The sequence below is a fragment of the Grammomys surdaster genome, unplaced genomic scaffold (genome assembly GCF_004785775.1).
Source record: "Grammomys surdaster isolate TR1022 unplaced genomic scaffold, NIH_TR_1.0 320, whole genome shotgun sequence".
NCBI classification, from domain to species: domain Eukaryota; kingdom Metazoa; phylum Chordata; class Mammalia; order Rodentia; family Muridae; genus Grammomys; species Grammomys surdaster.
In genome coordinates, this window is record NW_021604739.1 from 751885 (window position 1) to 823367 (window position 71483).

The window sequence follows — 71483 nt, forward strand, 5'->3', positions numbered from 1 at the left end:
ATTCAGTAGAAACACTACTGTGCCCACTGACAGTTTCAAAAGTTCTCCACCTTCAGTGTTGGCTGAGAATCATGGATGTGCCCACTTTGATATTTTAATTCATTTGGTAGAAATACCAATGATAAAATAGAAATTGTGTTATCATTGAATCCAAAGGTTATTATTTCTTCTCAGATGCTCTGATAAAGCTTTTGTCATTGGCTTCTTCTAGTCTGTCCTTTTGCTCTGGGCTGCCTTTATTTTATAATATTGGAAATTCATCCAAATGAGTTCCATCTACAAGTATTATTTTCATTCACTTCTCTCTGCCAACAATACCCTCTGCCTCAGAGAGGACTCTTATTTATCCTTCAAATTCATCTTTTAAAATTCCATCTAGTAGAATCCTTTCTCTAACCTCACTAAAAGATAGAAATAGTCACCTGGATAGCCTTTATTATGGTCAGGAAACAATCTTATTTTTATCTCTCCAAGAATATTGTTGATTTCTACATCTGTTTTCAATACCAGGTTATAAGCTTATGCAAGGAATAGTCTAGTAATATCTTTGATGTATGATTAGCAGAATGCTTTAAGAAATGTGGCATCTAGAAAATTCAGATGACATTTCTCTTCTCTGTGTTCATTTCTTATGAACAGACCACATCATACATGAGGGTCATAAAAGCAAGAATGTTAGTTAAACAGAGTCTCCTTCCTGACATATTCAGGATAATCTGTCATGGAGCTGATTGTTCCATCACTTGAAGTTGGAGAGATGTCTCAAGAATTTAGAGCTTGACATCTTTAGCATCTGTCTGTGATGTGTTTCCGTATCTGTATTCTTATCAGGTTTTTGCATATTCTTAGTAACTCATTCCTACAATTGTGAACACACACAAACACACACATATTCTGGGGAGGGTTAGAAGGGGTGGTCTTATTGGAAAAGGTGTGACACTGGAGGTATATTTTGAAGAGTCAAAATTTCTCAGCATGTAAGCTGCTTCCAGATACTGTTACTACATTATGTGCTGGCTACCTTCTGCTATGTTTCCTGTTATGATGGTCATGGACTAACACTCTAAAGTTTTAAGTAAGGTCACAATAAACTCTTTATTTTACAGGTTACCTTGGCTAAGGTGTCTCTTCACAGAAATATCAAAATAACTATGGCAATGCCTGTTAAATATTTTCTATAAAGCAAATGCAAAGGGAAATTAAGAATAGCTACAATTGGGACTAGGGATTTGGCTCAGTTGATAGAAGGCTTGCTTAACATGGGTGAGGCACTGGATCTGATCTGGGTACTCCATAATACTAGTTCTGTCTAAAATCTCAACACTTGATGAGTAAGAGCTGAAGTATTAAAGTATTAGAAGTTCACGGTCACCACAGGTTACATAGTAAATTAGAATACAGCTCAATGGGAGAAAGGCTAATTAAATGTCTCAGTTTGTAAACTGTCTGTCACATAAGCATGAACACATGATTTTGTATCTAAAGAACTCATTAAAAAATGTGAAGAATGACAATTTTTGCTTGTGCAGATACCCACACACACACACACACACACACACATGCCTGTAATAAACGTATAGGCATACATATAACAAAATATAAAACCTCTCTGGAACTAACACATTTTACTATAAAAAGCTTAATTTGGTTGATTACACCTCCTGTAATGAGGTGTAATATGATCCTGACCTGACCTATTCACCAAGAGGCCTCGAATTTATCTGGGTGAAAGAGACTAGTCATTTTTTGAGGCTAAAACCCAGACAAGATCATGGCCAATCAAAAGCAAAAGGTCTTAGTCCATCAAGGGTCTTATAAGGATGCATGCTTTTTGTGAAATTTGTTCTATTAGGTAATATCTTTTTTAAATGCACAAAGAATTGAGCTTCAGGCATGGATGAAGACACTCTGTTCTGAAGGTTTGTCCTGATGACTGTAGTGGCTTGTGTTCTTATGGTAATTACATTACATAAAAGACCCAATTGCAGTGTCCCTCATATAGAATTAATGGAAGCCTGTCCCAGTTGGTTTTTGACTGGTCAATAAAGTTACCAGTCAAATGACTAGTGGTTGGGCAAGGAGAAAGAGGCAGGGCATTTAGGATTCCCAGGAAAAGACTGAGAAAAGAGGAATGGCAGAAGATGGCCTTGTTTGGAATCAATTCAAGTAGATGCCCTTTGCTCTCTGAAGGATCAGTGCCCCAGTGTATTGGAATGTGAGGGTGGGGAGGTGGGAGTGAATGGGTAGGTAGGGGAACAAACTCATAGAAGCAGGGGCATGGGGAATGGGATAGGGTGTTTCCATGGAGGAACATGGGAAATGGGATAACATTTGAAATATAATTAAAGAAAATAACCAATAAAAAAGAAATGTAGAAGGGAATCTAATAGGAAAGGATGTTAATTCAAGTTATTTAATGAGAAAGATATTAATCTCTATAGAAGTGAGAATTAACATATACATAGATGAATAAATAAATTGAGGCTTTTAATATTAAATTGTAGGTCAAGAGAAGGAGATAGGGAGAATAACTTTACCTCAGACTGTGGGAAAAATTTAGACCGCAGCATTGCTGGTCCCAGTGGGTTTCCACTCTGGCGCAGTCCCACATAAAGGAGAAACCTCTATGGTTCCAGCGGCTCGAGGCTTTGGCGACTACAGGCCCCAATGACACAAGGAAGTCCTTGGTTCCAAAAGGGTTTATTGTCATGACGGATGGTAGATGGATCTGGTTGTACCCCTGTAAAATTCAGGCCAGTCCTGAGTTAAATAGGGAGGGAGAAAGGAGGAAGATTTTGGGAGGATCTGGGGAGGATCTGGGGAGGCATGTTTAATTTGCTCCACCCTCTGGCCTTCATTAGTATGTAAATCCTTCAGGCCTGAGGCCTCTAGTCGCACCCTGTACCTGTGCACTTTGTGAGTGACCGTAATGGCCTACATGACTGAACAATGTAATTCTATGGAGACTAGACTGCTTTTCAGGACCCTGGGTTCTGGGGGTGTGCCGAACTCCTACCGGTTCTCATATAGAGTCTTGGGATTCTAGGCACACGGCCAGCTATGGGCCAGAACACCCTTATGCAGTCCTACATCTCCTCCCCTTTACTTTTTTAAAAAAGGGGGGTCACTGAGTCAACTGAGGTGAAAATTCTTAGATGAGGAAGCTAAAAGAAATCACTATGTAGGCCGGAGGGGTTAGCACAATTAAGTCACAAGATAAGGGGAGTTGAAGGGGGGATTGGGAAGGCAAGGGATCATTGAATCAATTGAATACATGTAGTACAGTTTGAGGGTAGTAATATCTGACTAATCTAGATAGACATTACGTTTTCCTCATTAACATGTAACTTTAGCTATTTGACTTTGGCAGAAGAGTTCATTTGTAGCTGGAAGGTCTTAATCTGCCTGTAGGACTCAGGATCTTGGCATGCGCCTGTGGGTCTCAGTGTGTCTCTGGAGTCTCAGCATGTGTCTCTGGAATCTGCAGTCAGGTGGTGTGGCTGCAAGAAGACAGCATGGCATCCTAGGCAGGTTCCAGGAGGTAGTGTTGTCTCTGTTGGACTTGTGGGAGCACCTGTAGAATAATCACAACAGGGAAGCAGCACCCCAGCAGGGAGATGTCTGTAAAGGGTGTGTAGTAACCATTAGGCTACTTGGGAGCAAGCACATCATGGTGTGCTGTTGAGATCCTAGAAAGGCAAAGGTGTTTGAGGAAATTTTAGTCCTGGAACACACCTTTGAGTCTGTTTTAGATGGCTGAGGAAGAAAAACATCATATTAATTATGTAGGCAGCAACAATTTGTCTGTAAAAGGAAACTAGTTGTTAATTAAGAGTTGAGAAATGGTGATCAGCATGTTGATTTAACCTGTGGAAGAAGATTTAGATGACATTTGAACCTTGAAGAAGTCTTAAGAATTGAAAAAATGTTGGACATATATCACAAGTTAGAGAGAAAAGGAGACATTTAAACTAAAAGCAAAAATTTTGGGTTGTAAAGCATGAACACTGTTGTTTTAGGTGTTCCTGTTAGGGAAGAGACATTAATGGCGGGAAAGCACGAACATTGTTGTGGGTATTCCTGTTGGGGGGAAAAGGTTAATGGCTGGTTTAGAAGCAGTGGCGAGAGGCCTGCTCTGCGATGTGGTGGCTGGGCTACCATGTGGTGGCTGGGTGCTCTAGCAGAGAGCCCAGTGTATTCCCCATTTGTTTTTCTTAGGAATCCTAAATGTAGAGAAGGAAAGGGCAAACCTTGAAGAAAAGCTCAAATCAAGAAACATAGGTGTTTGATAGGAGAGTCAGAAGGAGTAAAAGACTGTGTAAAACTGCGGAATGGTGGGAAGACATGTGGAAGCTGGCTTGTAGCTAGCAGCTCCTGGGAGAAGCTTGCAGGAGGGGAGCAGTTTCTCATGGCTCACCCTGGAGTTTTTCGTTGCAAGAAAGAAACTGTGAGGTATACAGGGGCGAAGAGAGCAGACAGAGTCTCAGATCCTCTGCTATTAGGCAATCCAGCCGGGTTATAGCTGGCCACGAATTACCTAGGAGGTAAAGAGGGGAAGGAGACAAGCAGGGAGCCGGCCCTGTTGCTTCAGGCAAGCTGGCTGGGCTGTAACCAGCCGGCCACAAATGGCGGAGGATTGGGGGAATAGAGTTTAGAGCCAATTGTTCCTGAGATGCTAGCAGGCAGAGCTCCAAAGGCTGACCCCTGGGGGAGGGACAGAGCATGGAGTCACTGCCATCTTGTTGAGTTGGAGAACACATGGGGAGAAAGAGAAAGAAAGTTATGATAGCAGGCAGTGCATGAAAGACTGAAGTAGGCATTCCTGAGAGCTCAAAACAAAAGGGGAATCTCTCACCCCAGGGAAAGAGTCTTAGAATGAGAGTCATGGCAGGTGCTGTGGCCTGAAAGACAGCTGTTCGCAGTGAAGGAGCCCTGTCTGTGGAGCTGGGAGATGGGCAGAGTGGAGGCTAGGGAGACATCACCATCTTGCCCTTGGACTGCAGAACACTTTGAGGAGAGGGAGAGAGAGATAGACCTAGTCTTTTGAGACAGGCAGGAGCTAGTGGTAGCTAAGCGTAAGAGAGAAAACATTGGCCTGAAACAGATGGAGAGAGAAAGAGAGAGGAGGAAAAGAGAGAGACCCACCTAGTCTTGTGAACTAGGCTGGGTTACTCACGGTTCCATGGAGAGATTCTTGGTGGGCACCAACAGGGGGTACTCTTGGAGCTGGCTTTGCCCGAATCCTCTACCACCTGTAGGGAACAATGTAGGCCCATGCATGGGCACTCGCAGGCATGAGTCTCTGTTGCATTGTGGGTACATGTGTCTGTCATGATGTGGTAGCTGGGATTGTAGCTCAGCATGGTAGGAGCACACGGGATCTTGGCTGAGTTTATTCCCTGCAACACTGGGCAAGTGTGGTGGGACCCCGCACGGCATGGGGAATTTTCAGTCTGGTCCCACTGGGGTGCAGAGCTCTTGGATTGGGGATCTCTGGGCCAGAAGTTGGCCAGAGACCAACTGGTCTCAAGCCCTTGTGCTCTCAGACCGCTGAGAGGCTGCCAAAGGACCAAGATGGGGACATGTGGGTGCAAGACCGGACAACCCACAGCCAAGAGAAATGGGGGGGGGAGAAAGAGACCCTAGCAGCACCCGTGGGAGAGACTGTACTTGCTTAGCAGACTTGGTGACCTGGCTAGCTTGCTTGAAGATGTGGGTCCTCGTGTCTGGAATGCAGAGGTTCTCCAGGTGAGAGATTAAGCAGCTGCAGCTTCAGTCAGCATGGAAGAAGTATTGAATCTTCGCTGAGTCAATTCTTCACAGCACCAGACAAGCACGGCGAGAAGCTTGGCTGCATTCTGTAGCAGACTGGGGTGGCCTGGTTCTTGAAGTCCAAGGGTGTCTGTGCTCCACATGGGTACCAAATGTGGGAAAAAATTAGACCGCAGCATTGCTGGTGGAGTCATGGTGGGTTTCCACGCTGATGTGGATCCACATACAGGAGAAACCTCTATGGTTCCAGCAGCTGTAGGCTTTGTCGATGGCAGGCCCCAATGACATGAGGAAGCTGTTACATGGAACATAGCATTTGGTAGATGGGTAATTTTGTAATAGTAATCCTACCAATCCAAAAACTTGATAGAACTTTTTATGTTCTGATGTAATCATCAATATATTTTTTTAATGTCTTAAAGTTGTTTAAATTTTCAAAAATACACATCATTTACTCTGTGTAGTGTTATCACCAGATACTTAATAAAGACAAAAAGTTCTATCTTTGTAGTATTTTCAGAAGAAGTATCAAAAATATATTTGTCTTCCGATGCAAAGAGTTCTGAAAGGATTTAGAAGGACATTTCTTGAATCAAACCAGACTTTGAAATAGTATAAAAAATGTTGGAATCCTATGTAAGCCCTATCCTCTTCCATCATTTTAATGCTTTAATATCTGTGCATATCACTTTTTCATAAGTAATATGTTTAAATAAAGGAAATCTTATCAGATATCTCATTTTGACTTCTATAGATCAGTCTATTTGGACTTATTTGATTTCTATAGATCAGTTTATTCTTGGCTACTTTAATTGGAAAAATAGCTATGGAGTTGCGGAGATGGTTCATTGAGTAAATGCCTCTGACATCCAGTCTGAAAAGCTGTTGTTGAACTGTGGAACTCATGGAGTGGAAGGAGATAACTGACTTCAGAAAGCTGTCCCTTAACTTCAATCTCCAAGCAGTGACAAGAGAGCCCACTTATGCACATAGAATAAAAATTTCACATATATTCACAATTTAAAAGGAAAGAAAGAGATTTAATATAACAGAACAAACCAACAAAAACTTTTGAAAACCAATGGAAATAATTTTGTTAAGTTCATGAGGCTCTTTAAACTGAGAGCCACAGGGTTCAGTCACATAAATCACCTCAGTTGACAAGATGTCATCTTTGACTATTATTTGAACAATGAATCCACTACCCATAAAGTAAACAGATATCCATAATTTTTTTGGTATTTGGTAAGGGCTACCTTCAGAGACATTATCAGTTGGTACCACCAAGTGCAATGAATTTTCTTGATCTCTGATCAACTCATTTTACAAAATCACTATTTCAAGAATGCAGTGGTGTATTTTTATTAATTACACAGCATGTTCATTGACTGCTGAACCATTTTCAAGTGTTTGAATTAGGACTTAACTGTTCTTAGTTCTATGATGAATTGATAGGGACATATTAGTAAGGCAAGGGTACGTAAAAAATTTTAAGAGAGCAGACCAGACACCCAAAGAGGTATTTTGATGCCAAATGCCTGTAGAGGCAGGACAAACTCAGTGAAAGAACTATGGAGATATAGAATTACATGAGTTAATGGTTTGATTGAAAATTTCCCTGTTAGGCACAAATGCTTGACTATTCATTCTCCATTTGGTTTAACTCTTTCAGAAAGAAAAGGAGGTGCAACTTTGTTGAAGGAGTATGACGTCCATTGAAAGCTTTTAAGTTTCAAAAGACAGAGTCATTCCCAGTGTCCTCTCTATCTCCTTCTTCAAGATCCAAATGTGATTTCTCACCTTTTCTTGTCTCCATGAGTTTTTTCTCTACCATAAACATTAACCTCTGAAAGTGTAAGTCCAATTAAATGTTTTCTTTTGGATGTGTTCTTGGTTACAGTGTTTTGACACAATTTTTAAAAAGTAACTAAGAAGAAAATTACTACCAGGGAGCAGGCTCTTCCTGTGAAAGGCTTGCTATATGAAAAAGACTTTGGAACTTTGGAGTAGAAGAGAGATTGAATGCTATAACCAGGATTTAATGGACCATCCTACTAGCAGCTAGGAAGACATGGCAGAGAGCCATGGGGTGTTTGGAGGCCCAGACACAATATTTCCTTAATCATTGTGAAACTTAAACCTCTGAAATCATAATCCCAATTAAATAATTCTTTTATAAATTGCCTTAAACATTGTGTTTAGTCACGGCAATAGAAATGTAACTAATACACATGGGTTGGAGGATGCTCAACAATGCAAACTTTGTATACTTCCATGGATGCAAAGTGTTTCTGCACAGGAATGGAAGTAAATATTTATGGCTGTGAAAATACAGTCATAAATGTTCAACTTAGACATAATTATTGCTTTTTGTTTTATGTTGCTATTTTATACTGAACATAGGATCATTCCTTAAAACAAAATTATTTGTTGTTTCTTTCCTTCCTTTTTCCCTCCACCCCTTTCTAATTTTCTTTGTTCCTGTCACCCTCCCTTATTTCCTTTTTTCTCTTTCTTATTCATCTTCTTCCCTCTCTACAATCTGCTTTTCATTATTTCATTTCTTCTCCATTTTTTTACCATATATATATATATATATATATATATATATATATATATATGATGTATATTTTGCCTGTGTGTCTGAAATACATGTTAGTGTCTTTATATGTGAATGTATATGTGAGTAGTATATATATTGCATATATGCTTGCAAGGTCCTATACATATAACTGTCCTTCAATTTTTTTCATACTTATTGCTGGATATTTAGAATAAGTTGACAATGAGATACAGGGATCTGCCTATAAATACTTGACCAGTCCTGTGGCATTACAGGTACCCAAGACTCCCTGTGTATTTTACAGAGGTTATAGAGATCCAGCCTAATGTCTTCTGCTTACACATCTGAGAAATATTTATAACTATGCTTCAATCTCTTTACACATTCTTATCAAGAATGGGTTTTCTAGATAAATAAGTGCATTCTCACTTAATTTCATAAGGACCTACAACAGTAGCAATAGTTTATGAAAATACAATAAATACCATACCCAGTGGAGTTCAAGTATAAACAAATACTTGACAACAGTAATGTATCCCACTGAGCACTCTGGGCCACCTCCAGCTTCCCTGATCCACCTACTATCCATGTGGACCTCTATTGTCCTTCTGCCTCACTGTCAGCCTTCATCAACTTTGATGATTCAGAAGCATACAGATTAGATTCCTTTCCTGCACCAATAACCCTTCACAGCTGAGCCTTCTAGAGTAACCCAGATGCCCTGAGCAGCCTGCTATCCAAGTTAAACTTGCTCCCACTACCTCTAGCGTACCTTCATCAGACCTAGTGATCTAGAGCCATGGAGCACAGGATATACATCAGGAGATTGGGCCTCCTCCCATTTTCTGTTACAACGGGAACATTCAGGGACTAAGGATGTCCAGATGGCTAAAAATCTTCAAAAGAACATGCTAACCAAAAAATCAGGGAAATATGATAGCTTCAGGGCACAGCTACCCCCACTATAGCAAGCCATGGATATCCTAACACAACCAAGATACAAGGAAATAACATTAAATACAAACTTATAAAGATGATAGAGGCATTTGTAGAGGAAATGAATAAATCCCTTAAAGATATACAATAAAATAAATTAAATAGATGAAGGAAATAAATAAAGCTGTACAAGACCTGAAAGTGGAAATAGAACTAATAAAGAAAACACAAACTGAGGAAATCCTGGAGATGAAAAATTTAGGGAAGAGAACAGGAACAACAGATGCAAGCATCATCAGAAGAATACAAGATCTGCAAGAGGTAAGATATAGATATTTAATCTCAGACATTGAATTTACAGTAGAAGTAATTGATACATTAATGAAAGAAATGTTAAATCTAAAAATTTCCTGACACAAGACATCCATGAAATCTAGGGTACCATGAAAAGACTTAACCTAAGCATAATTGGAATAGAAAACAGGTAAGAGTTCCAGCTTCAAGGTCCAGAAAATATTTTCAACAAAAACATAGAAAAAAATTTCCCAACCTAAAGAAAGTGATGTCTATAAACACACAAGAAGGGTATACAGAACTAATTAGACTGAAACAGAAAGAGATTTCACCTATCATACAATAATCGAAACACAGAATCTAAAGAATAATGAAATAATATTACAAGGAGCAGGGAGGAAAGTCCAAGTAATATGCAAAGGCACACCTACCAGAATTATACTCAAATTCTACACAGAAACTTTAAGAGATAGATGGGCCTGGGCATATACCAAGCAATCTCTAAAATACCACAGATGCCAACCTAGACTTTTACAACCAGAAAAAAATCTTAATCTCCATAGATGGGGGAAATAAGATATTTCAAGGCGAATTCAAAGTTAAACAATATCTATTTACATATCCTGCCATACAGAAAATATTAGGAGGAAAACTCCAACCCAGAGAAGATAAATACATCCTAGAAATACAGACAGAAAAAACCACAGGAAACAAGAGAAACACACACACAAACACACAAAAACATCACCAATATAAAAATAGCAGGAAGTCGCAATCACTTGTCATTAATATTTCTGAATATCAAAGGACTGAATTTTCCAATAAATAGACACATGCTAACAGCATGGATGTCAAAACAAGATACATAATTTGCTGCATATAAGAAACACATCTCAGCCATGAAGATAACCTTTATCTCAGCATAAAGGACTGAAAAAAATTTTCCAAGCAAACAAACCCAAACCCAAGAAGTAAGCTGGTGTAGCCATTAAAATATCTAATAACACATATTTTCAACCAAAATTAGTCAAAGTGACAAAGAAGGGCACTACATACTCATGAGAGTAAGAATCAATCAAGATAATATCTCAATTATGAACATCTTTGCCCCAAATACAAGGGAACCCATGCTTGTAAAAGAAACACTGCTAAAGACTAAATTTCACATTGAACCCCACACATTAATAGTGGGAAACTTTAACACCCTACACTCTTCGGTTGGCAGGCCATCCAGACAAAAACTTAACAGAGAAATAATGAAATTAACAGATATCAAAATTCAAATGGACCTAGCACATCTACAGAATATTTCAACAAAACACAAAAGAAATATACTTTCTTCTCTAGAACTCCAGAATTTTTCTCAAAAATTGACCATATACTCTGTAACAAACAAAGCCTCAACAAATACAAGAAAATTGAAATAATGCCTTGTATCTTATCAGACTACCATGGACTAAGACTGGAATTCAAGAGCTAATACCAATGCTCTTCAAATTATTCCACAAATTAAAACAGAAGGAATACTGCCAAAATCAGCCTACAAAACCACAGCCCTTGTGATAATTAAACCACACAAAAAACTCAACAAAGAAAGAGAATTTCAAGTCAACTTCTCTTATGAACATTGGTTCAAAAATATTCAATAAATTACTTGCAAACCAAATCCAGGAACATATCAAAAACATCATCCACCATGCTCAAGTAGGCTTCAGCCCAGGGATGAAGTAATGGTTCAATATACAAAAACCCATCAGTGTAATATACCATCTGAATCAAACACCACTTTATGTTAAAAGTCTTAGAAATATCAGTAACACACAGCATATACTTAAACAAAATTAAAGCAATATACAGCAAGCCATTATCCAACATCAAATTAAATAAAGAGAATTTTAAAGCAATTCAATTAAAATTAGGGAAAAGACAAGAATCTAATATTTAAAGATCTAGGAGAATAATAAGAATCACAATTTGCAGATAATATGATACCATATAATAGCAACCCTGAAATTCTACCAAAGAACTCCTACATATGATAACCACATTGTGCAATGTGACTGGATAAAAAAATTAACTAAAAAAATCACTAGCCCTCCTTTATTCAATTGAGAATTGGACCAAGAATGAAATTAGGGAAACAACATCCTTTATAATAGCCACATATAATATATACCTTGATGTAACTTTAAACAAGCAACAAAAAGACCTGTATGCCAAGAAATTCAAGGTACTGAAGAAAGTAACTGAGGAAGATATCAGAAGATAGAAAGATCCTCCATAATCATGGATCTGTAGGAATAACATAAATGACCATCTTTTCATAAGAAATGTACAGATTCCATGCAATTTCCATCAACATTTAAAGACAATTCTGTTCTGACTTGGAAAGAGCAATTTTCAACTTCTTATAGAAAAACAGAAAATTGAGGAGGCTACAATTATCCTGAATACTAAAGGCATTTATTGAAGTATCACAATCCCTGAACTCAACCTTTACTACAGAGAAATAGAAAGAAATACTGAATGGTATTTGTAAGAAAAAGACAGGTTGATCAATGCAATCAAATGCAAGATTCTGAAAGAAAACCTGACACATGTATGAATACTTGCTTTTTGATAAAGAAAGCAAAACTACCCACACAAAAAAAGTGTCTTCAACAAATGGTGCTGGTCAAACTGGATGTCTACATGTGGAAGAATGAATATAGATCCATATTTATGACTCTGCACAAAGGTCGAGTTCAAGTGGATTAAGGAACTCAACATAAAACCAGATATACTAAATTTCATAGAAGAGAAACTGAGAAATACCCTTCAATGCATTGGTACATGAGACAATGAACAGAACACCAGTGGCTCATGCTCTAAGATCAACAATATTTAAATGGTATCTCATGAAACTGAAAAGCTTCTGTAAGACAAATGGCACTGCCAATAGGACAAAATAGCAGTCTACAGATTGGGAAAGAATCTTCATCAACTCTATATTTGACATAGGGCTAATATCCAGAATTCATAAAGAACTCAAGATGGTAGATACCAACAACCCAAACAATGCAATATAAAAATAGAGTATTGGACTAAACAGAGAAATCTCAATAGAGGAATTTCAGATGGCTGTGGAACACTTAAAGAAATGCTCAAAATCCTTAGTCATCAGGGAAATGCAATTCAAAACATCTCTGATATTACATCTTAAAAACCTTCAAAATGGCTAAGATCAAAAACTGAAGTTAAAGCACATACTGGCAAGGATGTGTAGGAAAGGGAATATTACTGCCTTATTTGTGGGGTTGCAAATTTATACGATTACTTTAAATATCAATTTGGCGTTTTCTCAGAAAAATTGGAATAGTTTTACCTCAAGACCCATGTATACTTATACCTCTCCTGGACATGTACCCAAAAGATGGCCCCTAGACCATAAAGACAGTTGCTAATGCTGTTCATAGCAACTCTGTTAGTAATAGCCAGAGCCTGGAAACAATCTAGATGTCCCCAAACTTATGAATGGAGAAAGAAAATGGCATATTACTTATCTATTAAAAACAAAGACATCCTCAATTTTGTGGGGAAATGAATAGCACTAGAAAATATTCTGAGTGAGGTAACCCAGAGCCAATGGACATGTGTAATGTATACTCACTTATAAAAGGGTATTAGACATAATATACAGGTTACCCACCTACACTTCACAGACCCAAAGAAGCTAAACAAGAGGGAAGGCCCAAGTGAGAATTCTTGAATATCACTTATAAGGGGGAATAAATTTGTTCTAGGAGACAGATGGAGTTAGGGAACTGAGAGCGAGATGGTATGGGGATGAGAATGGGGGAATTTCAAGATCAGGTGTGGTTAGATGATGCATGTAATTTTAAAAATACACTGCTCTTTTGCCAAGGGACATGCTCTTGGCTTAGCTCTGACATCATGCTCCCTTCAGCCTATTCTACCTCATTCACAGGAGCAAGGCCTGTGCTCTGACCTCTCTGGGTTTAGCTCCACACTACCAAAAACGTACCCAGATGTGTTCTTTTTCCTCCTGTCCAACTTACTCCACTGGATGGAAAACACTACACAGTTATATTATTTTAAAACTAGTCAGATAATACCAGGGCTGGTTGAAGAATCTCCTGCCATAAACTTATCAGCTTCTGGCAACCCCCACAGCCCCTACCCATGGTGGAGGCTGGAAGCTCTAAGTGCTCTAAGATGTTACATTTCTCATGTGTCTTACTCATTCCAATGCCTGGTCCTAAGAAACTTCCTCTCTCCCTGTATCACTTCTATTCCTCCTGGGACCCAGAAGTTTCACCTTTCCCTTCATCCAGAAATTGACTTCTAATATCTTAATTGACACAAGAAAGAACCAATTAGAAAACCAGATTTTAGTATCAGCTTCTCCCCCTACAGATAGATAGAGGGGAGATGGCAAGATAGTCATGAGAATAAATGGAAATCTTCAATCTGAAAGGAAGGAGGATCAGGGTTCCTTGACAATATGCCAGAAACTTATGGTTAGGGGTAGGCCTCCAAAATCAATGGGAGTGTCCTTGGTTGTGACTCATAGCTTTGCGAATATGGAACCTGAAGAGGCCATCTCATATAGCCAGCTAGGAACCCTAATAAAGTGATAGGGACACTTTTGACACACCCATAAAACTTTTGACCCTAAATTTAACCTACCTACACAAAAAGGCAAGAATGGGTGATAGATCAGAGACTGAGTGAATGGCCAAGAAATAGCTGGCCCAAATAGAGACCCATCCCATGGGCAAGCACAAATTCCTGACACTATAGATGATACTTTGTTATGTTTGCAGGGAGAAACCTATCATGGATGTACTCTTAGATGCTCTACTCTACTACTGACTCAGACAGATGCAGACATCCATAGCTAAGCATTTGATAGAGCTTGGTGACTCTTATGGACGAGTTAAAAGGAGGATTGAGAATTCTGAAGGGTATAGGAACTCCACAGGAAGACAAACATGGTCAACTAACTTGTACCCTTGGGAAGTCTCAGATACTGAGTTTACCAACTGTTGTTGGTAAGCAAAAGAGCATACATAGTCAGGCCCTAGATACTCGTGCACATATAAAGAAGATATGTAGCTCAGTCTGCATACAGATCTTGAAAAACTAGAACAGAGGCTATTCCTAAATCTATTGCTGATCTGTGCTATCTGTTTCCATAACTCAGCTCTCTTTTTTGTTCTCAGTAGGAGATGAAGCACCTAGCCCTAGCCCCACAGAGACTTTATGTTCCAGGGTGAGGTGATACACAGGTAGAGGGCTTCTCTCTTTCAGAGAAGAACTGGAGTGGGTAGGGGTTAGCAACTCGGGAAATTGGGTAGGAGTAGGGCAGTCATCATGATTTAAAATGAATAAAAAACAAAGAGAATAGTAACGCATTTTGAGTGTGATGCCACATGCCTGTCATCCAAGAAATCAATATGCACACTCTGGAGGATTACATGTTTGAAACCAACTGAGTTGTATAGCAAGTTCTAGACCACAAACAGGAATATAGCAAGAAAATTCACTCCCCAAGCACAATAAATAAATCTTTAAAAAAAAGTCACAATTAGTCAAAGTAGCTGTCAGTAGAATACTAAGTTATAAACGGGAAATTGAAGATTATACAATGAAACAACATTGACAATATTAATCAGAAAACTTTAATCAGTATAGTAATGAAACTTCTTATACTATCTCTGGAAAAATGGACAACTTTTAATATTAGAGAACATGTACATTACTAAACAATAATTTTCTTTTCACAAATAATAATTAAGACTCTATCAAGACAATTAAAAATAATTGAAGACTCCAAATATTCATCTAACAAAGTGTAATAGATTAAAGTCATGGTCATTTAGATTTTTTTCTACAGTAAATTAAAATCATAGGTATTTGCAGTGCATTCTTTAAAGAACATATCAGGACTTGAGAACAAAATCAACCTTCATTTATGGTCCCATCTCTTGATGTAACTTTCAGGACAATAGGTTTTTCTGGAGTAAGAAGCACTCTCTTACTTAATTTCAAGGAAATCTGAAATAGTTGAATAAACACTTTGGTAGTTATATGAATTATCAAATTTCACAGGTTGTTAGAAACAATATATTTCGAACAATAATGGCTTCTTCCTATGATGTTGCCTGACTGTGAACCTATTATTCAGTTAAGTGGGAGGAGGAATACAAAATCAAGGCTTCCAGAGGTACAAAGTATATTCCAAACCATCGTGAACCACACAGTCTGCTTCCTGTTTTTTAAAAAAACTCTTTGTAAGTGATTAAATGTCACTTTTGACACTGAACATCTTGAATTGCTTATACAAAATATGAAAATATGCTTCAGTCTATTATTATCTTAATGTATATATCGAGCACCTATTCTGTAATAGGCCTAGGCCAAAATTGTAGTAGTGTATCTTCTTATTTGATCTAATTTTTAAAAGAAAAGAAGAAATGTGAACTCAGTAAAGTACATCTGAGGACACATATGTACATTTTTTAAAATGTGATCTGCAGTTAATTTTCATTTAGTAAACGTGGAAAAAAATCCATGAATAGGATTTGTACATGTAGGCACTGTTGTCATACTCTGACTTCCAAACTGTATATTGACTTTCCATTCTGATATAAGTGGGTTCATAATACATGGTGGACCTTTGGAACTATTAAGTTATTAGTCCCCTGTATGTATTTTGAAATTGTAAGATGATGCTAAAAAATTTGCAGTCATGTTGATCAATTTTAAAATGATATTCTCATTGGTTTGTGGGAGAGAGGGTCCTACAACAGAGTAATATTCCTATATAATCAGAAAAAATAAACAAAAAGCTTATCTTATAGTTTGAGTAAGGGCATCATGTAGGTAGCTAGAATTTGTCAGAGATATACGAATGCCCTAGACTTGTCTGTTCTCTAAATAATACAACCCATCTGTGTTCATGTACAGAACAATAAGATAGCTTTCCTAAAGTCTTCAAAGGGAAAACAAATACACTATAATCTTTTTCTATAATGAATAACATCTGACTTTTAAGTCATATTTAGTACAATAATCATGAAATTAACTTGCTGGGCATTTCTTCATTTAAGCTAAAGGCAGTATATTCTTAAGTTCTTCTGAAGAGATATTTCCAGCACATTTCTATGACAACTTGCTTTAAAAATATACACAGAATGTGGTTGAAGATTTGTAAGTCCAGAAGGTTGACTTCAAGGAGATAGTGTGTACTTTCACACATTGTTAACATGAAATACACTTTAAAAATCTGTTCCATGATTGTAGGAGACATAGGGGCCAAGGACATCAGAAGAACATGGCCCATAGAACAAAGCAGATCTCATAGGACTCACAGAGATGGAAGCAGGAATCTTTCATGTCGGGCACTGCCCACACGCTCGTCACGGGCGGGAGCACAGCAAGAGCGGGTGGGGACGTCCCAGGACAGCGGGGGGTGGTGGCAGTCTCGCGCGGCGTGCTGTTCAGTCACGCTGGACAGAGCTGACCACAGAGAGAAAGGCTTCTCATCCCCCTGTCCTGTGAGCTGGTGCACAGCAGCGAGGGACACAAGTCACAAGCCGATGCAGGCAGCCGCGCAGCAAGCTAGAGTCCCTCCTCTCCCCGTGCAGACAGGGGTGAACTAGAGTCTTGGCTTACACGAATCCGGGATTCACAAGACATGTGGAGATTTAAGATGTGTTGATTTATTAACAGACGGTGGGTTTGGGTGGTGTGGTGCTTTCCCGAAACATGTTGGAAAGAGTTTTGTTTATATATTGGAAACAGGGGAGAAGGGCGGGGCCAGGGAAATCTTGAGGTAGATACTTGTTAGTCTCATGACATAGCAAGGGCTTTATGCTAGGTCTCTGAGGTTTGGGGGCGTGGCCGAACACCCAGGATTTTACAGTCCCACATCCCACCCTTTATTCTTTTATAAAAAAGGGGGGGCATCTCTGAAGGCGGAGTCATGTGACAAGTGACTCCCATGTGAGTCTGTGTGTGGGAGGGATTGAGGAAGCTGAAGCTGAGAGAGTTAGAAGGCTTGGGAAGGTACGAAGTGCCTACCGTATCAGAGGCTAGTCTCAGAGACTAGGATATGGGGCTTCTAGGGCCTTACTACCAGGCTTTCTGGCCTCCAAAGCTCACTGTCCCACAATTCTCTCTCTTAGGAGAGGTGTCACCTGTGATGAAATTTTTGGATGAGGAAGTCAAAAGAAAACACCACACAGGTCAGGGGTGTAGCATAACCAAACCAAGGGTAATGGGAATTGAGGGTTGGGGTAGGGAAAGCAAGGAGTCATTGAATCAATTAAATACATATTGTACAATTTGAGAGTAATGACATCTGATTAATCTAAATAGACATTATGATTTCTTCACTAACACGTCACTTCAGCTATGTGACTTTGGCAAGAGTTCATCTGCAGCTTTAGCGAGTATCTCTGCGTCTCCAGTCCGACGAGATGACTGGAAGAAGGCAGCTTGTCAATTCCAGGAGATGGCGCTGTCTTGGCATCAGCTCGTCTCTGGTGTCTGTGGTCTGACGAGATGTAGGCAGCTTGTCTCTGTTGGATCTGTGGATATAATCACAGGGAAGCAGCATCTCTGGCAGGGAGATGTCTGAAAGGTGAGCATTGAATCACTCTTGGAAAGCCAAAGGTATTTGAGGAAATTGGATGGCTGAAGGAGAAAACATTGTGTTAATAATATCTGGGGTAGACATCCACAGTTTGTCTGTGAAGGAAAATTAGTTGTTAATTAAAAGCTGAAAGATGGTTGTCAGCATGTTGATTTAACCTGTGGAAGTAAATTTAGATGACTTTTAAATCTTGAAGAAAAAAATTTTTTAAAGAGTTGAAGAAAGTGTTAGACATATACCACGAGTATTAGAAAGAAAAGGAAATATTAAAACAAAAGGTGAAAATTTTTTGGTTGAAAAGCACAAACGTTACTATAGGTATTCCTGTTTGGGAGAAAATTATTAATGAAGGGTTTAAAATCAGTGGGGGAGGGGGCCTGTTAGAAGCCAGGGCATTCCTCCCTTTGTTTTTCTTAGAGAAAAGAAAGGCTAACTTTGAAGAAAAGTTCAAAGCTCAAAGCGAGAAACACAGACGTTTGATAACAGAGTCAGAAGGAGTAAAAGGCTGTGTCAGACTGAGCCATGGCAGCAGTTCTCAGTCAGAGGAGGAGGGGAAAACAGGCAGTGGCAGTTTTTCTAGGCTCAGCCTGCAGTTTTTAGTTGTGAGAAAGAAATTGTAAGGTAAACAGAAGGGGGCAGATTGAGTCTCAGACCCTCTGCTATCAGGCAAGCCAGCTGGGCTATAGCGGGCCACAAATGACCTAGAAGGTGAAGTGGGGAAGGGGACAAGCAGGGAGCCAGCCCTGTTGTTACAGGCGAGTCAGCTTTGCTGTAAACAGCCAGCTGCAAATGGCGGAGGATTGGGGCATGTTTATAGTAGGCTAGCAGGCAGAGTTTAAAAAGCTAACACCTGAGGGAGGGGCAAACCTCTTGGTAGGCAGAACACAGGAGATTTTTCGGGGGGAGGGGTAAAGAATGGCGATTAAGGAGTCTCCGCCATTTTGTGGGGAACACATGGAGAGAGAAACTTAGTTTTTTGTATTAGGCGGAAGTTAGATTGTAGTTAACAATTAGAGAAAAATGAGAAGAAGAGAGAGTGGGGGTGGAGGTGGATGGACAGAGATGTAACTCACAGTTTTCGTAGGCACCAGCAGGGAGAGCTTCTGAGCTGGCTTTGTGTACATCGTCCACCACTAAGCAGGAGGAGAAGGTATCTCGTGTGTCTTGGGAGTACACAGGCGTGGAGTTGTCCACGTCTCTTGTCTGGAGCAGATGTCTCAGGGGGAGAGATCATCGTAGAAGTGGGCGCAGAAAGCTTGGTGTTGGGGCAGGAATGAACTAGTCAGATCTCAGCGGGTGTTTGCATAAGGACTCCCGTATCTCTGCTCTGGGCTCTAAACACCACAGGGGAAGAGTGCAGCAGGGCAGAGATTGTGGAGATGCATGTCTGTGTGTCTGAACATGCCAGCACGTCGATTCGGCTTCGATTTCCAGGGTCTGTGGACGCGCAGTAAAATAGAAGAGAGAGTGTATGCAGAGTGTGCGCTAGGAAAACAGGAGTAAAGTCGTTGTCCCATTGGAAGTGACTCTTTTATTCTTGGAGTTCGCTCCATGTTGGTCGCCAGATGTCAGGCACCGCCCGCACGCTTGTCATGGGTGGGAGCACAGCAAGAGCAGGTGGGGACGTCCCGGGAAAGCGGCGGGCGGTGGCAGTCTCGGGGCATGCTGTTCAGTCGCGGGGGACAGAGCTGACCGCAGAGAGAAAGTCTCATCCCCCTGTCTCGCGAGCTGGTGTGCAGCAGCAGGGGATGCAAGACACCACCTGGCGAGGCTAGCTAGAGTCCCTCCCCCACCCCACATGGACAGGGGCATGCAGGAGTCTTGGCTTACACGAATCCGGAATTCACGAGACATGTGAAGATTTAAGATGCGTTGATTTATTAACAGATGGCGGGTTTGGGTGGTGTGGTGCTTTCCCGAAACATGTCGGAAAGGGTTTTGTCTATATATTGGAAGCAGGGGAGAAGGGCGGGGCCAGGGAAATCATGAGGCAGAGACTTGTTAGTCTTGTGACCTAGCAAGGGCTTTATGCTAGGTCTCTGAGGTTTGGGGGGCATGGCTGAACACCCAGAATTTTACAGTCCCACACATTCAGCCTGCAGGAGTCTTTGCTAGGCCCTCTACATACATGCCATGCTTGCTTAGAATGTATAGTCTATTGCATCTTGTTATGCTGTATTTTGTTGCTATCACTGGGAGATCTGCTCTACCACGAAGAAAAATGGAGCAGCAGTGGTTCTGGTAGAAAGGGGAAGTAGAACAGTGGACTGAGAGAAGAGGAGTGAGGGAAATCTATGGTTGAGATGTATTTTATGAAAGAACAAAAAAATCAGTCCCATATATGCTGTACATAAGAATGAAAATGTTCTAGCAAAGTGAATTACATTGTGAAATACGTAAATACTTGAAACAATTATTATATATCACCATATAATGGATATTTTAATTAAGTCTACATAATCTTACCACTTACACTTAGTCACAGAGTAATTGCTCCAAAGATGAAGGGCCCTAGAGCTCACACATGACTTTGCATAGATCTTTGACAGAGAAAATTTTAATTAAAGATAAATCAGCATATTTGATATATATTTAACATATATAACGTATTTAGCACACATATGTACATAGATAGATAGATAGATAGATAGATGATAGATAGATAGATAGATAGATAGATAGATAGATAGATATAGATAGAATATATATCCCCAAGTTCATGAGAATGTCTCTGAATGAAAAACAAAACTGTCAAAAAAAGAATACATTCTGCCTTACCTCTGTTTCCTCACAAGGCTGCAGAGATAAGTTCTGCAAAGATTTTGACAACAGCAAGCTTCATGTTAATAAGAGTAAACCTCATGCCAATGCAATTTCTAGGACAATTTCCTAAAGGCATGTATACATAAGGATTGATTCTATCCGTATTCTCCTTGCTGAACCTGGTTTCACAATGGAGGAAGAACACAAATAATAAAACAAGAAGCACACACAGTAACATATTTGCAGGTTTCACTTATAGCCCTTGGACAGCAATTCAGTTTATTCACTATTCTAATCATCCTCTCTATACTGGAGTTAATTTATTATGAGATTTGTAAGTTAAAGGTTCTTTGTACAACTTTAAAGTAAGGACACTCCCGATATTAAGATGATGTGTGATGGATTCTAATTGAAATACAATGTGGCCTTAAATATTTAAAGTCTTTAAAATATTAAAGAGCTCTAGGTTCCCTTTGTCTAAACATTTCATATAAATGTAAAGGAGGAAGGAAATTTCCTGAAATCAGAGTTGGAGGTTCACTCACTGGGGACAAAGGAGAAGATGTGTGTTATGAATGAATTGTTTCTAATACATCCTCTCATCTTCTCACTCTCCTTTCTTCTCTTTCTATCATTGTTTTATTCTACCCATCCTAATCTGTTTCTAGTCTGGCAGGGTGAAATTTGGTGGGGTTGGGTAGAAACATATTCTTGGAGATAGGTGGAAGGTGGTATAGGATGGTGAGCAGTCGGAGGACAGACCAGGAAGGGGATGAAGATGGGACTGTAAAAAAGTATTGAAGAATAAAAAAGAAAGAGAAAACTAAAGCCATTTTAAAAATTTAATTTCTCATGTGATTACATAAATAAACATGATCATTCTGAAAACATTCTAGAAGCCTAATAACCATCTGTTCTATGAGAGTTTTTAAACATCAGGAAAGATTGTAAAGTAATTCCTTAATGATATTTTACACAATAGCATTGTTATCAGATAAAAGTTGTGTTGAATTGCACGTGCAAGTTGAATTGGATGAATCTCATTAGGGAAGATTACACACAAACATAAGAGACACTATAATTCTTCTGTAGACTTTTCATATTATATGTTGGATTATAACATTAATGATTTTTAACTTTTGCATTCCTCACTCTTTGTACTAGTAGTCACTGATGTTCACTGAGCACATAATATTTGGTTCAAAGCACATCAATGTGTACAATAAATGACATCTGTTTGAAGTCTCTAGGATACAGGAGGGAGAACTTGTGGATATATAGAAGCAACATAGAAGTCATCTACAGAGGAAACAGGAATCAGTCAACTCTATTTTACTGCCTTAGCCAAAGACATGACTAAGAATACAAGGTCTTAGGCATCAAAAACTCTAAGAAAAAAGACAGTACAGTATATGTCTGAATTATTTCCCTCCTGATTCAACTAATTCTATATTTAAAAAAAATCTTTTCCATGTAAATAGCATTATATAGACTGAGCAGTTTACTTACATAAATATATATGTATAACCATACACCGACATACATGCAAGAACAATTTATGCAAAAAGAGGCCTTGAACTTGAAAAATTGTGGGTAGAAATATACAGGAACTATCGGATAGAGTAAGGGTAAAAACAAATGTGATACCTAAAATAAAATCTCATAAATTAAAAAAAATTAAGCAAAACTACTATCTATATTTTTATTAGTAGGAAAACAATATTGAATTATCAATTATTTCTATGTTGTATATAATTCCTAAATACTGCTCATTACTTTCCTTTCACAGATGATCCTGATCCATATTCAAGAATGGTGAGAATGGCTCAGAAGTTGAGAGCTCTGACTAGCTTCCCAGAAGTCCCAAGTTTAATTCTCAGGAACTACATGATGGCTCATAATCATGGCAACTTCTTATGACATTCAAGCAGAATAATACGCACATACTAAATAAAGTGGTTTTTTAAAGCATGAACAAATAAACTTTCTAGGGAATAGATTACTTGGCTTTGGAGGAATCATCCACTGAATGAGTGTGAAGGAACTGTCCTCATGAAGTAGATAGAGACAACACTAAGAGGAAGTGTATTCACAGTCATCCTCAGCAAGGCTGCTTGATCTACCAAATGTTTGACTTTCTGCAACTTCTAAATTCACAAATGTATAATTCAATGGAGTCCTATATTTGAGAAATAATTTCTGTATTTAGGCATGAGTCTAGAGAGTTTTCTAGCATTAAGAACAACTTAGAAGAAACAAAAACATAATGAATTAAAAAAAACATTACTTTCCTAATCATTGTAATTGTGCTTGTTCTCTCTTGTGTATTAGTAGATATACTAATACACATACCTGCACATATCACATTAGCATGTTTCAAAAATTAGTGATGATAAATTATAGAAAGGAACCAGAATTTATAAAAACTGGAGAAACTTGGTGTTTTTTCTAATTTTTAAATATCTACCCATACTTAGAAACATGTACAATGATATCACTGTATTAAAGAATTTTGTATTAATGTTTAAAGACTCTAAAAAAACACAATTTAGATATGTCATTTTTTTGTTCAGCTAAAATCCTTGTAGCTTTTTAAAAATAATAATTACCTCTTTGTAGTAAGAACATTCTAAATTCAAACACACAATTAAGATAATATAAATGTGTATCTGTGTGATTACTGTAAGAGACATCTTAATGTGCTTAGAGAATCATAATTCTGAGTACATTCACATTTATAGAGTCCTCATACCTTTCAGGATTGAATTTCTCAGGTTCTATCCAGTATTCTGGATCTCAGTATAGGACAAAGAGAGGTACAGCTATGAATGTATTTTGGGGCATGAACACACCACTTATTGTAGCATCACTCTTACTGATTCTGGAAATTCTAGCATTAACTGGTTATTATCTCAGAGTTTCATTGATTACCATGTCCAGATATTCTATGTCTACCAAGTTATTATACATGGCAGGTGCCTGGGAAGAGAAAAACAGATTTGTGATCATTTAAGATCTGAAATTAACTGTTATGTCAATGTATAGAGCATGCTTAAGTTGATAGAAATTCCACATTCAACTCAGATCAATAAGTGAATGTACCACTGATATATGCACAAGTATTTTGACCAGCTAAAGGGCCATTTAAATGCATGGTGAAGTGAATATGGGGGATATTCAGATAACCTTCTGCTTAGGATACAAATGATCAGTTTCTCTATACTGCTCTTCTTTTCAGTAATAGTGGGTGTCATATTATGTCAGTGTTGCTCAACATAAATCAGCTTACCAAGATCATCATAACTTTTTATATATAAACCATAAATGCAAAACAAGGAAATATAATGCAGAAATTCTCTTGAAAACTTCTTCATCAAGCCTTCTAATGAGAATTCCGAGTGTGTAAATCCTACTATTAAGTTTAATATTACTATAGTTATGAAGACTGGTGTCATTTTAAACAGAAATAACATTTGATCTTATAGTTAAATAAATTCAGTAGGATAATTTTGTTTTGAAACTCATCATGATAAAATAAGGTAAAAGTAGTCAATAATTGAGCATAAAATTTCTGTTCTATTCAAAGGTGGTTTCAGCTCCATGCATAGTTGCTGAAACAATCTTCCTCTTCTTGCTTCATATAGTATTCTAATAAATCTTTAACTTTTAACATATCACAGCCTAGAGTTAGCTGACAAAAATGTCTCAACTGAGAGATTAAGGATTATTAGATTAAGTAGGTTTGTGGATACGTCTGGGAGGATGGTTTTCTTGATTGTCTTGACTGATTTGACTGGGTTTTGACAACCGCAGGTAACATTATTTTATGAGCAGATTATATTGGAGAATATGAAAACAGCTATATAATGGTATTTCAGTGAGTGGACCAGAGCACAATCACCATCCTCATTGGTCATTGCTGCGCTTATTTGGCTGTGAGTGAGTTTTTTGGTCAGAAGAAATGCTATGTGGAGTGGCAAGCACCCCTGTCTAAAAGTTTTTGCCTTTAGTTTCTGCTTTTCCTTTCCTCAATAATAGATTGTCCTAAAAAAAAATAACCTAAAGGATTGTTTTCCTCTATACACTTGGTTTTGATCATGGTATTTGCCACAAGACAGAATGAAACAAGAACAGAAAGTGAGTATGTGACCTGATGATGCTTTGTGTGCTTCTCACTGACAAATAGACAGTCACAGAATTCAGATATCTCACACTACATTAGAGTCAGTTTTGTGTAAAGATGTAAAGACCGCTTATATGATACGTTGTTATTATTCCATTGGACAGTGGATCTACCAAAATGTAGAGATAAAAAGTTTATGTTGGAAGCAGTCATAATCTTCATGTCCTTATCTATTTATGTTATTTGAGAGAGGAGTTATGAGGAGACTAGCTGCCCAGCTTAGATAAGAAAAAGGACCATGGCTGGCTTTTGCATTGTACTATTGTATCCTATTTTGTCACATTTGTTTGTTATCTATTAGAGACTCGCTCTTTCCTGAAGACAGGGAGGGGTGCATATCTTAGGGAGAGGAAAGTGTGAGGAGCTGTGAGGAGTGGATGCAGGAGAAACTGTGTTCATAATGTATTAAATGAGAGAATAATCTATTTTTAATCTAAAAAAAGGATATGTGGTAGATTATTGTACATCTTCAGATATTTACTGATCCTTGATCACTGAGCTATTGCTTCACTTCCTTTCCCTCAGTAGCATCTTCTGTGGTGACTTATTTGTTTTTGAAAAACACAATAAAAATGATTTTAAAAGAAATGGTTCCATTGTCAATATCCATTCCAAAACATTCTCAGTAGTAATGCAGCTATCAGGTCACTAAGAGTCTAGAGGAATGCCTCAGTGATGAAGAGTGCTGTTTTCCTATCAGATCACCATGGCCTAAGGCTGGTCTTCAAAAATGACAGAGACAATGGAAAGCCCACATTCACATGGAAACTGAACAGCACCCTACTCCTTGATAATCTGGTAAGGGAAGAAATAAAGAAAGAAATTAAAAACTTTTTAGAATTTAATGAAAATGATGACACATTATACCAAAATTTATGGGATACAATGAAAGCAGTACTAAGAGGAAAATTCATAGCTCTAAGTGCCTACAAAAAGAAACTGGAGGGAGCATACACTAGCAGCTTAACGATGCACCTGAAAGACCTAGAACAAAAAGAAGCTAATACACCCAAGAGGAGTAGACGGCAGGAAACTCAGGGCTGAAATCAACCAAATGGAAACAAAAAGAACTATCCAAAGAATCAATAAAACTAGGAGCTGGTTCTTTGAGAAAATCAACAAGATAGATAAACCCTTAGCTAGACTAATCAGAGGGCAGAGAGACAGTATCCAAATTGATAAAATCAGAAATGAAAAGGGTGACATAACAACAGAAACCGAGGAAATTAAAAAAATCATCAGATCCTACTACAAAAGCCTATACTCAACAAAATTGGAAAATTTGGATGAAATGGACAATTTTCTAGACAAATACCAGCTACCAATGTTAAATCAGGACCAGATAAACCATCTAAACAGTCCCCAAACCGCAAAAGAAATAGAAGCAGTCATTAACAGTCTCCCTACAAAGAAAAGTCCGGGACCAGACGATTTAGTGCAGAATTCTATCAAACCTTCAAGGAAGACCTAATTCCAATTCTCTTCAAACTATTCCACAAAATAGAAACAGAAGGAACACTACCCAATTCATCCTATGAAGCCAAAATTACGCTCATATCTAAACCACACAAAGACCCAATAAAGAAAGAGAACTTCAGATCAATCTCCCTTATGAACATTGATGCAAAATTACTCAATAAAATTCTAGCTAACTGAATCCAAGAACACATCAAAACAATTATCCATCATGATCAAGTAAGCTTTATCCTGGGAATGCAGGGTTGTTTCAATATACGGAAATCCATCAATGTAATCCACTATATAAACAAACTCAAAGAAAAAAACCACATGATCATCTCACTAGATGCTGAGAAAGCCTTTGACAAAATTCAACATCCCTTCATGATAAAAGTCTTGGAAAGATCAGGAATTCAAGGTCCATACCTAAACATAGTAAAAGCAATATACAGCAAACCAGTAGCCAGCATCAAACTAAATGGAGAGAAACTTGAAGCAATCCCACTAAAATCAGGGACTAGGCAAGGCTGCCCACTCTCCCCCTACTTATTTAATATAGTATTGGAAGTCCTAGCCAGAGCAATTAGGCAACACAAGGAGGTCAAAGGGATACAAATTGGAATGGAAGAAGTCAAAATCTCACTATTTGCAGATGATATGATAGTATACTTAAGTGACCCCAAATCTTCCACCAGAGAACTTCTAAACCTGATAAACAACTTCAGCAAAGTGGCTGGATATAAAATTAACTCAAGCAAATTAGTAGCCTTCCTCTACTCAAAAGATAAACTGGCTGAGAAAGAAATTATGGTAATGACACCATTCACAATAGACACAGACAATATAGAATAGCTGGGTGTGAACCTAACCAAGCAAGTAAAAGACCTCTATGACAAGAACTTCATGCCCCTGAAGAAAGGAATCGAAGCAGATCTCAGAAGATGGAAAGATCTCCCATGCTCATGGATTGGAAGGATTAATATAGTAAAATGGCTATTTTGCCAACAGCCATCTACATATTTAATGCAATACCTATCAAAATTCCCACTCAATTCTTCACAGAGATAGAAAGAGCAATCTTAAAATTCATTTGGAATAACAAAAACCCCAGGATTGTGAAAACGACTCTCAGCAATAAATGAACTTCTGGGGGAATCACCATCCCTGACTTCAAGCTGTACTACAAAGCAATAGTGGTAAAAAACTGTGTGGTATTGGAACAGAGACAAGCAGGAGGATCAATGGAATAGAAGAGAAGACCCAGAAATGAACCCCCATACCTATGGTCACCTGATCTTTGACAAAGGAGCTAAAACTATTGAGTGGAAAAAAGACAGCATTTTCAACAAATGGTGCTGGTCCAACTGGAGGTCAGCATGTAAAAAAATGCAAATTGATCCATACTTATCTCCTTGTACAAAGCTCAATTCCAAGTGGATCAAGGACCTCCACCTAAAACCAACCACACTGAAACTAATAGAACAGAAACTGGGAAAAAGCCTGGAACACATAGGCACAGGAGAAAAGTTCCTGAACAGAACACCAATGGCCTGTGGTCTAAGACCAAGAATTGACAAATTTGACCTCATAAAACTGCAAAGCTTCTGTAAAGCAAAGGACACAGTCAATAGGACAAAGAAGCAACCAACAGACTGGGAAACGATCTTCACCAACCCTACATCTGATAAAGGGCTAATATCCAAGGTATACAAAGAACTGAAGAAATTAGACTCTAGACAATCAAAGAACCCTATTAAAAATGGAGCACAGAGCTGAACAGAGAATTCTCAACTGAGGAAGCTCGAATGGTTCAGAAGCACCTAAAGAAGTGTTCAGCATCCCTAGTCATCAGGGAAATGCAAATGAAAACAACACTGAGATTCCACCTCACACCAGTCAGAATGGCTAAGATCAGAAACACAGATGACAGCATGTGTTGATGAGGATGTGGAGAAAGAGGAACACTCCTCCACTGTTAGTGGGATTGTAAACTGGTACAACCACTATGGAAAGCAGTCTGGCGGTATCTCAGAAAATTGAACATAGTGTTACCTGAGGACCCAGCTATACCACTCCTGGGCATATACCCAAAAGACATTTCAACATACAACAGAGACACATGCTCCACCATGTTCATAGCAGCCTTATTTATAATAGCCAGAAGTTGGAAAGAACCCAGTTGCCCTTCAACAGAAGAATGGATGCAGAAAATGTGGTACATTTATACAATGGAGTACTACTCAGCTATTAAAAACAATGAGTTCATGAAATTCTTAGGCAAATGGATGGAGCTGGAAAATATCATCTTGAGTGAGGTGACCCAATCTCAAAAGAACATACATGGTATGCACTCACTGATAAGTGGATATTAGTACAAAAGTTCACAATTTCTAAGAAACAACGTATAGACCACATAAAACTCACATAGAAGAAGGAAGACCAAAGTGTGGATGCTTTGGTCCTTTCTAGAAGGAGTATCAAAAGTTTCAACCAGAGCTCCTAAAGTCTAAACTGCCAGCCATAGAGCACAAAGGGAGGGACTCATGCACCTGTACAGGGAACTGAGGGTGACCTTGTTAGACTTCAGTGAAAGTGGAGGGCCATGGTCCTCAAAAGTTTGGGTCCCCTACTGTGTGGAAATTCGAGAGCAGGGAGGTGGGACTGGGAGGATGTTTGGAGCACAACTGCACAAAAATTAGGAGGACGGGGTATGGGATAAGGGGTTTTGGGGGAGAATGGGAGAGGAGACAACATTGAAAGGTAAATACGTATAATATCCAATAAAAAAAAAAACCACACACAGAGAGAAAGGGTCTAAAAGAAAAGAGAGAGGGAGAGAGTTTACTTATTTTAAATTATTTTCAAAAGTTTCTAGGAGCTCCTAATTGGCTAAGATCCTATTTTAAGCTCTCCACAATAGAATTTAAGTCTCTGTTCAATATTCTCAAGAGAGATGTAAATCCTAATTTTCCTCAACAATTAATTGACAAAAGAGAGGTAATCTCACGAAAAGTAGAAGAAGCTATTGCTAATTGATATATAGTCCGATTAGTTGTCAGCTGTGCTATAACAGTCCTTTGACAAAAGATTATTAATATAGATTTATATATCCTTAAATAGGTTCTTCATGACTCTCTAAGTGTGGAAGGAGCCACTGTTGGCACTTCTGCCCTGATTTTACAAGAACTCTGAAAAATTGGCTTTAAAAACAAGAGAGGTGGAATGGTACCCCCTCAGAAAGAGTCCCCCTGAAATACTCTCTATCATGCCTTGTACATTTTTATCTCTCTAAAGCTGAAAGCTCATGGTAAATCTGCTGCTGACTGCCTTTGGCGCCACCGAGACCAACAAACCTTTGCCACAGATATGGGGAAGGACCCTCTTACCCTTTAGGGAATGGCCCAGACCCAGTTCCCTTATGGGGCCGAGGATTGATATGCCTGTCTGATACGACAGAAGGCACAGCTAACTGGCTACCAAAAAGATTAGTAAAAAAAATACATACCCCCACAAAGCCAGGCCCAACCATAAATATGATGTATAACAATTTACATCCAGGGAACAGAAATCTCCCTGAGAATTCCCTTCTTTTTCCTTTCCAGGCAAAAATGAATCACCCATGATGTCTGCTGTTAGAAGTTCTAATCCAGATGCTGGCCTCCAAACTTACACTACTCAGGCCTTTGAAGGGCCACTGACAAGAATATCAAACAGCTAGAGATTGACATCACTAATCTGAAAAAATCCCTCGTTTCACTGTCTGAAGAGACCTCCTAAAATTGCAAAGATCCTTATTGGACTTGATTTACTCTATTACAATAGAAAAGGCTGTGTACAGCTCTTGAAGAAGAAAGTTGACTTTACATAGAGAAGAGAAGGAAGGTTAAAGAGAGCATGAAACAGGTAGTGAAGGCCCTAAGAAAAATCAGAGAGAGAAAGAGACAGATGAGGCTGGTACAAGAATTGGTTTTCAGCCTCCTCAAGGTTGTCAACCCTATTTCCTCCCATCTTGGGACCATTATTTGGATTCTTTTTGCTTTTTTTCTGCTGGTCCCTGGCTCTCAAGTAGGTGAACTAACACTGTGATACAGCAGGTAAATAATTTGGTAGCAAAACCTACTCAGATACATTATCATAAGTTAGCTATGGAGGACCACGAGACTCAAGATGAGGTTGTTACTCTATCCAGGGTGTTCCCAAAACACATCTCTACCCAACCTAAAAGGGGGGACTTCTGCCCCTAGACCAAGCAGAGAGGGGCCACCCAGAACCCCCTCTGTCAGGCGATCTGAATTCTTGCGTAGGCTGTGAGGCTAAGCACTGCAAGGGAATATAAATAAAAGATAAAAATTTCTATCTGGGTTCCCTAAGGGACAAGCCTAACTGCATAGGGGTTGATGTCAAAAGTATCCTCTCTACAGGAAAAAGACATCGGGACAGGTATGTCCCTCATGCCTCACTGGACAACAACAGGGGGACTGGAGCCATTACAAGGTCCCTTTCTAATACTGGAGGTCAGGTCTCTATCCCCGTCTTCACAAGTTTAGAATTGCCACAGCCCTTCTATACTTAGAGAAGGGAGGAGGTGTCAGGGGCAGCCCTGCTTACACACTGAAGGCCTAAAATCAGCCATAGGCCTAAAATTAGCAATAGGCCTGTCATACATGTATACTAACACCAAGTCTTGGATCTCAGTGGAAAAACATTGAAACAGGTGGCTATAAGCTAATGTAAACAGGCAGCTTTTGTGGAAATTTACAAGCCTGAGTAGTCATAGACCTTGTAAATAGGTAGCCTGGGCAGACAATACCAACTTAGATAAGGACAAGCGAGTTATAGGCAGAGTCATAGTAACTTGTCCCCTGAACCTTCACCCAGCCAATACCCAGTACTGATGATATCTGTATTCCCCCTGATCACCCACACTCCAGTGTCATTCCCTTCCCCACATCCTGCCTTTCTGTGTTTATAACCCCTGTGTGAATGAATTATGATTTGAGAAAAAATAAATTATGAAAAAAATAAAAAAAAAACCAGAATGTTAATATATGGTAATAAAATAACATTCCTGATCCAAAAAAAAAGAGTGCTGTTTTCACTTACAAAGGACAAAAAATTGTTGCCCAGTACCAAAATGATGGATCACAATTGCTATAAATCTAGTTTTAGGACATCTGTTTTATGATTCTAGTCACCCTAGCTTCTAGGCATGAACATGATGATAAATACACATTCAGGCAAAGCAATTATATAAATTAAGTAAAATGTAAAAGGTGATTGATTGTTAAATGATCATACTTAAAGTCTAGAGATTTTATTCTTGCTTTTGGAGTGTTTCATTTTGGCAAGAGATAAGAGATAAGAGATCATTAAAAAGAATGATTATTCTTTTTTTTATGAACACTATTGTCTGAATATTACTTTTTTTCTGCACTTAGATTTTCATTATTGATTGGTGAAAGAACTAATGCTTACTCTATTTATCCTCATTTTCAATATATGTGTGGAAGAAATGTTTCTTGTTGAGGTTTGATCTATTCCTTACTTGAGATGCTATCTACTCACCTAATTGGGCAGAACTGCATCAATTTCTTGCTGGAGTTTCTTATGGACATCATGGTGAGTAGCCAGTGTATACATAATAAAGGAAAGACCATTGTGTATGGTCTCATAGCCAGCCAAAATAAATGTGATTGATCGGGCCAAAATCTCCAGATCAGAAAGAGCTAAAACAAGATTGGACATGTCAGGTATAATGGACCAAGTTGGAAAGATGGCATAATTTTCAAAAAATATTGTCAATCATGTGTAAGGCAGTTTTCTATGAGAACGAAAAGTAAACAGTCACAACGATAAATGTAAAAATATTATACTTTGTAATTATCAGAGAAGCATGGACCATAAAATAGGACACTAAGCATAGTGATAAGCAAGGTGTCAATGTGCCACACACTATAAAACTGCACAGAAAATAGAATTAGGTAGAACTGGGATTTTGTGGATAACACAATCAGATGTTCAGCAAACGTAATCTTAAGGTGTAAGATTTAGGCAGGATCAGTGGCTCGACTCCTCCCCAAACCTGTATGCATCCCAGGAGGTCTACAGTAACGGAAGACACAGGTGAGAATCTCAACCAAATATCCATGCCAGCTCTGACAACCATGGAACACAGCTGATGTAATACCTACCCACTCCCCAATCTGTCCCTGAGCTCCACTTTCCTTCTGGTCTGCTTCTGACCCCACTTGCTTTAGCACGTGTGCCTCCCTAAAGGTTCGCAATAACCAAAGACACAGCTCCACTTTACTTCTGCTCAACATCCCCACCCAGACAGATAGGTGGCCTGATATTCACCCTGATGCTACAGCCTTTGAACCTCCAAGGAAGTCCACAGTAAACAACTACACACCCTACATGCCTCCTAGGAGGTCTGTAGCAGCCAGAGACACAGCCTGTACAACCCTAAGGAGGTTCTCAGTAATTGGGAACACAGAAGGCCTATTGTAACCAGAGACAACACTGCCTGCCTCCAAGGAGACAGACCTACTGTCACTCAGGTAACTCAGCTCTGAATGCTTCCAAGGAAGACAGCTATAGTCAGACACCCAGACCAGTTAACACCAGAGATAACTAGATGACCAGAGGCAAGCACAAAATCATAAACAACAGAAATAAATGCAATTTGGCACCATCACAACCCAGTTCTCCCACAGCAGCAAGCCCAAGATATCCTAACATGCCTGAAAAGAAAGATAATGTCCTAAAACACATCTCATGAAGATAATAGAGGCCTTTAAGGAAGATATAAATAACTTGCTTAGAGAAATACAGAAAAACACAGCCTGTAACAATGAAACAAATAAGTCCCTTAACAAAATACAGGAAAATACAATCAAGCAGGTGAAGGTATTGAAAAAAAAAATATGGTCCGAGAACTAAAAATGGAAATAGAAACAATAAAGAAGATACAAATGGAGGTAACCCTGGAGATAGACAAATTAGGATAGAGATCAGGAGCTACAGATGCAAGTATCACCATCAAAATACAAGAGATAGAAGAGAGAATTTCAGGCATAGAAGATACGATAGAAAAATGCTGACACATTGATCAAATATAATACAGTGTAAAAAGTGCAAAACATCCAGGAAATTCAGGACACAATGACAAGATCAAACCAAAGAATAATAGGAATAGAAGAGGGTGAAGAATCCCAGATCAAAGGGCCAGAAAACATCTTCAACAAAATTATAAAATAAAATTCTCTAACCTAATATAAGAGATGGCCGTAAATGTACAAGAAGCATACAAAACACCAAAAGGGCAGGACCAGAAATGAAAATCCTACTGTCACATAGTAATCAAAACACATAATGTCCAGAACAGTAAAAAATATTCAAAGATGTAAAGGGGAAAGATCAATTAAAATATAAAGGCTGACCTATCAAAATTGCACCAGACTTCTCAACAGAGACTCAAAAATCTGGAAGATCATGGAAAGATATTATCCAGACACAAAGGCCAGCCCAGGTTACCATATCCAGCAGAACCCTAAATCATCATAATTGAAAAAAACAAGATATTCTATGAAAAAAACAAATTCTAACAAATACTTCTACTATTCCATCCTTACAGAGGATACTGAAAGGAAATCTACAACACAAGGAAGGCAACGACACCCAAGAAAACACAAGAAACTGAACATTCCACAACAAAACCAAAGAAGAGAATCATACACACTTAATACCACCTCCAGCAACAAAAATAACAGGACATAACAATCGTTGGTCTTTAAAATCTTCCAATATCATTGTATTCAATTCACCAATAAAAAGACATAGGCTAATTGACTGGATGCACAAACAAGATCCAGAATTTTGCTGCATACAAGACACATACATTAATGACAAAGAAAGACACTACCTCAGAATAAAGTGCTGGAAAAAAAAGTGTTATAAGAAAATGGTCTCAAGAAACAAGCTGTAGGTGCCACTCAAATATCAAATAAAATGTTCTTTCAACCAAAAGTCATCAAATTAAATGAGGAAGTACATTACATATTCATCAAAGATAAAAATCCACAAAGAGGTTGTTTCGGTTCTGAATATGTATGCCCCAAACATAAGGGCACCTACATTCATGAAAGAAAGGTTACTGAAGCTCAAAATATACATTGAACCTCACACAATAATAGTCGGAGACTTCAAGACCCCACTTTCACTAATTGACAGGTCATTGAAACAGAAATTAAACAGAGATACAATGTAACTAATAGATGTTATGAACCAAATGGATTTAACAGATACCTACACAACATTTCACCCCAAAATAAGAGCATACAATTGGCTTCTCAACATTTTATGCAACTTTCTCCAAAATTGGCCACATAATAGGACATAAAACAAGCCTCATCAGAAACAATAATCCTATGTATTCTATCATATCACCACTTGAGTAAGGCTAGACTTCTATAGCAACCAAAAAAACTGAAAGCCCACAAACTCATAGAAACTGAACAACTTCCTGCTCAATAATAACTTGGTAAGGTAAAAAATAAAGAGTCTTTACAGAATTGAATGAAAATGAGGACACATCCTAACTTATAGGATACAAGGAAAGTAGTATTAAGAGGAAAACTCATAGCACTAAGTGCCTTCATAAAGAGACAGAAGAGATATCATACAAATAAGTTAACAGCACAACTGAAATCTTTAGAACAGAAAGAAGCTATGCTTATAAGATCTAATATGGGATAGAATATCAAGTTACTCTGAGCAACCAGCTTGTCTCCTGGGACTGGGTGGTTCCAACAGGAGAACTCATGAGAGCTAACTTGATAATGGGTGTCACACGAGTATGAGGGCACTATAAATGTGGGCTTCCACGTTTATCCTACTTTTTTTTCTTTGGTAAGGGAAAGGAGATTGAAAAGAAACAAATTAGACAAATAGGCTTAAATTGTTGAATGTACTCTTGAACTAAAAAATATTTTATAGCCATAAAGATCTCTACACTGGTAGAGATCTTTATCTTTTGATGCACAATTGAGGTTATATTTTGATACATTTGTACATAATTTTACACATTGATACAGATTTAAGGTTTACATTGATATAAATCTCTGCATACTGATAAGATTAATTTTGTTACAACATGACATATGTATGTTTCAACCCTTGTATAGGTACTATGCATATACAACTCATTTTAAGAATACAAGATTTAATCTCAGTCCTTTAATAGCTGATATTATAAACTGTTAAAGATAATTAATACAAGTTAATAGTCAGACAGTCAAACTCATGGTCATATCAGATATTTTTCTAGATCACAAATGAAATATGCATCCTGAATTGAATAAATAATAGGTAGCTGGAGACAGGCAATGTTTGCATGTTCAGATGTGCTATGAATAGACAGATGGTCTTCAAAAGCATTACCAATTCACAGAATATGACATTGAAATTTATTGTATTATTTAAAGTTCTTTGACCATGAGACATGTCTGATCCTCATAGCAGCCCCATTCTACTCCAAAGAAATGATTAGCATAAAGAATCTCCATGTGCAGTTGCTTCTACCGTGGCAAGCAAGCCACTGGTCAAAAAAATGACCTAACTTCATCTGCAGACAGAATGATGTGCAGATATTCCGTTGCTAAGCCCAAAGAGAGTAAACTAGTACTTCATAATTACTACTTCACTTACAGTCTGTCAGATATATTGGTCTAAAATGCTAAAATGGATGTTTCAATATTATAAAGGCAACTTTGGAGACTTCCAGGAATTCAGCTGTCTCTATAAGACCCTGAACTTTCTACATACTCATATAATATTTATTCTTTCTCAGGTCTTTAATGGGGTTGAAGACTAGCTAAGTCTCACAATTAAACTTAAGTTGTTTATCATTTAGGAAGATTCTTAGGTATAAGAAGATGTTTTTAAGTTAATTTACAAATTTGGATGGAAATTGATTTAGAGGCAAAACTCTAAACTCACCAGGATAGATAATAAAATACTTTTTTTTCTAAGTTACCAGATATGAACAAACTGGACTATTTGAATGTAACTCTTACTTAAAAATTACATAATTTGTTTCTTAACTGTTCCTTCTGAATGCTAATTATTATTAAAGAGAAAGAGTCTTCTTATTTAGACAAAAAGGCAAATTGTTGATGTATGGTCTTGTGCTGTGTATTGCGATGCTAGCTACTGGTCTCCAAGGCCTGATTGCTTCCAGGGATGAGAGAATCTGTACATTCAATGTCACCTTGATACTCAATTTTGAACTATTGCTTAAATAAAGATGCTGACAGTTAATAACTGTACAGGAAAGACGTAATTGCATTTGGAGTTCCCAGGCTTGAGATCTGAGGAGAAAAAAAATAAAGAGAAGAAGGTGATGAAAGGAGGAAGGTACTCTGGGGTAGGTTAACTGAGAAAACATAGCCATGAGGGCTGAACAATTGGAGTTAAGAGATTCACAGATGAAACATGGCAAATTTTAACTTGGCTTTATTAATAAAGAAGTAGACTTAATAGCATAGAGGATAAATATTTGTAGGATTAAATTTTTCTCAACCCTACTTTTAATAAAAGTTCCTAAATATTTTAACTTGCTTCTAGAAGTAATGGATAAAAATGGTTATTAGGATACAGGGGTAGTAGATATGATTAGATATTGTTCTTTGGAGCAAATCCCATCTGTGTTGATAAGCAATCAGCAGTTCAGTTCAGAGGATTGAGCTCAATTTACTTGCAAATACTTTATGAACATAGCTGCAGTCCAGTTTAATAGCCTTGGGATAGCAAATATGAGTCATTAGTGGTTTCATGACATAGACAGGCCTCACCTGATTGGGCACAAGTCAACAGGATGATTAGGACCACCAGGGATGCCAGTAGAAATTCTTGGATGTGCCTCTCTCAATGAAGAGAAGATCAGTAAAGACTCAAGACCAAGAAGTTTTGCAAAGCTAGCTCTACATGCTAGCCTTTCTAACAGTTGAGTCCTATTCACACTCCCTCTAAACATTGAGTGTGTTCCATGGATCTTACCTCACCACATGTTTTGCCTCAGCATGTGAGTCTGTCTTAGCAAAACTCCATGTGAATCTGTTATCAGCCATCACTGTGAAATTGGCCTGAGTCTACAGAGGTGACAAGAACCCACCAGCACACCACCAGAAGTTTTTTGGTGTGTTTTTCTCAATGAAGTCATGACAAATGGAGCTCAACAATGCATGTTGGGTGAACCAATATATGTATGTCATTAGGAAAGTATCCTTCATCGTTCATCCTTTCATGTGACTGCATTAGCAAAACATTGTTTCACTTATGTCAGCTTCAGGAAAATACACCTTCACATGTTTTCCTCGGAAAAACACCATCAGACAAACTGACTTTCCAAAGAAACCAGAAGTTTCCACTTCAGATATCTTCCCAGCACTAGTGTTGACTAATGCTCATTATAAATATAAAGTTTGGATGGTTTTTTATCTGGGAACTAAATTGTGGGGCAGTGGGCTATGAGAAAAGGACATAAAGCATGGTAAAAAGCTCTGGAAGCCCCGGCACCTTGGTCTGAAGAAGGCCATTAGGATGGGAGGTGATTTGAGCTCCCCAAAGTCATCTGGCTCTCAGCTTCAGCTCCCCACAGCCCCTCCCATGGAGAGGTCCATGGCCAGTGGTCACGTAGGAGTAGCACCTTCATGCAGATGAGACATTCCCAAGCACTCAGACCAAGCAAATAGGGGTTACCTGCTGCCACCCCAAAAACAGTATATACTGTCCAAGCTCAAAAGTAAATGTGTGTGAGATCCTTCTCACTGTTGGAGAGTTTCTGTCATGGTTCCTCCCCATTGCTGGCCAGCCTGCGCACTTCAAAGAGGAGTAACACTTTTCCCCTCTCTGTGCGCTGCCTCAGAGGCGCTGAGAAGCGGTTTGGGTGCAGGGCAGCAGCGAACTCTCCCTGCCTGCTCACCACCCATCTCGGGCTGCCTGCAGACAGCTGCTGATCGCACCCTGTCCTCAGCCCAGCCAGAGATCCTCTTGGGGTCCATCTGGAAATGGTCCCACAGCTGGCGCGACCATCATGGAGGTTTGAACACCCATGCAACTACAAGAACCGAGCCACCCAACCCTCGAGGAATTACCAGAGCTGCTGCCGGCCTCTCTGCGCCAAGCCTCTGCGCCAAAGCTGCCAGCTGTGCTTGGGTGCCCTGTCTCCATTCTGCTCTGCTTCCCTGATCGTGAGCTTGAAAAATGCTGCAAAAACTAATACCACCAGAAGTTAAGCCCCCAACCCTGGAGACGAACAATCTATTACTTCCTCCTATATTTTCGGTCAGAGCTGTCACACAGATGTAAATAAACCGAAGGAACAATTGATGCCTCCTGGCCAGAGCTACCCTCTGGTGGTGGTTGAAGGTTCCTCTGACCTCTGCTTAAATCCCAACAGCCCACAAAGGGTGTTGACAAAGACCCTCTATCTAGACTCTCTTTAAAACAAAAAAGAAAAAATCTGGTAATGCAGCGACCAGTTAAAAGCCATAGGGTGGTCACCAGGATATCTCAAAATCTGCAACCAGGCTTAGCATTTTGGGCTTTTGGGAATCCCCTGAGGCCATCAAGCCGAAGGAATGTTCCCATTGAACAAAGCGCTTCTCCTCTTTTCTGTCATGGGCAATTTAACATCACATAAAAAAACACCCTAGGTCAGACAAATATGGGCCCTACTAGAATCCCAAGGAGTAAAAATAACTAAAAAAACAAGCCTCTCTGTTTTGGGAAGAAGTCCTCCAGATAGCCCCATGCAAGGCTGAGGACAATATATTCAGTGCAGATTCATGGAGGAGAGTAGCTTCCCTTATCAAAAACAGAAATAGCCAAGAAGGAAAAAGGCTTCCTCATGATTTTTTGCCAATCTTAGCTGTGATTCGGTAATGTATATGGCCCTCTAAAATAGGACAGACTGAGAAAAATACAGCTTTTGACATCCCTCAGCCAAAGGAAACCAAAGATCAAGGTCCCCCAAATCACCTTAGTTCAGACCTCACAGCCCTTACCCAATTAATAAGAGAGATAAAATCCATCTACCCACCTCTTACACCTTATGCCTTAGAGGAAATGCCAAACAGGCCATCTGCCCTTCCTACCCCCCTCCCCCATCCAAAGGCAAGGCTCTATTAAAATACCAAAGGAGCTCTTGCCTGCCTCCCCCCCTTACTTCCCAACCAAAGAGAGATAAATCCTCTCCCCCTTCTCCAAGCTTCAAGAGTGAGAGGCCTTCAGAACCTGCAGATAAAACCCTGCCAAACTCCATAGTCCCTTATACTCCACCATCTATCACTCAACAGCTTTGCAATTTCAGGGACTCTCATACAAAAGCTAACCCTGCCTCTCATGCTACTCAGGAGTCTGATACAGAGCCCATAACTCAAACTACTCAAGCATTCCCAGTTAATATCAACCCTACTTGAGATAAGCCACTTAACTTGTACCCACTCCAAGCCTCAGACCTAAAAGAACTCAGGCAAGCAGTGAAAGAAGATGGCATTCATGCACCCTGGACAAAATCTCTCCTGCAGAGCCATATTGCCAACTTAAATAACCCCAAGATTGGAGAGATATTTGACGTTCTGCTCTTCCTGGCCCAATGTACCTAGAATGGGAAGCCTATTTTCTTGATGAATGTCTTCAACAAGTCAGGCAAAACCAGGAGAGCAGTGATGACATCCCATGGAGTTTTAAAGAGCTCTTTGGCCAGGAAGATTTCTCTACTGGAGCACAGCAGGCAACTCAGCCCGCGGGGTACTAGGAACAGGTCCGCCTCTGTGCCAATCAGGCCTGGAACAGGCTAGCTCCACCCTGAGAGTCACAAGACCCCACATACTCTCTGCTCTCCCTCCATCAGAAGCCTGGAGAATCCCTATCCGATTTTATTCTCAGAACTAAAATGAGCTTAGAAAAAAAAATCTCTAACCCCACAGCTAGGGACCTTCTCCTTAAAAACATTGTTTGGGAGGGCATGACTTCAGAATCTAGACTAACTTGCCAGGGTCTCCAGGAAGAGCATCCTGACAGGTGGATTGTGGCGACCCAAGAAATAAGAACCTCATCACACCAGGTTGCACCAGTAGCTCAGGCATTTGTAGCAGCAGTAAAAACAGAAGGAATCTGCTTCAAATGAGGACAGGCAGGACATTGGAGGGACGAATGCCCACTAAACTCCCCTCATATAACAGATTCCAATCCCCTTAAGGCGATCTGTCCTGTTGTAGAAAAGGTTTCCACTGGAGGAGATACTGTACCGCCTAATATGAAAAGGATGGTCACTAATGTCTTTAAACTTCAAGTGGGGCAACCCTCAGCCCCGACAGAAAGAGGGACAACTACTCCTGTAGAAGCCTGATGGGTTTCCAGTATCTCAGAAGGCTCCCACCCAAAGTTAACCATTAAAATAGATGATAAGCCATTCAAGTGTCTTATTGATACTGGGGCAGTTCGGACAATCTTAAGGCAGCTAGAAGTCCCAAAAGACTGGCAATTGATCCTTGGGCCCCAGCTCCTAGGCATAGGGGGGTACCTCTCATGCATGTATCACCAAACAGACCTATAGGTGGGAAGACCTGCAAGGGGTTGCAGTCCTCATACACCCCCTGGTGGCTCAAGTGGCCACCAATCTCTTGGGGAGAGATATCTTACAGGCCCTAGATGTGGTTCTTACTACCCAACCAGAAAAAAGACCACATTAAGATAGAAGATACTACTTATGAAAAAAAAAGTACCCAAGGAGACCCAAATAATCCCCCTCCAAATCACCCCCAATTCTAGAGGCCACTGTCAGATTTGATACTCCCTGCCTTGATTGGTTCTCCGACAAAGCTGTTTGGGTCCCACAGTGGCCTCTATCAAGGGAGAAACTTAGAGCCCTCAAAGAACTTGTAGAGGAGCAGCTATCTCTACAACACATCCGCCCCTCCCACAGTCCATGGAACACCCCTGTGTTTGCTTTAAAAAAGAGCTCAGGGGGTGGAGACTATTACAAGATTTGAGGGCAATTAATAAAATCATGTGAATCTGGGGCTCCCAGCAAAGGGGGCTACTCCACATCTCAGCCATCTCTGCCAATGTTCCCCTATTAACAATAGACATAAAAGACTGTTTTTTTCCATCCCTCTCCACCCCTGGGATTGTGAATGCTTTGCATTCTCAGTGCCCCCATTATAATTCTGGCCCAGCCTCACAATATGAATGGACTGTTCTTCCCAGGGAATGACTAACAGTCCTACGATTTGCCAGGAGGCTGTAGCCACTACATTAAAACCCTATTTGGACAAAGGACTCAATGTCTATCATTACATGGATGGCATTCTTTTATGGGGGGATGAGTCTACCTCCCCCTCACAACATAAAGACCAGCTAATACCTTCCTTACCTGCCCTAGGATTCAAAATAGCCCCTCACAAAATCCAACTTATTCTTCCCATTGCATTTTTAGGAACAGAGATTTTCCTTACTTCAATACGCCCCTCAAACCCACCCTTACCTTCCCTCAAAAATTGACTCTTGCCTCCCTCCAGAGCTTTTTGGGAAACCTTAACTGGCTTCGACCCTGGCTCCACCTCCCCACAAGCACCCTTCAACCTCTCTTTAACCTCCTGAAAGGAGATAAAAGTCCCTCCTCCCCAAGGATACTGTCCCCAGAAGCCATCCAAGCCCTAAAATCTGTCAATTCAGCCCTAAAAGATATGGCTCTTGCTATATATGACCCAAGAATACCTGCACATCTCCTTATTTTTAACTCCTCCCCCACCCTTGTGGGAGCCCTTTACCAGTGACAGGGGGTGCTGGAACGGCTCCATTCCCCGATGGGTGGTGCACCCAGAGTTTTTAATCAAGTGGATGCACTCACCAATATGATTAAAAATGGCAGAGATAGAGCCCTACAAACCCTAGGAAAAGAACCTGACATTCTTGTCACCCCCTTCTGCCTCTCCGACGTTCAGTGGCTAATCAAAAATCATTCCCACTTCGCTATCAGCTTAATAGGGTTCCCAGGACAAATTGACAATCATTATCCTGATGAAAAATGGGCCTCTGCCCTCCTGCTTTTATGGTGGCTACCCCCAAACTATTCTCCAGAGAGCCAATAGCAGTAGCCCCCTCAATATTTACTGATGGGGAAGAGAGCCCCTTATCCTCTGATGCAAAGAGCTCCCACACCACTCCCCCCAATATAAAGAACTATATGCCATTTACCTAGCTCTAAAAGAAGGCAAAGGCCCCCTTCACCTCTTTTCAGACAGTGTACATGCTGTCAATTTGCTTCCATGGTTGTCAAGATCATGTGTCAAACTAGATGACAACCCACTCTCCCCTCTACTCATACAGGTCTCTGCCCTCCTACAGAAGAGAGCCTCCCTCATCTATATCCAGGACATCCTGTTGGGAGCTGACTCTTAGCCAAAAGTGGCTATCATCTTTACAGCCATCTCGAGCCATATACCCTGACAAGAGACTTGTTTTCAACAGCCTGCAATAGCTGAGCATACTCTGATGAACATCTTGTTACACTGTTTAGTGCCCCCAGCTGAAAGGTGCTCCTGGTATCCATGGCTACAAGGCACATGACATAGTGCCTTCAGTTGAGCTTGTCCACGAGGGCAAGTCACGTGGTAAAGGGTATAAATACCCAGGATTTCCTTTCTATGTGTAGGAGGTAGGAGGTAGAAGGTGGGAGGTAGAAGGTGGAAAGAGTGAGAAGGTGAAAGGTGGAAGGAGTGAGGAGAATATAGAAGAAGAGAGGAGAATAAAGAAGAGACTTGAAGAGACTCCACCGGACTCTGTCTTGTATCTATCTTTTGCGTCTCTCGCCCCTTTTTCGCCCTTCCTCCGTCCCCACTCTCTCTCTTGCTAGACCCTGACCTGCGGACCGGAGCAGCAGAACCGGCTGGCCTTTACAAAGTAGCAGAACCTGACAGCCGTTACAAAAGAAACGGCCGTTACAACATCCGATCTCATAGTACCCTGTCAGGTCCTATATCTAAGGGAAATGCACTCGCTGACCAAACTGCCTCAACAGGGACATTCATAGCCTCCACTGAGCAAGCAGACCAATTTCATTCACACACACATAAAAATCTAAAGGGGCTTCATGCTCGCTTCCCCCATATCCCCCTTGCTCAGCTCCAAAGAATAATAAAAACATGTGCCTCTTGTGCTTCCCTTGTTACCACCCCAGCTTTACAAATCATGGGCACTAATCCACGAGGCCTCAAATCTAATGCCTTATGGCAAATTGATGTTACCCATGTTCCCCAATTCGGTAGACAAAAATATGTTTTTGTCACCATAGATACTTACTCACATTTTATATGGGCTACAGCCCAGACAGATGAAAACTCAAGAAGGTTAATTTATCATATGCTCTCTACCTTTGCCATCATGGGCATTCCTCAACAGATAAAAATTGACAGTGGCCCCGCCTTCACTAGTGCTCAATTTAAAACCTTCTGCGCACGCTGGGAAATTGCCCATCATACAGGAATTCCCTACAGCCCTCAGGGCCAAGGAATAATAGAAAGAACACACCAGACCCTGAAGGCCCAACTCCTGAAACAACAAAACACCACTTATCCCCCTAATGTACATGAATGATGGCCCTGGTTAACCTAAACATATTTTAACACCTACAGAACCTCCAGATACTCTCCTATTTCTATCCATTGGCACACACCAAAGCTAGCTCCCCCTATCCTGGTACGATGGCGAGATCCTTTAGATGGAATTTGGAAGGGACCAGACCCCCTCCTTACAACCAGGAGGGGTTTTGCTTGTGTCTTTCCACAGGACCAACCCAAGTCTATCTGGGTCCCTGCCAGAAATGTCCGACACCACCCCACCAACCAAGAAGATGGCCCACCTCTCACTGACAGATCAAGAACCAAGGAAGAGGAGGAGAAGGCAGAGGAGACACCATGCCCAGAGGAGCAACAGGAAGGATATCCATGATCTAATGACAGCTGCCCAGGCCATGTGCCCTCCACAAGCCCCCCTCTCCTCCATTCTTTTGGCAGTTTTTGTCATTCTTCACACTAACTCTGCTACCACCCAGCCTCTCCCTAGCCTTCCCAACACCTACCACTGGAGATTCTATGCTTAGGAAACGTACAACAGACACAAAAAGGTTATAGGAACCCAGGACAGCCCACTTGAAGGATGTCGAACCAAAATTGAGATCCCCCTACACCCTGAATCCATCTCCACTACCCCCAGCCCTTTTCTCTGCTTCCCTTACCAAAGCACAAGTGAATATCTCCAGGAGGTCTCCAAATATGGAGGTTGCAGATATTGGAGCTGCAGGATGAAATCCACCAGCCATGCTGGCACCATGCTCACCAACCTTAAAACTCACTTTCAGCTTTCCATCAGTGATCCCTGGAGCGAATATTGGTGAACCGGAGTCATGGGTAAACTTCACCCCAATGGCTATGCTAGATGCCCAGTAGCTGACCTACACATCTCCCATGAACTTGTCCCTGCCCCCACATCTGCCTTTACCCATGCTAATATTATCCAAGAGGAAAACCAGTCTCCGGGTGAACTACAAGCTACCCTCTCCTGGCCGCAGTACATTCAATATACAGCGGACCTCCTTCCCTTAACAACCCACCCCAATTCTTCCCAATGCTTTTTTTGTGCCTCTCTCTCCCAGCCATTATTAATGGAAGTTCCCATTAACTTTTCCCTTTACGACTTCCATGGACCCCTGCCCATGAGGAAAACGCAGGATATTCCTCTCTTTGACCTACCCCCACCTCTTTGCCTTGTAGGACCCTCCTCAAAAGCCCATCTCACATGTGCCCATGACATCACCATCACCAAATCAGTATGTGTTAGCCCTCCTGCCCTCCTCTGGTGCAAAGGCACTACAGGTGCCTGTATGAACCCTCATTTTCAGGGCTCCTGCACCCCCGTGATTGTTGTTCCCCAGGTTTATCTCTATGAACCCAAAGAACTTGCCTTGCAGATGGGAGGAAGCCGACAGAAGAGGAAAATCTTCATCCCTCTGCTCATTGGACTAGGCCTTGCTGCTTCGATTGGTGCTACTGGAACTGCTGTAGCAGCCCTTGTCCAAACATAGCATCTGACTGGCGACTTCCAGGACAAGCTTGACCAGGCAATGGCCTCTACTACAGACAGCCTTGAATCCCTAACCTCTTTAGCAGGAGTGGCTCTCCAAAACCGGAGGGCCCTGGACTGGTGAACATGGGGGGACTTGTGTTTTGTTGAGGGAAGAATGTGGCTTCCATGTCAATGAATCTGGGCTGGTAGAACTAGATGTACAAATGCTCAAGGAGCTCCAGAGGAACCTCCAGTAATGCTATGCTCCCAACACTCCTACCCCTTGGTACTCTAACCCCTTGATGGCTTGGATTCTTCCCCTCCTTGGCCCCATACTAGCCATTGGAGCTTTATTTCTCCTGGCACCTTGCCTCATTCAATTTTTAAAGCAACAAATGAGTAACATTGCAAAAGTGACTACCAATCAAGTCTTGGTTTAGTATCTAACTCTTCCCAACATAGGAGACACTTATTCTGATGACACCTCTCCTTTATAAAAGAAAAAGGAAGAGTTGTGGTGCAGTGGGCTATGAGAAAAGGCCAGAAACCTTTGTAGAAAGCCCTGGAAGCCCCGGCACATTGGTCTGAAGAAGGCCATTAGGGCGGGAGGTGCTTTAAGCTCCCCAAAGTCATCTGGCTATCTTAGCTTCAGCTCCCCACAGCCCCTCCCACAGAGAGTTCCATGGCCAGTGATCATGTAGGAGTAGCACCTTCATGCAAATGAGGCTTTCCCAAGCTCTCAGACCAAGCCAATAGGGGTTACCTGTTGCCACCCCAAAAACTGTATATATTGGCCAAGCTCAAAAGTAAATGTGTGTGAGATCCTTCCCTCTGTTGGAGAGCTTTTGTCATGATTCCTCCCCCGTTGAGGGCCAGCCTGCACACTTCAAAGATCTGTAACACTTTTCCCCTCTCTGTGCGGGGCCTCGGAGGCGCTGAGATGCGGTTTTGGGGGCAGGGCAGGAGCGAACTCTCCCTGCCTGCTCACCACCCATCTTGGGCTGCCCGCAGACAGCCTCTGATCGCACCCTGTCCTCAGCCTGGCCAGAGATCCTCGTGGGGCCCATCTGGAAATGGTCCCACACTAAATAACCAAAGGTAGAGTAGAAATCTAATGTGAGATTAAATACAATTTACTACATACTACTATTGGGCATATTCTCAGATTACTCTTAATCCTACTGTAAGAATACTTGCTTATATCTATACTCAACTATGTTCTAGTTCCAAAAGCAGATAGATATCCATCAATTGATTAAAATAACATAAAGTACTACAATAGTCCAATATAATATCTGTCTTATGAAAACTGAGATTGTAAACTTCACAGAGATATGGATGAAGCTGGAAATACTTATTCTGCCCATGATAACATAAACCCAGAAAGGCATATTATATATGATGTCCTTTCTCATATATGGATGCTAGTTTTGCCTTTTATTATGTGTCTGTAAATAGCCCTATAAGCCATAAATCTCATAACTGATAATCTCATTAGGTTGTTTATAGGAAAGAGGACAAGTGCATAGAGGGTACAATGGAGGAAACTAAAGTAATGATACAGGAAAGTTTAGGAGCATGGTAGAGCAGTGATAACTAAGACCAAAATCCTAGAAAATATCACATGGAAACCTGCTACTATGAGTTATTTATATACATCAATGAAAGCGGTTTAAACTGACTTACCTTTTTACACACAGACAAAGGTTCTCCTGGACATTTGTTCACAAAGAAAGATTGTGTCCAATAAACAGGTTATCTTTTTTTTTTCTTAGTTTCTGGTTTTCAGGCATAAAACATTACTGTCTATGACGATCGTCTTGATTATTCTCCAAAATTTATAGTAATACTATTGCTGAAAGCACTAAATAATAATATCATGAACATAAAGAAATCAAGATTTTCTGCAATATGGAAAGCTTCCAGATGTGAACTTTCAGAGTAAAGAATGGTTCTGTGCATCCATCTATGATCACATGGTGATCAATAGTGTTACCTAGCTGTAAACCCTGTAAGGCAAAATAGTAACTTGTATTCTTCCATGATATGTCTATTGGTGGAATTGTGACATAATGTTAGGAAAGAACTCAATCTTGGTCTTTGCAGCTGGGCCAAGGGTTCATTTCTGAATGTGTCATAGACCCTGTGAGAGAACCTAATACTTTTATAGACACAGTAATAGATAGTTCTCAAAGTTTTTATATTTTTCCTTCAATGTTAATACATCTAGTATCCTTAATGAGAGAAGCTTCCTTTTTTAACAGATGACAATAACAGAGACCTGAACTGATGAGCATGCTTAGAATTGGAGGTTTCATGATGCTTAGAGATCTCAATTAGACATTTTCATCACACCCATTCCAGTACAAGTTCAATGGCCCAGAGCTTATCCAGGAATAAAGAGAAAGACGGTAAAAGTCAGAGGTGGTGGATGTCTGCAGCACTTTCTTGAGATGACAGGGTCCTAGCAAACAGGAACTCAGGAAATGGGATGGATCTAGGAGACTTATGTAAGATCAAGCCAGACAAAATTCCAGCATGGGTAGGGGAGAGCTTTTGGTGTGCCACACATAAATGAAGAGCTGATGGAAATAGGTAGATATTAAGAAGTGAAGAGCCAATTTTCTTTAGGAAATACATTCAGAGATTTTACTTAGGGCTGCATTTACACAACTGTAAATGTATCTATATTCATTACATACAAGCAGCTCTAATAGGACTCAGTAGGCTTTGGTAAAAAGACAGGATATAAACTTAGAAAAAAAGTTATGGGAAGATTCAGGAGGAAATTTGTGAGAAACTGAATCAATTTTTTCCATGCTTGTATGAAACTCTCAAAGTTATGGTAAATGACATAGATTTTGAAAAGACAAATTTCTGTATGTAATAATAATTGAATTGTATGTTCACATCACATATTTATCAAAATATCAAAGATTTTAGGCTATGAATTAAAACTTATGTAAAATAGAAAGTTATGTAGTAAGTGTATGTTAATGTATACTCATCAGTTATGATAAATCTACTACTTCAATGGGGATGTTAATTATGTGGTATGTATTTGTTTATAGGATCAAGAATATCAAGTATATCTCCTACTTTCTCCTCTGTGGCGCTATGAAATGAAAATTTTCCAAGAATTTTTAACTTCTGCATCTAATATTTTATAGAGAACATTCTAGAAGTCCATGAAAAGGGCAAATTCACCAAACTTAGAGAACACACACAATATAAATAATGTTTAAAAAGATGAATTTCCAAATATGTAAAATCTGTTAGGAAAACACTATATTTGACAGAAGCAAACAAATCAGATAGAAATACTATTTGTTAACTAGATAGTGACATCAAATATAGAATAAGTGATAAATTATGACAATTATAGTTTTACAGTTATTAAAGTAGTAAGGTATAAAAAAAAAGTAAATCCAAATCCAAACAACTGACAGCATTAAAATATTAAAGCCAATGACAATGGGTAAAAGAATGAACAGGAAATTGTACACTCACAGTGTTTTCTTTCATTCTTAGTATACTAGAAAAAAATGAAAGAAAAATAAGATTTCTAAGACTCTTAAATTGACAAACATTTATGCCATGAACACCACAGTGAATGTTGTTATTTAGACAGTCTATCTCCTGACTGATGCCATGGAATCAGAGAAGTTTCTAATTCAATGGCTCTGCATGAGGCTGAGAAACAGCATTTCGCTGTTGTAGGAAATGCATATATCATAGAAGAGTTTTGGGCTAAAAAGTCATGGCTTTAAAATTACTATAAATTAGATACTGTTTATGTATATCTTTTCTTCATCCCCAAACTTCCCTCTAACTCTTCCCATGTCACATCCCCACTTACTTCCAAATCCATGGCCTCCACTTCCTTGAGCATCATTGTAACATACACACAAATGAATAATCATAAACATATTATCCAATGAATTTACTCAGTGACATTTGCATATATTTGTTTCTAGGATTGATATCATGATGTTTAATATCCATTCAGGGATTTCATTCTTGGGGAAGATTCATTATCACTGTAGCTTGTTATCTATGGATAAGTCCTCATGATATTTTCCCCTGTATGAGGGACATCAACTGGTTTTGTAACTAATCAGATCTTTGTTAGTTAGCTAGACTTTTGAAATTTCATGCACATAGATTCTTTGTTATAGATAGATGGCACAGTAATCTTAAGTATATGAGCATTCTCATACTATGTCTTTTTAGAAATTTCCTTAGGCTGCTGTACATATTACAACATGTCTGTGTTTTTCTGAAATTTAACAGTCTGATTTCTCTACTTGAATACCCCTTTATATGTTAAGAACCAGCCCCTTCTTCTGTGCATATCCTTTAGATCTTAATGTATCCTTAGTTACCTTTATGGGAATCCTCAACAGTTTTTGAATTCTGTGAGTTTATCATTACCTGAAGAAAATCTACTGGTTTCTGAAAGCAAACAGAAATATCAAAGTCATATATATGTTTTGGGAGCTTGAAAATGGAAATTTTATGAACTTAAATGCACATATGAGGCTATAACTTATTTAAGGCTAGAATATAGCTACTGTTGCCTGAATCACTAGTAAAACAAAACTCATCATTAGATTTTGGAGAACAAGAAGTGTACTATGGTCTAGTATCATGCTGCCATGCCCATCTTTAGTTTTCATTGCTTTCTCTGATTCTGAGCATCTCTAGTTGATGAGCACAAGCCTCTGGATGAACTATTATAGCTCTATCTCCTGTCATAGGCACTTGTCTAGATAGAAATTCTGCACACAGAATATGTCAATCTATCATTTCCTTGACATATTCTTAACCCACATCCCATAATGATTGACTGCTGTTTTTAGCTCTAATTGCTGGATTTTATATGAGTACCTACAAGTGCTCCAATACCCATATTACTAGAAAATAACTGGTGACATTTCAGGCACAATCCTGACTCCTTCACAAACTTCTGCTAGAAGTTTTTTCTCTCAACATCTCTTGTCCAGTATGTGAGCTGGATTAGGCAAAACTTGGTTATACAACCGGCATTCTCTATGGTCAAATATAACTGCCCAAGTTCTAAGCAAGCTACAACTCAAACTAAACAGACTAAATTAATCATATATCTCAATAGGGTTTTCTTTCAGGAATGTGTGACTTTTGACATCATTGCCTTTGAACTGAAATAAATTTTGTCATTTGTTGTCTCTTGGCTGTTTTCAAGCTGACTTTTTTTGTCTTCTCTACAATTTTTTTAAAAAATGTTATAGCATCACTTGAAAATATGGAGATGTTTAGTTTGTTATATATTCGCTTAAGAAATGGAAAGAGTGCTACAAGGAAAAGAAACAAATATGATGAAAATACAAATTTAAATTTTGACAGTTATTTAATAATGGCAAATTTCAACAATTTAGGTGAAATAAAACAACAGAAAACATTGTGTTAGAAATGAATATAATTATAACATATAGTCTATCATAACAAAAAGTAATTGACTTTTAAATAAAAACACATATTCACTAAAAAGAATTCAGCTACAGAAAGACTCATGGTGGAGATTTCTGAAGTATTTAACAGATAATACCGATATTTCACATATGTTTCCAAAACTTAGAAAATTAATGAAAAAATTAATGAAAAAAATTTGCCCAGAAAAGAAAACTCTTCATGCTACATAATAATGAAAACACTAAATAGACAGAGCAAAGAAAGAATATTCAAAGGTGCAAGGAATAAATGACAACAAATATATGAAGGCAGACCTACCAGAATAACACCTGGCTTCTCAACAATGATTCTAAAAGCCTTATGTCCTGGACAGATGAGAAGCAGACACCAAGTGTAGACAGATGCTAGCCCAGATTACTATACTCAGCAAAAGGTTCAAACATCATAGATAAACCAATATATTACATAACAAATGCAAATTTAAACAATATCTTTCCAATAATCAAGCCCTACAGTAGATACTAAAAACAAAATTCAAACTGAATGAGGATAACTACACCCAAGTAAAAATAAAAATTAATTTCTCACCAGCAAAACTGAAAGGATAGATTCATTTTTCTACATACAAACACACACACACACACACATACACACACACACACACACACACACACACTCAACATAAAATTAACAGGAACTAACAGTCATTGGTTATTAATATATTTAAACATTAGTGGACTCAATTTGCCAATAAAAAGACATGGGCTAACAGAGCAGTTGTGAAAATAGGATCAACCATTCCGCTGCATACAAGAAACATACCTAGGCAAAAATGATAGACAGTAACTCTGAATAAATGGCAGGAAAATTATTTTCAAGCAAACAAACCCATGTTCATAAAAGAAGCATTGCTAAAGCCTAAATCACACATTGAGCCCGACACATTAATAGTAGGAGATTTCAACATCCCATTCTCACCAATGGAAGGTCATCAAAATAAAAGCTAAAGTGATACAGTAACAGAGATACAATGAAAGTAATAGATGAAATGAATCAAAGAGAGCTAACAGATATCTACATAACATGTCACACAAACACAAAAGAATAGCATTTCTTCACAGCACCTTAAAAAAATCTTCAAAACTGACCATACACTCAGTAAAAAAGATGCCTAGACACATACTCAATGAACACTGGGTCAAAGAAGAAATAAATCAGAGCATTTCTAGAATTCAATGAAAATGAAGGCACAACATACCCAAATAATGAAAGCAGTGCTAAGAGGAAATGTTATAGCACTACATTTCTTCATAAATAAATATGTGAGATCTCATACTAGCAACTTAACAGCACACATGAAAGTCCTAAAACATAAAGAAACAAATGGCAGGAAGTAGTCAAACTTGGGACTTACATCAATCAATTAGAAACAAACAGAACAGTACAAAGAATCAACGAAATCAAGATCTGGTCTTCTACGAAAATCAACAAGACAGAGAAGCCATTAGCAAAACTTACCAAAAGGCAAATAAACAGTGTCCAAATTAACAAAATCAGAAGTGAAAAGGAAGACATAACAGCAGTCACTGAGGAAATTGAAAAAAATCATTAGGTATTACTTAAAAACCTGTATTCCACAAAATTGGAATCAAAATGGATGATTTACTAAAAAGATACCACTTACCAAAGTTAAATCAAAATCAGGTAAACTAAATAGATTATAATCCTTATGGAAAAGAAGCTGTCATTAATAGTTTCTCAATTGAAAAAGCCCAGAAAAGGATGATTTTATTGCAGAGTTAAACCAGACTATCAAAGAACAGCTAACACCAAAACTCCTCAAATTATTCCAAAAACTCATCAAAATGAATATTACCAAACTCATTCTTTGTGGCCACAGTAATCCTAATACCTATACCACACCAAGAGTAAACAAATAAAGAGAATATCTGATTAAATTTTCCTATGAATGTTGATGCAAATATACTCAATGAAGTACTCACAAAGCAAATTCAAGAATATATCACCTACCATGAAAAAGTGTACTTCATCTCAGGGATTCAGAGGTAGTTCAGTACACAAAACCTGTCAATGTAATCTATCATATAAACAAATGGACAGAAACTACTACACAACTATGATCATCTCACTAGACAGTGAAAAAGCCTGTGACAAAATCTAATACCCTTTTATGTTAAAAGTCTTGGAGTGATCAGGGATTCAAAGCATGTACCTAACACAATAAAGAGTTAAGGCAAAAAGCTAACATCAAATTAAATGGAGAAAAATTTAAAACAATTTTACTAAATCAGGGAAAAGGCAAGTCTGTACACTCTCTGAATATCTCTTCAATATAGTACCTGAAGTTCTAGTTAGAGCAATAAGATATTTAATAATGTAAGAGCTCCACTGCATTGTCATTTACCTCTACAGCTATTTCTCATTATATCATATCCAAGATCAATGTAGAAAATCAACCTAATTTCTCAATTTTCATATTTTATGTAATTTGTATTTTTGAAATTTTTAAAATTGAAAATTTTTGTATATCCTTTCTTATTTCTTAGTAACATAGACTGTCCTGGTGTATAGGATCTCTGAGACTAATTTTTTTAAGAGATGGAACTGTTTTGAATGGTGTAAGTGTACAAAGTATTCCCATTTTCTCAGTTTATCTTAAACCAAAATGCCCAAATCTTCCCCACAGTTTTTCACTGGATCATATGTTTCTTAAATGTTTTTTTTTTTTTTGCTTCTCCATGCTTAGAAACAATCTCTTAATCACTAAAATCATCATGGCATATTTCTTTTTTCTTTTCAATCTATTTCCTTTTCTACCTACAGTAGCTAACACATCATTATAAAAAGAACTTAGTCTTTTTTCCCTAACATGATTGGAATTTAAAGAATGACTAATGACCTTTTTAAAATCAATCACTACTTTATTGACAGAATATTTATTGATTGATAGAAAATTTATTTTACAAAGACTGATCAACTCTCAGAGAATCACTGGGATGAGAGCCTGGAGCACTGAACTCAGGCCTAGCAGAAGAAAACATCACCACAATTGTACTACAACCTAGACTTTCCTGAACTGTGAGAAAAACTCCAAATGAAGGCAGAAAAATGACATGAATTAACAAAAAAAATTAACAAAATGTAACCATTGATATAACCACAGATGGGCATTGCTCAGTTCTAAAGCATACTTTATCCATATCCTTCAATGTTACATTAACCACAAATATACAAAATGTAATAAAATACAAAATAAGTAATTGAAGTAATTATAAATATGTTTAAAGAATTCAAAGAACACAAGCCTATCTTTTAAATTAATACTAAACCTGAAAGAAATAAAGATATTGAATTAGAATATTAAAGTGGAATTTGATAAAGAGATCTCGAGAAGAAAATCAAAGTGAAATGATGAACAACAACAAAAAAATCATCAATCAGTTCTGCAGAGTCTCAGAAATAAAGTGCTCATGAAGACAAATTTTGAAACCATGAAGGCAAATCAGATTTGGAGAACCATTCAGTCATGATTATTAATGAATCTGTTAATCAGTTTAATGGAACATGTAAGTTTTGGAGAGATAAATAATTCCATGACTTCCAGCATAAAACAATGACACAAATTCTATGTCAAATGGAGAGAAAACTCTCTCATATTTTCAATAAAATTACAAAACAGAAGTTCTAAAACTGTAGAAAATAAAAGTTCATTCAAATTTTAAAAATGGATAAAGAATACCACACAGGTAAGACCAGAGAAGAAATTTCCCATTTCCCATTAAAGATAAAGTGGTGAATACACAAAATTACGAAGTGAACTGGAAGGTACAACAGGACAGACTAACACATATATAAACAGAAGTCTATCACCATGACTCCTGTGTTTTCCATTGAAAAGAATAAAGCTAGGGAATCTTTGAAAGTTATAATACATTTTTAAAATATAAGAGCTATTGATAACATTAATATATCAAAATCCCATTGATTACAATCAAAAGATTTTATATATATATATATATATATATATATATATATATATATATATATATATCAGCCTAATCAATTGCCTAAAGAATTACTCACAATGAAGCCTGCTTGTATTACATAATGGAAAGAAAATTTGGACTGAAGGAAAAGGTAAATGCAGCCAAGAGTGAGAGAGGAAAAAAGTTTTAAAACTGCTAAGACAGTTGTTAAAAAAGAGGAATGAAACAAGACTAGAAAGTGCCATTCAGTAAAACAAGCATGTCTAGTGCATGCCTTTCAGTAAGAAATCTGAACATAACTGGTTTTGATTCCTTTAGCAAATGACACAGATTAAGGATGAAAGTAGTGATGCATCCTTTAACCTCAGCAGTCCGGATAGACAGGCAGGCAGATCACTATGAGTTTCTTCCAATCTGGCCTACATACCACCCAAGATAATGAGCTAGTCTACAAATAAACAAACAGACAAACAAATAATACACAGAATAGCAGAATGAATTAGCAATCATAATATGTTTTGCTGTATCCAAGAAATATACCTAATCATCAAATATCAACATAGGAAATGAACATGCATTACTATTCTGTTATCAAACCAAAACTAATTACAAGTGTATAGACTACTTTATTCACTTTAAGGGAACTATTATCCATATGACATTACAACTCTAAATGTATATGTATCAATATACATGTGAACTTAATTTCATAAAACAAAAACTAGATATAGTATTACAGAATAAACTCTGCAACAAAATAGTGACTTCTACACTTACTCTTAAAATACATTATCCAGGACAAAATTAACAGACAAATATTAAAAGTAAATGATATTAATTTAAATTTCATTCAAGAGATAGAAAAATGATTCAATATGTAAATGTATAATTATAAATCATGATATTGAGGGTTCAAAGACAGAAATTACATGGTCATCTAACAAAATTATCCAAATAACAAAGTATGTAGAAATAATGAATAACCACATGTGATATGAAACTACAAAGGGGGATAATAGAACCAGATCATACAGTGGTGAAACCAATAAGGGGGAGAATTAATTATGTATGGATATGTTATAAAGTGTGTTGTACTGTGTATGCTAGTTACAAAACTTACTATAGTTGAAAAAAAACTACATACCCACAGAGAAAATTAATGGATGGAAAAAGCTAAGTTTAAAATGTTTCCTGATTTTTTTCATAAAAGGATCTTGAGGATTGTTGAGGGAATCCACCTTCACTCCAAATGAGGCGCTAATGATCACAACCAAGCTATAGGCACCAAAAAATGCTGAGTAGAAAGACAGGGGCTTTAATATGTGACCAACACAGCTCCTGAGCTATAGGACAATTTGTCTGCAGTATGATTAGTGCAGCCTGATTTTACTACTGTGGTATCTTCAAATTTTAACATGATTTTACTACCCACAACATTTCCAGAAAGTTATTCCTCTTTAGTTCGATTAAATAAAGGTAGAAGAAATTTGTTTTTGTTGGTATTTTCCTAAAATCCCCTGAAAACCTTAAAGTTTTAATTGTTCAAAGTTATAGACAATAAAACTCATGGCAAACTAACAACCTCTGATGAATCTCCTGTACTCACCTCTCGCATTTCTTAATCTTGACAGCTGTAGCTCACCTAAATTTTTGTCTTTCTAAACTATATAATTTAACTTCTAAAATAAGAGACAGAAACAGCTAATTTAATTTTGTTTCATGGATATAAAAGGGAGACTCTCTGAAGTTAATCTGGAAGGTGTTTCTTAAAACATGGCTCGCAGCAGGTTAACATCATACTTCTTCCTTATTCTGTGTCTGGAATAATTTTAGGTACTTGAAATGTAGGGGAAGTCTCCAGAAGGGACAGAGCTGCCAACCAATACATGTATCAATACTCACTCTCTCATGGTAACGGGCTTGCCTTTCTCTAGTTGAAGATTCATATTTTTCACCAGCACATCTCCATAGTGTTGGATGATGGGAAACATCTAGGTACAAAATATAATACACTTTGATGGTAAATGTCAACATCTATGTTTCTCAAATAACAAGATTTTTGAAATTAAGAAATATAGTCACATTGCTACAGGAGGAATAAGACCAAAGTTCTCTGAAAGAAACATCAAAAAAGGGGACACAATAACAATAAGAAGATCCATAACAAACCAGTGCATGACCCTTCTTAGCAATGTAATGCACAAAGGAACATCTCTTTGAAGAGTAAGGCATTACTTCTCCCTGTCCTCAGATAGAATTGATTACATCTATGACAAAACATACTTTATTTTCTCACCTCCTTTAGTTTCCACTGGTGACGGTTGGAGAAATCAATGATTGACTTCTCTTCCATTCTTCATTCTAATTTATTGAGACACTCTTTTTCATAATTCCAGTTGGACCATGAACCTACAATACCAAGAAAAGTAGATTTTTGCCTTTCATTATTTTGGTTAACTTAACAGTTGTAAAATATATATAAAATAGACAATATTCCTTAACATTGTTAGTAGCCCTCTTCTAAATGGCATAGTTCATGCAAGCCTCTCAACAAAAGTGCCTCAAACTGGGGCCGGACCAGTGACTAAGTGGTTAAGAAACTTACTCTTCTTACAGAGGATCCTTTTAAAATTCTTAGCACAGCCATTTGGTGCTTCACAACTACCAGATCTTGGTATCTGGTGTTCACTTTTGGTCTCTCTGACCATCAGCACACATGCAATGCACATACTTACACTCAAGCACACACATGTGTTGAATAAATTAAAATATGTAAAATACCTCAAAATACAATAAGGATAGATCAAGAAATCTGATACTCTCTAAACCTGTTCTATTACAATCTTCACTTCAATATGATTTCCTCTTGAGGAAAACAGTCTTTTAAAGTGAACAGTCAGGGAGGAGATAGAAATATACTCTCCTAGTCAGTACAGAAAAAAGAGTGGTTTCGTAGTTAGGGTTCTATTGTGATTTCTGCGATAAAGACCATGGACAAAAGCAACTTGGGTTGGAAAGGGTTTATTTATGCTTACAGCTTTCAAGTCAAATCCCATAATTGAGAGAAGTCAAGGCAGGGAATCAAGGTAGGAGTGGAGTGCAGGAATTGAAGCAGAAACTATGCAGAAATGTCACTTACTAGACTATTCAACCCACTTTCATATTCTACCCAGGACTAACTACCCAAGAGTGACACCAACCAGAGTAATTTTGGCTATCAGTCGCTAATTAAGAAAATGCCTCAAACTTTTCTAGAAGTGAGCTGATGGAGGCATTTTCTAAACTGAGGACACTTCCTAAGTATGTCTAAGTTTATGTCATGTTGCCAAAATACAACAAGTACTGTAAAAGCAACCAGCCAGGTATAAAAATAACTTTTACTCACCAAATGTAATTTTTATATCAAAGGCTTACTGCTGAATGATCTTACCCTTTCAAGTTCTATCTGAACTCAGGCCTGGCTGTTTCCACTCATATGTTTTGACTCAAGCTCCTATCCAAGCTTACTGATTCAAATGGGCTTTTCTCAACTTCCCACTGATTTGCTCTGGTTAGCTTGAAACTAACTTTGAATATTTGTTCTAATTTTCTGTCTACTTTTAATTCTCTGGCTTCAATTGCCTTTGCTGAACTTTGCTGCACAAACTGCACAAATTGAATGGAACTTGTGAACAAACTCAACTCAAGAGAACTTCACTCACTAAACTGTCCCCTGTAATGAGAAATATTTTTAAAAATGTAAGTCCCACACTACTGCCTGCAAGGCACTGGCAGACAGGCCAGCTTGGCCTGTTCTCATCTCAGCACTCTCTGCTCATATTCCCAGCCATTGTCCACAGTGGTTAGCTGTCACAAATCCATGTACTGTGGCAAAATCAAGTCTCTAGATGCTTGTAGTTTATCGGTCAGATATATAGTAGTAAATTCTCAACCCACAAAACGCCTATACAATGAACTCAAAACACAACTATATAAACACAAGCTATATACCTAGATTGGTCAAATGCACCCTACATATTATTTAATTATCTGTCTAAGAAATCCCCCATATGTATGGCTCCTAGAATTGTGTGGTTCTGATTCCACTTCCTCTCCAATAGATTTTACCTTGTCTCCTCCTCTCCATCTCCTTTTCTGTTTCGCTGTCTTTCTGTACCTGTATCTAAAATATTTAGCCTCCTTCCTTTTCCACTGCCCAAGCATAGGATCTTGCCTTATCTTGTGCCTGCCTTCACCTCACAAAGACAGCAATCTACATTTCTCCCTTTTTGTCCAATTAAAATGCTCTTTTCTCTCAGATATAGATTGAGCACAACTATTTTCATTTTGTAATTCATAAAGTATAAGATACACCTAACACCCAGTCTATCAAATTATCAATTAAATAAAGCACTCTGTCACCCATGTTAACTTAAAAAAGGCTTATAGCTTTATATCTGTTATGTCTTGGTTTAACTTGTATGCTGTCTGAAAACTAACCTTTCAAATATATTTACTCAATGTTAAATACTCTGAGTTGGCTATGAGACTAAAAGTAGTCTTTAATCCTGTCAGAAATCTAAGAATGACCAATATTATCTTAAAATATAGGAAATCTAACATACCTGCTAAAACTGAGACAAGTTGTAGAGACAGCTGTATACATAAACAGCCCCAGTGTGTCAGGAAGTGGAATATCAGTCTTTAGCACTCTGTCCTAGGATCATCTGACAGACTGTTTGGCCCCATTCCAGCCCTGATTTGGACCTGTGGACAAACCTGATCCTGGCTTGAGTTTCTGTGGCCTTGTGGGACAGTCAAAGCCTGGCTCCAGTTTGAGACCTGTTTTAGTCACTTCCGAACAGGAATGACTCAACAGAACCTGTTTGGCCCTGACTCTGCTCAGCTGTTGCTGATGTAAAGCTTTGCTGTTGGCCCTGTGAGTCACCACATATCCTCAATCTGTCACCCTTCCCTACTCCCTAAGTCATTTCACCTCACCAAAACTCCTCCTTTCTATGTTCCAAGTTTATATAAACAAGAGATTGTTACATTAAAGTTGAGTTCCTGCTTTGACAAGACTCTCAGCTGGGTGTGTTTCTTTGGGCCACTGACACTAACCATCTTGTTCAGCTCTTAAGAGACCTGGTGGGACCAGGACCTCTCTCTCCTCTTGCCTGGACCTGCTGCTTGAAGAAGCAAAAAACAGACCTTTGTAACATAGAATTTTGAAGGACTGATTGTCCTCTCTTGGTAGAGATTATCGGTAGATTATTCTGCATAGTAGGTCCTTTTACTGGTCAGTATTTTGTTTGTAGATGAAATAAGCAATTTCTGTCCAGTGGCCACCAAGCCGCAATGTACAACCTCACCTGGAGGTAGAAATGTTCAGCTGTTTCTTTGAATTCACAAGTGGGGAGCTGTTAAGACCAGCTATGTGTCAACATCAAGTGAATACATAATATTAAATGTTACATTCTGTGGATTTCTGATGTTTTTGAAAACCATCTATCTGTGTAAAGTAATCTGGACTGTTGTCTGTTGACTACTCTCAGCTATTTCCAAATAAAATATCTTACAAACAACATAGCAATGAATAAAGAACCAAGACTTTGCTATCTGGCCATTAACTCGTAGGCTTAATAATCTCAGATCATTTTGTAATTGCATTTATAGAATGACTAGGTCCAAGCCTCATACTTTTAAATTTTCTTAAGAATAGAGAAAATTTATACCAATGAAATCCCTGTTCCTGCAATTTAAAGATTGCTACCAAGTGAGATTATGGCTCTAAGATCAAGTCTAGCTATTTCCTATTAAATTCTGATCATTACAAAATTCACCAGAAAGAGCATTAGAATAACAACTCCAACTCCCAAGGACAGGGAACTGGGATGGTGATACTTCATAACTTCTTCCTGATAATTATAGGTATTGAGATAGCTTGAAGGGGGAAGGGTGGAAAAAATGAGGGAGTTAGTTGGCCTTAAAAAGGCTACAACCACAATTGTTATAGTGTCTGATGATATTTGTGTCATGAGTGGATACCACAGAAAGTCGATAAGATTAGGAGTTCAAGCAGGTCAGTTCAGCATGTCTGAAAGTTTATCCAATGCTGTACATTTTGTAATATACAAATCTCAAAACAAAAATTTAGTATCATCATGATATCTATGTAGATTGTATTAGTCTGTGTAGGGAGTTCAGACTAGTTAGGATGAAATTCTGCTCCAATCATAAGTCTTCATTCGTGTCATGTGAGAAATAGCCCAAATTCTATTTTTTTATTTGAATCACCTGAATTTATTCTCAGGGGTGTCTGCCTCTATCAAATCTAATCCATATAACTCTGGAAGATATGTAGACACTAATAATATTTTCTAAAAATTCAAAGACAAAACCTTTCTCCCAAATCAGCATATCCTTCACTCAGCAAACAGGGAAGGTTGCATACTGCCTGTATTCCAGAGGAATAATAAAACAAACAAAACCCTCTTAATTCTAGCTGTTTTGAAAATCTGTATTCTCTCCTTCTAGCTATAGAAACAATTTAATTACACATTTATTAATACATTAATAATTTATTAATATTTATTAATATAAGAAGCAGGAAGCTTGTCAACCCAGGATTTTAATCCTAATTTCCATGGAGCCCACGTTCAAAGAATGTGAGTTTCCTGTAGACTGTAGTATATCATTTATCCTGTTATGCTCTCTTCCTGGAGCTACAGACATCTATTTTATTAATATCTGTTATACCATCTATCTGTTCTGCTCTCTGTTTGGAGCCCAGACTTCTATTAATTAATACCTGTTTATAACAGTCAATTATCACTGCTCTGTACTTAAAATCAGTAATTTTCCCTATTCTAGTTCTGAACCACAGGCAAAATTCCCAACGTGATCCAAACAAAATCTGTATATAAATCTATCCTAAAAGCAAATAATCCAAATTTTATAAATTCACAATTCAATATCTACCCCAAGAAATATGCAGCTTCCATTCTCTGGCTCTCTGAATCACAGCAGGGATCCTCAGAGCCCTGTTTCTTTGTTTCAATGTTCCCATGTTTGAGTCATCACATGACTGGACCCTGCATTGATTGCCCAGACCAAATTCTTAACTCATAGGCTAAGAGTCTTTCTAGTGGATTCTAATGTTCTGCATTGGTTTGCCACCTGTATCATGAAATATTTTGAAAACAAAACCATCCATGCTTCTGCTAGCAAGACACTGGCAGACAGGGCTGCCTGTTCTCAGCCAAACAGACAGGCCTAACCCTAACCTTAAACTTAACCCTAACCCAAACTTAAAATAACTTACAAATTAAGATGCTAGTTACTGCACCTAACAATTGTGTCATGTTCTAATTTTAAACTAAGGTTGTGTAGTGTTTTCTTGCAGGCAGTGACTCAACTGAGTTCCAGGGAAAGTTATAGTGGCAGATTGTGGGTTTGATAGAACTGCATCCCAGCTAGCCATGGGAATTTGGAAGTGTGGGGCTGGTGTGGCAACTTCCTGCTTTGGAAACATATTGAGTTGGGTGGAAAGAGAGATTTCAGAGCTCTGAGAACAGGCTGGCCTGTCTGCAGTTGCTTTGCTGGTGGTAGCATGGATTACTTTTTAATATTTCCCACTACAGCCCTCCAACTACTGATTCACAATTCTCTGCTCTTAAGTAGCCTATCATTCCAGTCTGTTCTCATGAGAATTGTGTGTATCTTATCTCTGACTCATTCCTCCAAATCTTTCTCTATTTACCACATCCTCTGCCCATCAATTAGAGTTCACTTTCAAACATGACAGCTTTCTTCTACAAACTAACTTTAAGTACTTTGCAAGAGACCAATGTTGTATATTAAGATCCTGACTGTATTACAGCAAGATGCTAAAGGTGTAGCATACCAGATGGATTACACAGATCTAGAAGGTCTTTGGATGTGAGTCCTTGCCAGAGCAGCCATTTTTCTGGATTAAAATTTCTCTACAATCACAATGGTACACATAGGACACTACATTTCCAAACATGTCCTCAGACATGTTTTATACTTACCAGTAGGTACAGCATGAACTATTTTAAAAAGAAGTGGATAATCTAGTAATTATTAAATTATCTGAATACTGAAGGACTAGATAATATTAGTCTAAGCATTGGTTGAATATTATGGAAATATATTTGTTTGAGAGTTTATATTGGAAACTAAGCAAAAGAGAACATAATTCTATTTTTCCAATGGAAAGTCCCGTAATATGCCCCTGTCGTTGACTTTAACCATGAATAGTCCAATATTTCCTAATGATAAAAATAAATGCTAATATTAAAAGGGAAAGAGAGAATCTTCGTAGTGCCCTTGAGGCCAAGCCAAGCTGTTCTGTGTCTCATAAAATTGGATATATTATGTCTTCATGTTAACTGAATTCTAGAAACTCTTTTGTTTCTTTATTTCTTCCCTGACACAGAGATCATTGAGTATAGAATTGTTCAATCTCCAGGAATATGTAGGCTTCCTGCTGTTTCTGTTGTTTAAGTCCAGCTTTAATCCATGATGGTCTGATAAAAAAACATTACTTCAATTATCTTATATCTGTTGAGGCTTGCTCTCTGACTGACTATATGTTCAATTTTGTAGGACCATTCATGAGGTGCTGAGAAGTTATATTCTTTTGTGTTTAGGGAGAAATATTCTATAGATATCTGTTAGGTATATTTGATTCATAATTTCTCTTAGTTTCATTATTTCTGTTTGTTTTTTTTCCTGGATGTTCTGTCAGTTGTGAGCGTTGGGTGTTGAAGTCTTCCACTATTAACATATGGGGTCTGACTTACTATTTAAACGGTATTTCTTTGACCTATGTGGGTACTCTTGTGTTTGGGGCAGAGATGTTCAGAATTGAGATATCACCTTAGTAGTATTTTTCCTTTGATGAGTATGAATTGTCCTTCTTTGCCTCTTTTGATTAATTTTGGTTAAAAGTCTATTATATTAGATATTAAAGTAAGTATCTAATTTACTTCTTATAGATACTAATCTATTAATTAATAGGTTACCCAAGCTTCCTTTTTGGGTCAATTTTCTTGCAAAACTTTTTCCAGGGCTTTCTCTGTGGTAATGTATCTCTTTACTGTATGAAGCAGGTTGATGGATCCTGTTTTTTAATCCATTTTGTTAGCCTGGACCTTTTGTTGAGGGAATAGAATTCATCGATGTTGAGAGATATTAATGACCAGTGATTGTTACTTTATGTTATTTTGATGGTGGGGGGGTTGTGAGTGTGTACATGTGTGTTTGTGTTTATATATATGCTTTCCTTCTTTTTCATGGTATACAATTACATATTTCCTGTGTTTTCTTAAATGTAGTTATCTTTATTATGTTGGAGTTTCCATTCTACCATTTTCTGTAGGGTGGATTTGTGTATAGATATTGTTTGAGTTTGGATTTGTCTTGAAATATATTGTTTTCTCCATTTATGGTGATTGAGAGTTTGCTACATACAGTATTCTGGCGTGGTACCTGTGACTTCTTAGAGGTTGCGAGGTATCTGACCAGGCCCTTCTAGCCTTTGGAGTCTCTGTTGAGACACCTCTGTTGAGGTGTAATTCTGGCTTTCTAAGAAAGCCTTTGTGAGTTTCCTGGCCATTTCCATTGCCACTTTTAATATTCTTTCTTTGTTCTTCAGATTTTGTGTTTTGATTATTATGTGCTAGGAGGATTTTATTTTCTGACCCAGTCTAATTGGTGTTCGATAAGCTTCTTGTATGTTCATAGGAATCTCTTTCTTTAGGTTGTGAACATTATCTTCTATGACTCTGTTGTGAATATTTTTCTGAGCCTTTGAGCTGGGACTCTTCATCTTCTATTACAATTATTCTTAGGTTAGGCATTTTCATGGTATCCCAGTTTTCCTGGATATTTTGTGACAGGAAAGTTTTTTTTTTTTTTACAATGGCACAACAGTTTTAATACAACCATCAGTCTTCACAAAATAATTTTAATACTTTGTGCCCAGGCTAGCAGCATCTTGCACTGTGACATTCCTATACATACATAAGTATTTTATCTGAGTACAAATGTTAAATGTAGAATAATGTAAGCAATTGCCTATACAGAGGTAAATAGACACGTATGTTACTTTTCTTGAGTCACTTTTGCTGCATAGTAAATTGCAATTACATGTCACTTTCATGTTACTGATTGAGAAAACACTTTGAACTGTGAGGTATGGTAGCTCCCTGTAAGAGAAGCATAACATGTAAACCTGAATATTTTGAGTGATTTTTTTTTTTAGCTGCCATGAATGGGAAAGACAAAAGAATTATCCAGCACTCAAGACGCTAGAAACTTATTTTCCTAATTAAAAAAAATAAAATCCTTGCATAATTCTCAGCTATTTCCTACTATTTCCTCATTAGAGTGTTGTTGAATGGACAAAGAGAGTGTAAATACTGAGGTGAAGCTATGCTTTAGGATTGTGGATTAAACCAGTTATTAAAAAAGATCCATCAGGTAACTGCTCACTTACTTTGCATCAAGTTGACATCCTAATATATACATCTCAACTACATAATTCAAGATTGCACTTAAATACTTCTAATTAATTTGAATTCCATAGTAATTAAACAATTAAGAACCTTATGTTTTATTACTCAGAGTTGCCTAGCTCTTCTAACTTTTATCCAAAATGGTTCAAAGTAGACCAAACCAATGTAGCACTGTTTCTTCAATATGAAACCCCCAAAAGAAAAGTGTCTTGCATCAACAAACAAGCAAATCCTCATGACTTCTAAATTAGTATATAAAGCAGTGAAAAGCTATTAACATTTTTCTTTAATTTATTGTCTTAAAACCACAAATCTGATGCTTGAAGAAAGTAAATTATTTGGAATAAGACATTTACTTCCATTTTATGTTGTATTACTTCTGTGAGGTTCAGCTGTCAGCTTTGCTTTGAAGATGTAGCCATTGGGGAAAACAGTTTGTGGGTGGCTTCAGTGTATTGTAAATTACTGTTTTGTTCCTAAATTAACTCAAATTTACAGCATAATCTGCATTACCAATGTTGTCATTTTATGGCTCTTTAGTTTTCCATGTTTTTATCAATATGTATGAAAGTTCGAGACAGGAAAGTTTTAGATTTAACATTTTCTTTGATGCATCAATTTCTTCTATTGTGTCTTCTACAACTCAGATTCTCTCTTCTATCTCCTTTATTCTGTTGGTGATGATTGCATCTGTTTTCCTATTCTCTTCCCTATGTTCTATGTCTCCAGGATTTTCTTACTTTATTGCTTCTATTTCTACTTTCAGGTCTTTCACAGTTTTTATTTATTTTCTTCACCTGTTTAATTGTATTTTCCTGTTATCTTTAAGACACTTATTTGTTTTCTAGATAAAGACATCTATCTGGATGTGTTTTTCTGTATTTCCTTAAGGGATTTATTCATTCCTTCTTTATGTCTCTATCATCTTTATATCACTGGGTTTAAGGTCATATATTTTGTGTTTTGCTTGTTAAGATAAGCAGGGCTTGCTGTAGTAGGATAGCTGTGCATGGGAAGTGTCATATTGCCCCTGTTTTTATTAATTGTGTTCTTTTGACTCCCCTTAGCCATCTGGAAGGTTTAGGTCCCTAGATGTTTTTGTTTTAGTAGATATTGAGAGGGGCATGAACCTCAATGATCCTGATGTGGCATGCCTCTGATGGATATCATTTGGTTGTACGTTTCTGGAACTCAAGTTTGGTAAAATTAAGGAAGCTCAGGTCTGATGACACTGAGTGGAGAAGAAGCAAAAGAATGGAGGTATCCATGGGCTAGAATCCTGGTCTGGGCAGTTTTGCTTGACCGGGGTCTCAGAGAGCAGAGTATATGGGTGATGGAAGGGAATCTAACCTGTATGGTTCAGGAGTCTGATGAGGGTGGAGGAGAGGTGGTGGTAGAATGGAGATAGCCCAATTGCCAGTGGCTTAGGGCAGCTTGACTTGGTCCAGAGTGCTTAGCAAGCAGGGAATATGGTAAAGGAATTGAAGCTAACCTGTGTAGTTCATGATTCTCATGTCTACTGTAGATAGGGGAGAGGAAGCAGGGTAATAGAGGTCCCCCTGGGATAGTGGGCTGCTTAGGGAAGCTTGACTAGACTCAGAGGCCTCAAAGATCAGGAAAGAGGAGTGGAGAAAGGGAAGCTTATCTGTATAGTTTAGGAGTCTAATGAAAGTGGAAAAGACGTGACATAAGCATGAAGGTCCCCCTGTGATTGTAGACTGTTCAGTGTAGTATTAATATATAATTAATAAATCCTAATGCAGGTTTTGCTACCCACCTCAATGTTCTATGTTCCCAAAAGAAGATCAATCACACTGTTTTTATATGTTAACATTTCTAATGAAGCACAATAGCTGGGCTGCTGCTTAGCATCCATGCTGCTAGAATCTACCACTCTGCAAATAATTCTGAGGTACTACTTTTTAAATTCTACATTCTCTGTTGCCTGCTCTAGACTCAGTTGAGCAGACCTCTGGGCTGCACTTATTCTGCTCCTTTGCAGGCTTTGCCTCTCTATCATGCACTATTCTCTGTCACAGTGACTGGGTCTAGAACAGCCATATTAATAGTACAGATGGAGTCCCAACCTTTAGGCAAAAACTCACTTTTAAAAATTAATTGGAGATCCCCAAATGGAAAACACATATTGTTCCTTTAAGATTTAGAGAAGTGAGGGAAGAATTGCTTTTTCAGCCAAGCAAAGCTGTTCAGGTTCAAAACTAGGATAGGAGTTTGTGTAACTGTGGTGTGCATGATTCTAGGGTTTATGGTAAGGCTAGAACACACCCAGGCCAGTCCATTGACATTGGCTGGCCTATGGGTGGCAAACTAGTTATTCAGGTGAAAGCTCTCTCAGGTTCTGGGATGTTTTGGAGAGCTTAGGTTAGGATGCTGAGACCTCCTGCTGGAATAAAACAGACCATAGAGAGTAAGCCTAAATAATATAGGAATGGAGAAATTGATGGAAATTTAAGAAGTAAGTGCTTCACAAGCAAACAGATTCTATGAATGCTTGGGAATTTTTGAATAGCTTAGCATGGCAAGCATTCATAAATTATACTGAAAACAGTCTCATAAAAAATAGAAGTGAATTTAATTGAAGTTAAATACATTGGAAGAATGTTAATTTAAGGTATATAAAGAGAAAGGGGATATAATCACGTATCCACAGATACTAATCTCTGTAGAATGGAGGAAAAAAGGAAATTGCACTGTTTAAGGCTAGAAAGGAGAAATAGTGGTAATTATTTCAGTGTTTTTAAGTATACATCGAAGAATAAATAAATCCAGGCCTTTGATCTCAAATGTAGGAAACAAAGGCATGAAGATAGAGAGAACCCCTATCTCAACAAATAATAATAATTGTTTATAATTGTTTTAATTGCTTTGAGTTGTTTAATCATAAAAATGATGGTTATAAGTTTGGTGGTATTAATGACATTACTAATAATCTGGGTGGGAGGTCAGAGTTGAGCAGGTCCTAAGAAAAAGGAGGCTGAAAATTTGTATTAATGGATTTTGCATTGCTGGACAAAGGATGCTATTCTGAGAGAGAAGTTCTGTACTTGTGTTAGCAAAAAGGAGAAAAGGCTTTGGACCCCTTCCAAAGTAATATGGATTTGATATGATAGGGGAAGACCCACTGAAGAGTTTGGCTTCAGGTAGGAAAGAAAACTTCAAGAACACCAAATGGTACAGATAACATGAATTGCTGATCCCTCCACAGGGAAACAGCCCTGAAATTAGCTTAGACATAAAGATATCTCTAGCCAAAACTTCAGCTAAAATTAACCAATAAATCTTCATTACTGAATACATGCAGTTCATCATGATATCCTTCACATGGCATAAATGAAGAATATTGCAGTTCATTATGGATCAAACTAACTCATAACTCATCTTTTATTTGCTCAAACAAGGAGCAAAATTTCATCTTCAACTGAATTCTGCACCTTGCACAATCCATACAAATATTTTTATAGAACTACAAATTGGTTGTGAGACTCATATATTGCAGAATGAACACCAAGTTGCAAGTCTGTAAATATTCATCCTTGGGAAGCTGAAATGACCTGCTGTTCCAGCTCCCTGCCTCACCTGATCTGTTTCTGAAGTCTTGCTCCCAGAACATCTTCAGGAATACCTGTTGATTCCTGATGACCTCATTTCATCCAGCCTTTCAGACAGATCCAGTCAGGAATTCAGTTAATTCCTGATCTTTCTAAGCATACAGAGACTGGATGACAAATGCTTAAGATAGCTTTCTTATGTCTAACCATTTTTTATACTTTTCATAGCGTTCCTTACCACTTTAAAAATTTGTTACCCCAAATCAGCAGGAAGAAATGATAGAGAGTTGTTCTCCTGATATCTTGGGTTATGGTTATTTTATAAATTATAGGTAGGCTGTCATTTTAAGGGATAATTTGGAAAATGTCATAATTTTGAACAGGAAGGAAACTAAATAGACAACTTAGATGCAGGGCTCTCTATCTTCCCTTTTCTATCTTCCTTTTCCATCCACTAATCCTGAGGTAAATGAGAGGGGGTCAAAAACAAAAAGAGAGTAGAGTAATATTACAAAAAATTAGATATATGGGGATGGATATCTAAATTTACTCTTAAACAAGACAATCTTACATTGGTAGAAATCTTTATATTTTGATTTAAAATTCAAATTATATTGTTTTACATTGGTAAAGAATTCATATGTCAGTACGATTCAGATTTTCACTGGCATAAATCTTTGTATATTAATAAAAATTAGAATTAATTTCTTACTCTTAGATAGACATTGTGCCTATGCAACTTACTAAGAATACAAGGCTTAGACCTAGTCCTTCCAATAGCCGCTACTACAAACTGTTTAGGGTGATTAAGTAACGCAAATTAAAGGTCAGATAGAGTCTTTAATATCCTAAAAAGACACTTGTTCAACTATGTTCATAACAACTTTATTCAAAATAGGGAGAAAATGGAAAAACTTACATGTTTTTCAACTGACGAATTAATAAGGAAAATGTGGTACATCTACACAATAAAATACTATTCAGCTATTAAATACCAAGACATAATGAATTTTACAGGCAAATGGATGGAACTTGAAAGTATCATCCTGAATGAGGTAACTCAATCCCAAATGGAAATACATAGTATGTAGTCACTTACAAGTGCATATTAGCTCTAAAATGCAGGTATCATGTTACATTGCATACACCCAAAGAAGCTAAACAATAAGGAGGGTCTAAGTCAGGAAGCTTAAACCTGACTTAGAATATAAATAAAATAATCCTAAGAGGCAAATGGAGAGAGAAATCTGGGAGGGAAGGGGGTGTTGAGGAAAATGGGAGATTCATGATCAGGTGTGGAGGACAGGAGAAATAGTTAGAGACCATAAAAATGAATGGAAATTTACAACTGAAAGGGGTGAGAAGGTTTGGGGTATCCCTAGGACAAGACAGAGACCTGGAATAAGAGAAGCACCCAAGAATCAATGGGAATTGTCTTTACTGTGACTTACTACATTGGAGATATGGAACCTGAAGTGGTCACCTCCTGTAGCTAGGCAAGAATCCCAGTGGAGTTACAGAGACATCAACCCACCTACAAAATTATCAGCCCCCAATTTTTCCTATCTACAAGAAATGCAGGCATGTATGATGGAGCAGAGCCTGAGGAAGTGGCCAACCAATAATGGTCCCAACTTGATATCCACCTCATGGGAAAGCACCAACTCCTAACACATTTAATGATAGTCTGTTAGGCTTACAGACAGGAGCATGCTGTCCTCTGATAAACTCTACCCAGCATCTGACTCAGAGAGATAGAGACACCAACAACCAAAGAGTGGGTGGAGCTTGGAAACTTTTGGAAGAGTTGGAGGAAGAATTCCCTGCCCAGAAGAAGCTAGGAACACCAAAGGAAGACCAAAAAAAAGACAACCAACTTGGACCCTTGGGATTCTCAGAGTCTGAACCACCAACCAAAGAATATAAATCAGCTGGACCTAGGTCTATCTTACATATATAGGAGATGTGCAGCTTGAACTTTGTGTGGATCCCAAACAACTGGAATTGGAGCTTTCTCAAAAGCTGTTGCCTGTGTATGGGATATGTTCTACTAGATTGGTCGCCTTGTCTGGCCTCTTGGAGAGAGGAAGCACTTAGTCTCCCAGAGACTTAAAGTACCATGGTTGGGGGATGCTCAGAGTTATCCACTCATAGGAGAAGGCTGTGGGTGAGGG

The 71483-nt window shown here is 38.3% G+C and overlaps 1 long non-coding RNA gene and 1 pseudogene across 1 annotated transcript; both read right to left on the bottom strand.

Annotated features, from left to right (window-relative positions):
• Positions 1-15441: 15441 nt before the first annotated feature.
• Positions 15442-56832, bottom strand: LOC114629894 (annotated as a pseudogene).
• Positions 56833-57121: 289 nt separating this feature from the next.
• On the bottom strand, positions 57122-59879 carry LOC114629901. Its single transcript, XR_003712739.1, has 3 exons — positions 59822-59879; positions 57514-57626; positions 57122-57208 (listed from the first exon to the last, which is right to left on the bottom strand). It is a non-coding gene; the product is annotated as an uncharacterized LOC114629901 (long non-coding RNA).
• Between the last annotated feature and the right edge of the window lie 11604 nt (positions 59880-71483).